Raw genomic sequence first — 72,089 nt, 5'->3', positions numbered from 1 at the left:
TCTTGTTGCATTCTCTTGTTGCATAATTGTATATAGGTGTCTCCCTTTCTCTTTTTTCTTGATTAGTAATAATCTCAAGCTCTGTTAGTACCACACTTCCATCAAATATAAGCGGCGTTGGAATGATACATATCCACGAGGAGTTTTTCACTTGCTCTTGACGCCCATATGTGAGTCATTTCTAACCTAGTTGGCATTTATTTATCATAATGATAGCATTTGTCTTTAACTCTCTTTCTGGTTAAAATTCTATGTGCATGACTGATTTTAGTCATTCCTCTTTCCTTCTTTCCGCTTCCCGCCCCCCCCCACTTCCCCCCTCCCCCCTTTCTCTTTTATCCATTTTTACTGCACAGCTGATAGAATCATACACCGGATCCTTGTTTACTCTTCACAAGGATTGAAATAACCCATAAGGACTCTGCCATTTATGAATTACGTCATTACTCTATGGTAGGTGAGGCTCTCTCTTCCGTTGTCCCTCTTCTTGTTCTTTTCGTTTTACCTCTTTCTTTTGTGTGTACATCTTTGGTTACTACATCTTTCGCTCTTTTTTTCTATTATTTGAATATTAAATGTGTTTCACTGGGTTGACCCTGCAAATTTATTTGGACAATCAATAGAACCAACACGCTGCTCGGGGTATCTCAAGCGAATGCTCAATGTTACAATAAAATACAATGATCAATATGATTGAATATACCCCATATCTGGAACTATTTTCCATACACTTTAGTAAAAATGTCGTTCTGTCTTGTTGATGTTTTTAGGGTGTTTATATTTATGTATTAGTGTTTTTATAAATGTATATGTATTGGTGTATATCTGTTATTTATATGTACATATCTCTTTGTTCATTGTTTGACAGCCCTGAAGAAGTCCTGTTTCAGGACGAAACGCGTCGGCTGGACTGTTCACTAAATCACACTAATGGATTGATTATGTGTTTTGGAATTTCTATTTAAATGAAAATTAAAAATGTTCATAAAAAGTGACCTCCGAAGAAAATTGTTAATTATAAAGGACTTTCTTATTCTGATATTGTATATGTGGTGCACCTTTGGTTCTTTGTTATATAGACTCATATGTATTTAATTCAGAAAGTTCAGCAGGAATAACATCCAATTCTAAATTATTATGTACAGCTCTGGTCGGCATTCTATTTTCTTCTAACTTGTTATAACAGTATTTACAAATACTCTGATCTTCACCCAATTCAAAACAATTTTCAAGAAATATATATGTTGCAAAATCCTTCCACTTATAATTATCTTCATTTTCACTTTTTTTATACAGATCAACATTCTTTGTTTGAATTTTATAATGACTTCTGCGGCAACAAATACAAGTAATATTTGGTCTTTCATTAGAGGTGATAGTACATTTTGTCATTTCATCCTCAAAATTTTTAGTAATAATGAGTTCTACATTCTGTTCCTCATTTTCCTCATTTACTGTGTCCTTTTCTGCACTTTCTTGTTCTGGACCAAAGTAACAAAACTGAATCTCATCAGTAACCTTCACTACATCTGATACAGATCCACGGAACAGAGCATTATTCAACTCATTCAACTATACTGCTGGACTTTTAGCAAAATACAATGTTCTCACAAACTTTCTCATTTCAGTATGATGAACAGCCAGCATCCTAAAATGATGAAAAACACTTTTACACACTTTTCTAGATAGACAAGCCAGAGAATGTCCCTGCAAACCAGTATTTTCTCTCACTCTGCATGGATCTAGTGTTTGAAGCACCTTCATCTTCTGTTTTACACTCTTTTTACTATATTCTCTTAGAAAGTCACGTAATTTATCAATAGTTTCCTGACACACAGTACAAATACTACTACAGTTCCAAGTGTACCCTGGGGCTTTTGGACGTCTCCCCATAGCCTCAGCAGCCATTACTTCTTCCTCATTTCTTGGGACCATTTTCTCTTTTTCCATCACACAACCATCCTTAACTTCATATGCTCTACCATTGGTGTCAACTGCATGCAACAAACTATTACTTTGAAGATAACTCTCTTCATTAAAAAATGGTTCAGTACTTGAACTGTGTTTCCATTCTCCCAAGAACACTTTACAAAAGTTACTTTTTTCACTTCTCTTTTCCTTTTGCTTTGTGACTTCATTGCATTCACTAATTTATCTAATCTACGCATCCTATTCAAAATTAGAATAAAAAGTTTTCTTTTTATTTCCAAAGCCTTACTTACAATATTTTCTATACATTTTTTTTTCTTAATAAATGTTGTTTTTTTCTTATATTTTTTCACATCCTTTAGCAAATTTAACATCACTCTTCTATGAAACATTTTTCGACGAATGTTTTTAAAATCTAATTTTCGTGTTAAATCAGTTTGACATACTTCTGATTGTACATTAGCTTTTTTTTTTGCTGTTGACTGTGTTGTTGCTTTGTACATAAAATACTGTTTGTTTTACAGTTATTTTTGCCTTTTGTTTGTTTTTTGAAAATCTTTTTTAAGAAATCTCTGCTCTGCTTGCCAGTAGACTTTTTCTTTTTGCCATCACCAGCTTCTCCTCCTATTTTTTTTCCCAGTTTTGTCCAGATATACTTGTTGTTGCTTTTCTTTCCTCTTTCTTGTCCTTAAAGGCATTTTTTTTTTCACTGTTGCTCAGCAATACCTGCAAGGAACTTAAAAAAAAATCCTTTTTGTAATTATAATTCATTAAAATATTTTTTTTTACTTTTCATTAATTTCAAATGTTTTTCCATTTGTCTCTCATTTGTGATTTACTAATTTGTGCACAGTGCTAACCACCACAGTTGAAAAAAAACAAGCTGCCCCTTTCCTGCAAGTGCATGTTTTACAGAACAACTGCAACACAAATTATATCTGTGGCCACAATTCCTGTGCGCACACAGCCTCATGGTGTGCTTCTAAGCAGAAAACAGAATTTGATTTGCAAATTCAAAGCACATTTACTACTCTGGTAGATCAAGTGATAATTGCTGTTACAGCCTTACACATTTTCCTTGTAGATCACAGAGGCAGAAAAGAGCACATTTCCTAACAGCTACTTCATACCATAAGTATCTGCAACCTGGGTGAGTGTTTAGAGTAGAGCAAAGAAAATGAGGCCTTGGTGACGTTGAATGTGTTTGCATTACACACAGTCCTGAGTAGTACGCATGGGAGTGTTGGAGAAGCTGCTGCGTGTGTCCCAAGAGTGTGTTTCTGCAGACTATGTATTGTCAGCTGCAAGAGACATGAACAAGGAGATTTCCAGAACTGCATGAAGACTGCAGGGATGTACGTAACAGTACATGTGTGCTAAGGGATAATTTGTGTAAACACAACAGGCTGCCCCTTTCCTGGGACTGCATTTCTTACTGAACAACAACTTCACAAACTAAATCTCTGCCCACAATTCCTGTGCGCACACAGACTCATGCCATGTTTTTTTGAACAAAACAGTGTCCCTGAATAGTACCAAATTACTGTTACTGCCTGACACATTTCCCTTATCATTTACAGAAGCAGAAAACAGCACATGTCCTAACAGCTCCTTAAGACCATGACCATGTGTTACAGGGTGAGTGATTAGACTAGATCAATTTAAATGAGGCCTTGGTGACGTTGAATGTGTTTGCATTACACATTGCTATCTGAAACAGCACACAGAGCTGAGTACTACACATGAGAGTGTTGGAGAAGCTGCTGCGTGTGTGCCAAGAGTGTGTTTCTGAAGACTGTGTATTGTCTGGTGCAAGACAGATGAGCAAAGAGACTTCCAGAACTGCATGAAGACTGCAGGGATGTATGTAACAGTGCATGTGTGCTAAGGGATAATTTGTGTAAACACAACAGGCTGCCCCTTTCCTGGGACTGCATTTCTTACTGAACAACATCTTCACAAATTAAATCTCTGCCCACAATTGCTGTGCGCACACAGACTCATGCCATCATTTTACGCACATAACACAGGCTGCACCTTTCCTGGGACTGCATTTCTTACTGAACAACAAATTCATAAATTAAATCTCTGCTTCCTGTGTGCACACAGAGTCATGCCATCATTTTAGGCACATAACACAGGCTGCCCCTTTCCTGGGACTGCATTTCTTACTGAACAACATCTTCACAAATTAAAACTCTGCCCACAATTCCTGTGTGCACACAGAGTCATGCCATCATTTTAGGCACATAACACAGGCTGCCCCTTTCCTGGGACTGCATTTCTTACTGAACAACAACTTCACAAACTAAATCTCTGCCCACAATTCCTGTGCGCACACAGACTCATGCTATGTTTTTTGAACAAAACAGTGTCCCTGAATAGTACCAAATTACTGTTACTGCCTGACACATTTCCCTTATCATTTACAGAAGCAGAAAACAGCACATGTCCTAACAGCTCCTTAAGACCATGACCATGTGTTACAGGGTGAGTGATTAGACTAGATCAATTTAAATGAGGCCTTGGTGACGTTGAATGTGTTTGCATTACACATTGCTATCTGAAACAGCACACAGAGCTGAGTACTACACATGAGAGTGTTGGAGAAGCTGCTGCGTGTGTGCCAAGAGTGTGTTTCTGAAGACTGTGTATTGTCTGGTGCAAGACAGATGAGCAAAGAGACTTCCAGAACTGCATGAAGACTGCAGGGATGTATGTAACAGTGCATGTGTGCTAAGGGATAATTTGTGTAAACACAACAGGCTGCCCCTTTCCTGGGACTGCATTTCTTACTGAACAACATCTTCACAAATTAAATCTCTGCCCACAATTCCTGTGCGCACACAGACTCATGCCATCATTTTACGCACATAACACAGGCTGCCCCTTTCCTGGGACTGCATTTCTTACTGAACAACAACTTCACAAACTAAATCTCTGCCCACAATTCCTGTGCGCACACAGACTCATGCTATGTTTTTTGAACAAAACAATGTCCCTGAATAGTACCAAATTACTGTTACTGCCTGACACATTTCCCTTATCATTTACAGAAGCAGAAAACAGCACATGTCCTAACAGCTCCTTAAGACCATGACCATGTGTTACAGGGTGAGTGATTAGACTAGATCAATTTAAATGAGGCCTTGGTGACGTTGAATGTGTTTGCATTACACATTGCTATCTGAAACAGCACACAGAGCTGAGTACTACACATGAGAGTGTTGGAGAAGCTGCTGCGTGTGTGCCAAGAGTGTGTTTCTGAAGACTGTGTATTGTCTGGTGCAAGACAGATGAGCAAAGAGACTTCCAGAACTGCATGAAGACTGCAGGGATGTATGTAACAGTGCATGTGTGCTAAGGGATAATTTGTGTAAACACAACAGGCTGCCCCTTTCCTGGGACTGCATTTCTTACTGAACAACATCTTCACAAATTAAATCTCTGCCCACAATTCCTGTGCGCACACAGACTCATGCCATCATTTTACGCACATAACACAGGCTGCCCCTTTCCTGGGACTGCATTTCTTACTGAACAACATCTTCACAAACTAAATCTCTGCCCACAATTCCTGTGCGCACACAGACTCGTGCCATCATTTTAGGCACATAACACAGACTGCCCCTTTCCTGGGACTGCATTTCTTACTGAACAACATCTTCACAAATGAAATCTCTGCCCACAATTCCTGTGCGCACACAGACTCATGCCATCATTTTACGCACATAACACAGGCTGCCCCTTTCCTGGGACTGCATTTCTTACTGAACAACAACTTCATAAATTAAATCTCTGCCCACAATTCCTGTGTGCACACAGAGTCATGCCATCATTTTAGGCACATAACACAGGCTGCCCCTTTCCTGGGACAGCATTTCTTACTGAACAACATCTTCACAAATTAAATCTCTGCCCACAATTCCTGTGCGCACACAGACTCATGCCATCATTTTAAGCAAATAACACAGGCTACCCCTTTCCTGGGACTGCATTTCTTACTGAACAACAACTTCACAAATTAAATCTCAGACAACAATTTGTATATGCACACAGACTCATGCTGTGTTGGTAGGCACAAAACACAGGCTGCCCCTTTCCTGGGTCATCAATTCTTACAGAACTAATGCTTTTTTCAAATGTGCTGCCATTTTCCTCTCTTTTCTTTCAAAGTGATTTCTGCTAAATCCTAACCATCACAATTAAAAAGAAGCTGTCCTTTTCTTTCAACTGCAAGTCTTACTTTCAACAGCAACACAAATTAAATCTCTGTCAACAATTCTTCTCTGCACACAGACTCATGGTTTGATGGTAGACACAAAACAGTATTCCTCATTGTTACCAGTACACATTAACTTATGGTGAAAATATACTCCATAATATTTTACATATTCAAGACAGTTAAATATCTCCCAAAACAGAAAATGTAAATCACAACTTTAAACAAATAATCACAATTCTTTTTTTTATATCTAAATTAACCACAAACACCCCCCTCTCAAACTCATAACTCACCTTTAAAATTAGTTATTTGGGAAAGAAATGTGGCAGTCACACAGCAGTTTATCAGACCAGAATCTCTGAGCTGAACACCTCTCTCCTCTCAGCAGAACCAGTTAATGGCACAGTTTCCCTCTCTTTTTTCACACATATACATGTTAATTACAAATCTCAGTGCTTCTCACTTTTTTTCAAATGAAATCACACATTTCTATTGGTTGAAAACTTCAACCCCTTTCCAAATGTACCCTTCCCCCAACTTGACTTCTGCCTGCTACCATAGCAACAGGTCATGGAACACAGGTGTGAGCAGAGAGGTCAGAAGTTCAGCAGACAATGTTTCATTTCCAAAGTGCAAGAGTGCTTGACTTTTCAAACCTAACAGCAAATCCAAACTAATGTTCTTTGTTCACACATTTTTCTGAACCAATACAAAACATGCTTTTTAAAATTTAAACATACAGCCTAGTTTTTAGTGTAGAATGGTTTGAAACAGCCAATGAGTTCTTTTTATAAAAAAAAGTATGTGTGCCCCCATTTTTCAACTGTCTTTCATTTCTTTTTGCCTTTCTACTGAAAGACACCTCCTGAGTGCATCCAGATCTCCTTTGAAGATGTTCACAGTGTGGATTGTAGGTCACAGCTATGTCTTCTGGAGTGAAAAATTTGCAGAAAAAAAAAGGTATGGTGAGAGACCTTGCTTTGCCAAATGTAGACATTAAATGGATTGGTCAGAGAGGATTAAAGTGGCACCAATTAATGCCTTTGGTTTAAACCTTTCTACATCTCCCACAGCCTAACCTTATTATTGTGCACTGTGGTGGAAATGACCTAGGCACTTTAACTGGGGTAGGTCTGGAAATGCTTATTAAGGACACCTTTGTGCAATCGATGTCGCTTTTTCCACAAACTGCCTTCATATATTCTAACATATGCCAAAGGCAAAAGTGGAACTGGTCCAACCAATTTTGTCCGCAGATTGACAAAGCAAGGAAGCACGTCAACAAATCTATTTCTGCTTTCCTCAGAGACTATGGTATGGGTTCTATATACCACAACAACTTGCGTTACAACATGCAAGACATTTATAGAGGAGATGGTGTACACTTCACTGATGAAGGCAACAGAGTCTTCCTCTTGAACTTTAGACTCTGCATCGGTACTTACTTGTAGGTACCAAAAAACAAACAATAAACACAAGGGCTCTTTTTAGAGCCACCTTATATCTGTGCCCGCACTCGGCGATATTTTTTTTTCAAAATATAAATCTTTTTTTTTGCCCTACAAGGTCCTACTGTGACCCCCTTACAATGCCTAGTGGGTCAATATCTCCCCACTCTGCCCCCTTTTCAAGTTCTCCCCCTTTGTTTATCACCCCCTCTTTATGCGAGAGACAAAATTGCGGCCGCCGCTTCCTGATTTCCACCGATTCGAATGTTTACTGACATCTAACAACCAATCAGAAGTGCGCTCGCGCACGGCAAGGTGCGCGCACAGGACTTGCTCAGTGCGCGCACGGTACGCGCGTACAGATATATATATTGATTTAAATGCTAATTTCTCAGGAAATACTGAACAGATTTACACCAAACCTGCAAAAGGCACTTCATGGACCTTATGGCTACCTCTCTGCCAAATTTCACATAATTCTGTTCAGCCGTTCGGGCTGTAGCTGCGACTAAAGTCCCTATGGAAAAATGCATGGGGAAAACGTGTTTTGGGACCCCCCCTTTTTCTCAGCCCCCGCTTGACGAATCCCCCCGAAACTTGCAGGGTAGGAGCTGAGCGGAGCGCCCCATTAGTTTTGAAAATTTCACGAGGATTCGTCAACCGGCGCCAAAGTTATTCAAAATAGAATTTTGAGATTTCCTATGGAAACACGGTCCTAACTATAACTACCTACTGGCGACCGCCAGTAGGTAATATATATATATATATATATATATATATATATATATATATATATATATATATATATATATCATGCTCCTGCTTGCATCGTTCCCTTGAAAAGCACTCGAACACCAGCATAGAGCTCCAAGCTTAAGCCCTTTATTTATCGGTAAGGATAACATCAGCCTGCTCCTTTCGCAGCCATTGCACCACTCCTGCCGATGCGTTTCGAGGTAAATCCTCTTCTTCATAGGCTTGCGGTGAAAGAAAACACAGTTTGGTCACAAGCACTCCTTAAATACACAATATATGAGTTTGTATGGTAGCTGTGTGTGTGTGTGTTTGTGTCCATCTCTTTATGTTGCTTTTGAAAATGAATACCTGCCTCCCATTGCCTAAATTGCTACCATTCATAATTCTAAAAGAAGTTTGATTCATCACGCCATTTACTCCCCCCTGCATTTATACCTCCCACTCTGCCCTGCTCCTTCTTTTTCTCTCTGGTCTCTGGACTATTTTCTTCGTCTGTTTCCTTCATACCAGGAAGATGTCCCGAGTAAGTTACTATTTTACGTTCCATTTTAGTAAACATGATTCAATCCACAAGGTTCCTCCAATATTTTTAGGGCTGGCTCACGGGCAGCTTTCGTTGTTTCTCCAGCCTCACATAATAAAAAACATATACAAATGAAAAAAATGCTTACATATATAATTGCATTCATACATAAAAGGGCTTTGAGTCAGCCCACTTAATTGCATTGGTATATTCAACTGTTGTTTACATTTTTCTTCCCTCACCATAGCATACAGCAAAGGCAATGGACTAGCCCACCTCAGTCATTTGTTCTCTTGCACTGTGAATGGTGGCATTTTGATGGATTACATGTGCCTATCTAGCTAAAAAGAGTTGCACTTCAATGCCGGGGCTAGTAAGGAAATACTGAACTTTGCTACTGATGTTTTCTATCCATTCTTCATCCCTTATAGTCATCTTTTTGTGTTTAAACGTTGTCTCGATGCTACAGTAATCCAAATCCTATAGATCTTTTTATTAGAAAAGCGGCTATCCCTACACACAAGGCGCACTGTGACACAAGCCCTCATCACCTGCTCACTGGACTACAACAACACACCCTCTATGTAGGAATCACTGCACACCTACAGAGACTTCAGACCATACAAAATGTAGTAGCCAGACTCATCCTTGGCCTTCCCCGATGGACCCACATCACACCCTACCTCAGGCTGCTGGCTCCCTGTACAGAAGAGATGCCAATTCAATCTGCTGACCCACACACAGAAGTCTCTACACAACCAAGGATCCACCTACATTAACCACTGCCTGAACTTCCACCAACCATGGAGAAGATAACACTCCTCCTCCCTTTCAATTGCCCATGCTGCCCGCATCTAACGTAGCAGAAGTGGTGGACGCTCCTTTTCCCACATCACAGCAAAGACCTGGAACAGCCTCCCCACGCACCTCCGTACCATCACCTCACTTCCAGAATTCCAAGGGCCCTCAAGACCTGGGTGTTTGAATAAGCCTCTGGGCTTGCAAACACCTGGATACCCTATTGAGTGAATAGCCGAGCTCTATAAATCCTGATTGATTTAAACCGATATGATTCATATTTTCCTGTGATGTGCATTAAAACTAAGAGGGCTTCTATGCTGCTTTGAGTACACCTTCCTACTATGAACCAACTGAACCGATCTAAAACAATAATATGCAGTGGTTAATTTAAGTAAAACAAAATAAAATGCGTATTGAATGTAAATGGCTGCTGCCATTTTTGTTTATTGTTTTGCCATATGCTTGCAATATAAAAATCATTCCACAGCACGAGCTTTCTAAGGTCAGATCTATTGGCTTTGCCAGTGCTTGTTCTTTATCCTTCCTCGTGGCTCTCCTATGATATTAAGCCCTAGAGATGATCTTGGCAGCACAAAGGTACTATACAAATAAGCATCAGAATATAACGAGTTTTGTAGATTGCGAAGGTGGGTATCTGCAGCCCCAATGGCCAGAAGGGCTGCATGCATGATGAGCTTGTGCCTGGTGTTCTATGCGCGCGGGTGGCTGTAGGATTGTTGGTTAGTCTGTGATTGTAATGCTGCGCTGTCTGCACAGTTGCATGCAAGGTCAACGTGAGCATGGAAGTGACTTCCTATGTCCATGCACTACAGAAACATCAAATCTATGGGCTTTTCCAATGCTTTAGTTTGTGGGAGTTGCTTTTTCAATGCTATATACCTATTACTGTAAATCTATTATTTGAAAAAATGTAACTGCATAAATTAAATTAAGGGAAGCAGGATCTAAATTGTTCCAGCCCATGGATGCCGGGCGGCTTCAGGGGCAGCCCTTGATGGAGCAGACTTGGCAATTGGTGCTGTGTGAATGTGCTCATTAATAGCGCCGAGCACCCCAAGCGGAAGTTTTAGGTCTGGCTTGACAATGTCTATGTCAGCAAGATGTACTGTTACCAATTCTTTAAATAAACCTGGAGTAGACTTTCACTCAACCCAGAGGAATATTGGCGTCTGGCCTCATGCTATTGGCTGCTTAGTTGATCTCATATCGACTGCTTGCATTCCAATGCAAAAAGGACTATTTTGCATCAAAACAATACACTCAAGCATCATACATGCAAATATTTATCTCATGCATGCCTTATATACATAAACCAAACGTGTTTGTAATTTTCACTACTGTAGTATTTTTAAAATATTGTGTTAGGGTACCTTTACTACCACCGTTACTGCCACCATTATAACCAGCATTATCAAGACCAACATTACCATCACCACAGTATTTGTGCTTGCCTGCCTTTATCAGAGGAAAGACAGAACTATTGGCTTGGCACTTCTAGTTTTCTTTGAGATTTGCATGTATCCTTTGGCATTTATATCGTTTGCAACATTTCCTTTACAAGAGAACGAACTAGAGTCTAACCAGTGGCAGCTACTTAGGTTCCGAAGCAGTGGGACGGGGTGGGGGATGAGGGGTGGAATAACACAAAAATAAGCACACACACAAAAGAAATTCAACTTTACTTATGCCGCATTGCTCCTCTGCTGATCCTGGTCCAGTCAGGGATTGGTCTCAGCGCCTTGGTTCAGCGCTCAGACAGGGACTTGGAGCCTGAGGCTTTTCTCCACCCAGCTGTGCAACACAGCTGGGTGGAGAAATGCTAAGTGCGTATGTCGGTTTGGCCAGCGTAAGACAGCCGACCAAACAGGCATGCGCACTTAGTAGAGCCGACCGCCCCTCCTCCCCACTGTTGCACATAGAGTACATAGCCCCGCCCCCGTCCTATGAAGCGGTTTGCCTGCAGGTAAGAAGAAAAGATTATAATAAAATTGGTTTATAATCATTTTATTTTTCAGATGTTTAACTTTGCTGCAACCTAGTGAGGCGACGCTCAGCCGCCATAATGGAGGAGCAGCCCCTAAGTCTAACCCTAAAAACAATTCTGTATTGGGTATATTATTCTGCAATTTTTAGGCATCAGACTGCATACACTCTGTGTGCGCTGTGATCTATAACCTTCCTTATTTTTACAGACAATCCTCATTGCCTGCCATATATCAGAGGAGGCTCTTTCTCGAGGTCTTTTTTATGTTTGAAATGCTTTATTTGAAGAGAAACATAGCGAACGACAAATACAGGTCATATTAAGAGCATTGTCATACAAAGTCAAAAGGAGAGAAAAAAATATTACAGGGTCATTATAAGCTCAAAAACCTTAGGGACCTGAGGAAACAATACGAAAAGCATTTTATAAAATTTTAAAGGGAACCGAAAGGAAAAAGAAAGAGGGGGAAAAGGAGAGAAAAGGGGAAGGAGAAAGGAAAGAAGGGAAAAGAAAGGAAAGGGGAGATATGAGGCGTCTTAGTGAAGAGTAAATGGTATAGTCGGACAGAAGATAGATAAGATAGAGAGAACAGATAAGGCAAGAGTAGGGAATATTTGAAAGGCAGGGAATAAGAATGTAAATATAAATAAGGTAAAGAGAATAGAGAAGAAGAAAGAAAGAGGAAGGTTAGAGCCGGTGTGCTTCATGGGGGTTTGAAGTTCTCAGAGGATAAAGGAGAAACAGACTTCGAGTTTAGAGCCTTAGAATCAAGATAAGTTGTGAGAGGCAACCAGAATAGATCTCTGTTGAGAGTAGGAGTGGAGGCAGCAGCTAAGCGAACATCAAGCCTGTGATAGTGACAGAGGGAGTTCCACCAACATTGTATCGTGAGTTTAGAAAGATCCTTCCAGTTGGAAGTAATGTGCTGGAAAGCCAGAGCCAACATGAGATCTAATAGGCCTGAGGAACTAGAAGGAATGTCAAGAGCGTCAGAGATACTACCTAAGAAAAGAAGAGGAATAGAATACGGAATAGAGATAGAGAAGAAGCGAGAGACATAAGACCACACCTGATCCCAAAGTGCTAGAGCAGAAGGACACAGAAAAAGTAAATGATACAGATCAGCATTAGGGGCAGAGCAGGTCCAACAGGTAGAGTCTTTATCAGGAGAGAAGCGAGAAATAGAGAGGGGAGAGAGATAAAGTCTATGATATAGAAAGAACATAGACTGAGTTAGAGAGGCAGAACGGGAGATTTTCAAGGATCTGACCCAGACCTTGTCCCAAACAACTATAGACCATTCACAGCCCATATCAAGTTCCCAAGCAATTTCCAATTTGGATTTTGGACGAGTCGGATTGGGGGAAGAGAAAAACTTATAAATAAGAGAGGCTTTGGGAAGAGCAGAGAGAATCTGAAGAAGCGAGGACTGGGAAACAGAAGAGGGTGACAAGGGGAGAGAGTAGTAGACCTCAAGTATAATGGCCATTAGGACAGAGAATCTATGGAAGAAAGACTGAGGACAGTGAAACAAGAGTCGGAACCGAGGAAAAGAACACGGGAGAAAGCCATCAAAAAGCTGGTTAACCCATATCAGCCCTTTAGATCTCCACGCAGTCCAGCAAATAGAGCGATTATGGAGGAGAATAAGTGAGTTGTACCAAATCGGGGAGGCCAAAAAAGATTCGCGAGAGATCGGGTCCGAGCGGACTAGAGCATGTAGCAGAGAGGTAGTATGTTTAAACAGGGGTAGAGAGGTGGTTAAATTCTTAGCAGTGAAGTGTACAACTTCAGAAAGGGAAAAAGGAGAGAGGAGTGAACGTTCAATGGAGAGCCAAAGAGGAGCTAGAGGGGAAGGCGTGAGTACCAGCCAATTAGAAGCCTGACGGAGAGAAAAGGATTTATGGTAGAGACGGAAATCTGGAAAGTTGACTCCGCCGTTAGCCTTTGGTTTACGAAGGACAGTAAGCGCAATTCTCGATTTTTTATTATTCCAAAGAAACTTAGAGAGACAGGAATCTATGCGTTTGAAATGGACATCAGGGATATGAACGGGGAGCATGGAAAGAATGTATATGAGAATGGGAGAGATCATCATTTTGATCGAATCTAGCCGACCCCACCAGGAGAGAAAAAGGGGATTCCAAGAAGAGAGCAACTTATCTATACGGGATACTACGGTAGTGAAGTTGAGCCGAATAGACGAAGAAATGGAGTTGGAGAACCAGATTCCAAGGTATTTAATTTTAGAGGGATTCCATGCAAACCCGGTAGCTGAAAACTGGTGAGGGAGACAAAATTTAGTAAGAGGGAGAATCTCAGTTTTATCGGAATTGATCTTGTAACCAGAAACTTGAGAAAAGGAGTTAAACTCAATTAATAAGGCCGGAATGGATTGGTCAGGATCGGAAATAAACAAAAGAATGTCATCTGCATACGCAGAGAGTTTCAAGTGGGTTTTACCATAAGGAAAGCCAGAAATAGAAATGTTGTTTCTAATGGACGAGAGAAACGGCTCTAAAGCCAGAACAAAAAGTAAAGGGGCGAGAGGACAGCCCTGGCGGACACCACGCTGCAAAGGAAAGTAAGAGGACGTTCGGCCGTTAACTAATACAGACGCCTTAGGAGAGGAATAAAGTAGAGAAACAAGAGAGATAAAATTAGGGCCAAAGCCGTGCCAACGAAGGGAGGCAAACATAAAGGACCAATCTACTCTATCAAAAGCCTTCTCGGCATCCACTGATATAGCAGCTAGAGAGGAGTTAAGAGAAGGTACTTTGTTGAGAACATTAAGAAAAAGACGGGAGTTATCTGAGGTAAGTCTACCCTTTACGAAACCGCATTGTTCTTTACCGATAAGGTGTGGGAGGAAAGAATCTAAACGTCGGGCAAGAAGTTTAGCAAATAATTTATAATCTACATTAACGAGGGATATTGGGCGATAGTTCTTACAGAATTGCGGGTCACGACCATCTTTGGGTATCAAGCAGATGGTAGCCTCGTGAAAGGTACCAGAAGCCGTGCCGGAGGTGAAGAAAGATTGAAAAAGAGAGAGAAGTTTGGGAAGCAAAAGATCTGAAAAATGTAGATAAAATTCCACAGAAAAACCATCCGGACCCGGAGATTTACCCTTGGTTAGAGATGTTAAGGCATTGTCCAATTCGGTGAAAGAGAGGTCAAGCTCAAGATCAGGGAAATTAAGATGAGAGGTAGAGGGGGCAGGAATTTTGTCCAAGTAGGATTGAATGAGAGTAGCCGAAGGGGGGGATTCAGGGGTATAAAGAGATTGGTAGAACTGCTGGAATTGGGCGAGTATATCCTCTTCCTTGTGGAGGAGACGGTTATCGTTGGAGTATATTGAATCAATCAGGTTACGCTCCTTGCGGGACTTAAGATAGTTGGCCAAAAGCTTACCTGACCTGTTACGACCTCCGTAGTAGCGGGCGCTGCTGCGGAGAAGCAATGAGGACGCATTGTCAGTAGAAATTTTGTTGAACTCGAGTTTGGCACGTATAAGGTCTGGTACAACAGTTGGAGTAGAAGAAGTGTAAAATTTATGTTCTAAGGATTTGATATGAGAGAGAAGGTCTTTTTGTTTCTTAAGATAAGATTTCTTTTTCTTTGAGACAAAGTCAATCACAAAACCGCGAGCCGTAGCCTTGAAAGAGTCCCAAATAACATGAGGGGGTAGAGAAGGATCAGAATTAAGTAGGAAAAATTCTGTGGCAAAGGAAAGGAAGGAAGAAGAAAAAAGGGGGTCTAGGAGGAGAGAGTTATTAAAGCGCCAGCGGGAGGATTTGGGGTGAGGGGGAAGAAGATCAAAAACGGTGACAATAGGAGCATGGTCTGAGATAACTATCGGCTCTATAGATGAGGAAAGAAGATTTTGAGAGAGAGATTGAGAGAGGAATATATAGTCAATCCGGGAGAAGGAGGCATGAGGGGGTGAGAAGAACGAGTAGTCTAAAGAGTCAGGATGGAACAGTCTCCAAGAGTCAAGAAGGTGAGATTTGGAAATAGTGTCAAGGAATTGTGTATGTGATTTGTGGGGGGTGAAGCGGGCAGAGGATTTGCGATCAAGAAACGGATCAACAATTTGATTACAATCCCCCCCTAGAATGAACAAAGAATCACTGTGTTGGAAACATTTAGAAGTTATTAGAGGCCAAAAATTACAATCAGGGTGAGTGGGGCCATATACATTAAAAACAGTCAAGGAAACAGAATTAATTAACAACTTAGCTAAGACCCAACGACCCTCAGTGTCATTTTCTTGAAAGAGAACTTTACATTTCAACTTCTTGTGACACAAAATGGCCACACCATTCTTTTTGTTAGAGGTAGGAGAAAATAAAACCGTTCCCACCCAACCTCTTTTTAACTTAAGAGACTCCGCCTCAGAGAGATGAGTCTCTTGCAAAAGAACCAAGTCAGGGGTATAAGAGGCTAGATGGGAAAGCACTCTCTGCCGCTTAATAGGGCTAATAAAACCTTTCACATTCCATGAAATAACTTTAAATTAAATCACAATAAAGTGTGTCAGGAACAGAGAAAAAAGGAGTAAAACCAAAAAACGCCACAAAGAAGAATAGCGAACAGAGGAAAGACAAGAGCAAGACAAAAGAAAGTCGAAGAACATGGTGAAAAAGAGAGCAAGAAGAGAGGAAAGGAAGGAGAGGGGCGAGAAAAAGGAGAAGAAGAAGATACAGTACATATCCAAAACGGACGACTGAAGGAAACATACCTGAAGGGGGAAGGGAGATGAGAAGATGATGACGATGGGGTGTGGGAGGATTCGACAAGAACAGCCCTCCGAGCCGGAGAGCAACAACTCACCGCAACAGGACGGATTATGAGGAAGACGGACTAAATGGTATGGAGAGGATTACACGAGGGTTGGTCAAACAGAGAATCTGGGGAAGGAAAAAGAAACATGTTATGCAGGGATCATGGGAAGGAAAACAGTACACAAACAAACAATTAAATGCAAAAACAGAAACCCCAAACGACAACCGTTATGTAATCACATCAGATAAAAGGAGGATCAACTAGGAAGGGAAAAACTCCAGCAAGAACCTGTAAGGAAAAAAGACCAATCAAGTAAATAATCAACCAGTAGGAGGATTGGATGTGTCCATGCCAGCATTAGTCTGAGTGTGGATGAATTTCTTGAGCTCAGCCGGGTCTTGAAAAGTCCAAGTATTGTTCTGGTGAGTTACCTTGAAAATACAGGGGTGAAAAAGGCCATACCTAGCACCCATAGAACGTAGGGGAGCGCGAAGAGACAGAAATTCTTTTCTTCTAGCAGCAGTGGCACCAGAGACATCCTGAGAGAGATAGACTCTCTGACCCATCCAAGAAATTTGGCGTTTCGCTCGAGCTGTGGAGAGGATCAGGAGGAGGTCAGTAAATTTAAGAAAGAGGATAATGACCCCCCGCGGTTTGGTGGAGGAGGAGGAACGAGGACCAAGTCTGTGGGCTCGTTGGATGCTAAGAGAGGTGGTAGCAGGAAGGTCTAACAACTTCAGGAGAAAAGAAGAGAAGAACGTGACAGGATCATCCCCCTCCAAAGATTCCGGTAGGCCATAAACGCGCAGGTTATTCCTCCTGTTCCTGTTCTCCAAATCCTCAGTATGCTGCTGAAGGGCAAGAAGAGACCTCTCCAAAGAGGAAATGCGATGGGAATTTGACTGAATATCTGGAACCTGCTGCTCCACAGAAGAAACACGGGCCTCCATAGTTGACCATTTGTCCTCAAAAAGCTGCATCTTAGCGTTAGTCTCCTCCACGAATGGGCGCAAGGCGCGAATCTCCTCAAGTATCAACTCCATAGAGATAGGGGGTGGAGATGACTCAGGAGGAGGAGGAGAGGCGTCCGGCTTCATGCGCTTAGGTAAGGAGGCAGGAGGAGAAGACTTACTGGAAGAAGATTGTGCTGAAGAAGAGCGGGAGGGACCTGCTGTCACCATTTGCTCTGTGGAAGGAGACTGAGGAGAAGGGCCTGATGGTGAGGAGGAGGCAGAGGAAGGCGGAGCCTTCGAAGGCACAAAGACAAACTTCGGATTGCGAAGTTTGCCCATAGAAGCTGGAGACGTGCCAATGATAGTGAGCGAAAGTCAAATAAGCAGGCCAACACAAACAATCTGGGTTCAGAGGCAGGGGTTATCAATGTGCCTACATGACCAGACCAGAACCAAATAGCCCAGCGATTATCCGAAGTGATAGAGGAGACTTGGAAAGGTCATTGAAAAACTCCGGGGTTGAAAATGATGTGAGCGAATATTAGGAGGTGTTTCCATACATAGTAAGCAATTAAATATGGATGTCCAATACCACGTTTAGTACCACATAAGGCTTGGCAGAGGTATCCTCAAGATTACATGTAAGTCATAGAGAAAGAGCCCCTGGTTTAAAATCCATCTCCAAGCGTCACAAAAAGCGTAGAAAAATAAGTGAAGTCATTCTCTGAAGGATTAAAGTAGACATGTAATCATGTAATCCTCGGGGTGTGGAAATGTGGATTTTCCTGATCAGTTATGTCCCCTATCTTGGACCCCAACGATTCTATGTGCATGTCACAAGTACATGTATGTTCCCTCCAGTTCCAGTTTCCAAGACGCAAACATATGTGTGTCTACCGTCGACATGTTCTCTGTCAGATCCGCCATCAATGGGCTGGATATTCAATTCCTAAGTATGAAAAGCCACCGACTTTATATGGCTAAGGTACTCCATTTTTACAGTTCAGGCAAGTAGGCCCGATTCTTTCCTCAAAGCCTTTCCCTGCTCTCTGTCTCTGACAGTTTCAGCTTGAGCTCGCATCTGTATCCATGAACTTTGTCCTACTCCCTGTGCAGCTAACGGTGCCTGCCTCGGCCAGTTTTCGCCTGCCTGCCAAGAAGCTGTATTTCACCTTCGAATTATCTATTTTGCTCTTCAGCCGATGCATTCCTGTCTAGTGATTTAGGTAAACATTTCCTTTAGCTCACAAGCAAAGGACTCAGCCTTTCCGTCCTCCTGCAAGTGATTCATAGCCCTGTTGCCATGGAAAGTTTTCTGCCCCTCGCTTCTCATATAGACACTTAGACGCTTGTACACGCACATACAGTTAGTATAGAATAGATTCTGTCCGAGAGTCCTTCCTTGTGGATAACATAGTTCTCTAAACATAGGATGTTAGATATGATTTGGGATTAGGTTGACATGACCCCCTAGACTTCTCGTCTCCACATGTAGAGCTAAATGTCAAGTCCCCTTCACCCCCTAGTTGCACGTCAATCACACGTCATGCTGCTGCGCACGCATCCATGTTAAGTATTATCGTATAGATCCACCTATGTAAGATAATGAGAGCCAATCATGTTTCTTTTCTGCTCCTTATTACGCCTAGTTTCAATTACGTATCACTATGTTAATTTATCTTATCAATTGTTACGCCTTTTTGCACTTGTTTCATTGTAAATGTATGACCTATAAAAGTTACTTCTTGTCAATAAAGTATTGTACTTCACTTCCTGAACCCTCGTGGTGACGGAACCTGAAGGCCGCGACTCGAGTCGGCCATTTTGGATGGAATAAAGCCCATTTAGAAACCTCTTATACCACGGATTCTGCCTCTTGTTATTCTGAGCTATTTTACTGTATTTTTTAAGATTCCGTATGAAATTCAGTTTCGGTAAAAAGAATATTTACCACATAATGGCGCCCGAATAGGGACACTTTCTCATCTCACGCGCCGGCGGTGCGTTGCAGGCCCGGTCTCCTGCCACAGCTGGACGGACCATAAACGCGTACCAGCAGGATTTCCTGTAAGCTCCCTCCGGTCAAGCGGGGGCGACTGAGGCTGCGATCAACCCAGACGAGGCGGTGAGAAGTGCGAAGTATCCCGACCAGAGCCTAGCTGAGAGAGCAAGATCCGAGGTATACAGAAGCCCACCAGGTTTTTCGAAATCCCGATGTCCAGAGGGTCCGCTATCCGCAGTTATCGAGTCCTGTCCATTCTCTGAGGCCTTCCGTTTCAAGGAGCTACTCGGTGAGTACCATCGCCGAGGAGGCGTGTTGACGCGCACATAGGTTGTGCCGGTCAAGACGGATTTGGGTACACAAATCCGGTCTGCACTGTTTAGCAGTGTATATGTACTGTTTAGCAGTATATCAAGTATTCCGAAGTATTTAGTTATTGTCAAGAATTCAGCGTGGTGATTAGTTAGGCAGACTGTCATCATTGTCGGTTATTGTTAAAATGTTTAATATTCAATGTTTAAAGTGTTCAAATGTCTTGCATATTGTGGTATGAATGATTGTTCTTTGTTCACTGTTCATTATTGTGTTTTTCGTATTAAGTGAATTCAAGAGTAAGTATCAGATCAGTTGTCAATATGCCGCTCTTCTCGAAGTTAAGACAGATTACTACCAGAAAAGGGGTGCTTGAAGAAGCAGTTCCTATTCCTCCTAGGGACACTCCAGGGCATTTTATGTACCACAAGCATGGCTTAGATGCCATATTGTTTCTTGATCTATGGGTAGATTATACCAAGGGATTGCCGGAAAGTCAAAGGTGGCCCGCAGCGGGAACCTGGGATGCAGAGTGCATCATGAAAGTGGAGGAAGAGTTATGGAAAAGAAAGGTCAGACAGTCACAGAAAGACGCTGTTGAGTTATGGCGTAAAGAATCTCATAGACGTACAGAAAAAGCACGTAGACAAGAAGAGAGGAGTAAAGAAAGTTCAAATAAAGTTCAAGAAGATCTATTAATTGAGGAAGGTATCCGAGTGAAGTCAGAACAAGTAAATAGACAAAGAAATGCTCTTATGAATGGTATGTATCCCCTTCTAACCGAAGGACTACCAAAGGCTGTTCCAGGGATGCCAAAAGACTTGCCACCCCCGTTATTTCCAATTAAGGTACATCAAAAGGGGCATCCCAGAACCGCAGAAGATGTTTTTCTTTCCTCATATCTAGACGACACAGCTCCCGAGTATACTAACGCCACACTACATAGACCGTCTGGCGGAGGGGTTCAACGTCAGGATCAGGTATCCGACCCCGTGCAACAGCAAGTCCCGATACAAGCTTCGGCAAGCACATCTGTCCCCGCAGTCGATTCTACAGTGGTATCGACACCCATAGTTGCTGTGTCACGTTCAACGAACCCATTCACACCCGATGCCCCAGATGGGGCCACGGGAGGTGCTAGCAATACCTTTACACCACCCAGAATAAATAAACTTGTCTTTCAAGAATCAGCGCATTCACGTACTCCTAAATTCGTAAGTGAACGTACGCTTAAGGAACTCCTTGTAAATTGTAGATATGACCCGGTGGTTGGTAAAGAGGACGAAATGGTCCTGGCATCATTACGCATCAGGCGAGCCGCAGAGTATTTAGCAAGGTTACCAGGAATGACTACGCATCTAGATAACATATACCATTTTGTTCAAACAGGCCGAGATCCAGGATGTATTAACAGAGCTATGGAATTCCAGAAAGTAGAGATACAGGGGGAACTGTTACGTTTCCTCATAAACTGTGTGATCAGAAATCAAGATCGTCCGGGGGTAGACCCGAATGCAATGCTTATTCTTACAAGATGGAGCCAGAATATATCAGAAGGGAGACACGATAAGCAAAATTGTATAATAGCCATGTGCCGAAAAATCCGTAGAGAAATAGAGCGTATTCATGAAGAAAGATTGGGAACAGACGAGTTCGAGCAAGATGAAGTGTCCAAATCAGGGAATTCCGCAAGACAGTCAGAGACCATAGCCTATGTAGGCAGAGGAAGATCCTGTAATAATGCTAGATGTTTTTCTGATCCCATACACTCTGTATGCCCAAATAATAGCAGAACGTATCCGACGCCTGTAATAAATCTGAAGTCTCCTGAACATTTGTTTCAAGCCGCAGATAAAATACTACGAGAACGAAGGGGTTACCACCTCCTCGATTCCATGGATGAGCAAGAATTAGCCAGATCAGCTGTTCACTGGATTGACAGTCCTGAAATATACGGTGATGAGACCGTAGCACACACGTTTTTTAATCTCAGTGCAGATGAACAACGTTTAGCTGGAATCTATATGATTCAGCAACTCCTTATATTATATAAGAGCCAACATGCTGACCCTGGTCCTTTACCTGATATATTAACGGAACTACTCACGAACAGATGGAGAGGTTCTAGTAACAAGCTAATTAAAGAGATATTAGTGTCACGTAAACAGTATGTCCTTTTTGTAAATCCGGATTCTCTCTCGCTGCCCCACAGAGAAAGAACGCCGTACTATATGGATAGACAAAATCCTTTACGAGAAGTGCACCCAATAAAAGGCGAAGACAATGAGTTTCACCGTGTATTTGTTTACACACCCATATCAAAAATGGAATTATTAGAAATGAAGAAAGTAGTACCTAGTCATGACAAAGACCCAGCGGGTTTCCACCGAGAAATTAAGGACATGTTACTAATGGGAGAGTACACCTTTCCTGATATTATGACGATATTAACGGTGCTTTTGCCTGCTGGCATCTATGAAAAACTGAAAGAAAAAGAGTGGGAAGTGGGAGACCAAAAGATAGACTGGACAGCATTAGCAGAGGAAGAAAGGGCCCGAACTGCAGGTTCAGGGCTCGGGGATAAAGTTAAACTGTTACCAGGTTTACTAGTACAGGTACTGCCACGTCTATTAACTACAAAAAAGGAAGATTGGGGTGCAATCACAGCCTGCAAACAAAAGCAAGATGAAGACACAAGCGATTATTATGCTCGATTTGAAAAATGTTTTGGTATAAACAGTGGTATAAAAGCAAGTAGTGACTCATATCCACATTTATTTGTGACAAAATTAGTGGAAAATGCATTGCCTCCAGTGAAGAATAGAATATTGAAATTCGAGAGTACCTGGCAAAGTAACACTCCGTCACAAATGCTACAAATGTTACAGTATCATCACAATAGAATTAGGGATGAACAAGAACACTAGCATAGACGCATGAAGGATACAAAAATGAAAATGCTAGTTTCTCAGACAGTACCAGCAGAGGGTCACAAAAAGGGTGTGACACATTCTGGTGATTCTGCAGCTCCCGTAAAAGGAACCTGCAATTACTGTAAACAACTAGGCCATTATGTACACGATTGTCCAGTCCTGAAACGTAATATAGCTACAGGTATTGCAAAAGAGAGACCACGATTAGTTAGACAAGATCAGAATGAACAAGGAGCTATGCAGCATGGACAGTCCATGCCAGTTCAGCAACAGTCCATGCCAGTTCAGCAACAGTCCATGCCAGCCTCACAGCAGCCCATACAGTTTGTGCCAGCTGCACCACCGTTGCCTGCTACTGCCACACAAACCACAACACGACAAATGTATCAGACTGCACAATATGAATATCCTGAGTATCAGCGTTACGCATGAACAAGCCTAGAGAGGGAAGTTGACTTACCGCTCATCGAGATTCCTGTAGATCAAGAAGGACCGTATGTACATAGTGAATTATTAGGTCAAGATAGAAAATTCTTACTCGATACAGGGGCAAGTCGAACAACTATAAAACGTAGTGAAGTTCCAGGGGCACCCCTCTCAGGCTCTCAAAATGTTTCCCTTGGTTTTTCAGGAAAACCTATTGTTAATGAAGTATCACAGCCTCTCCCACTTACGATAGGACCTTTGACACGAACTACAGATTTATTGCTTACTAAATCATGCCCAGAAAATCTGTTAGGAATTAAAACTCTGAAAGCACTAGGAGCCATAATATGTTGTTCTCCGGAAGGAGTAAGGTTGTTTCTACGTGATTTTAAAGGTCACTATGTGTCTAGGGACATGGATCCCCGACTACAGACTTTACCAGTACATCTATGGGCACAAGGCCCTACGGATGTTGGCTGCATGAACATTACACCATACCGAGTCACATTGAAAGCAGGAGTGGTACTACCACGAATGCGACAATACAAGTTACCACATGATGCTGTAGTGGCTTTGCTGAAAATCATTGATGAGCTAATTGCCCAGGGAGTAGTTGTAGAAACAGACTCCAATGTATGTAATTCACCGATAATTCCGATTCTTAAACGAACTGATCCTACTGCCCCACCAGTATACCGATTGGTTATTGATTTGCGTGAACTAAACAAGTGCATTGTACCACAATTTCCCGTGGTCCCTGATATATCATCATTATTGACAGCAATTGATTCCGAAGCAACATTCTTTACTGTAATTGATCTCAAGAATGCCTTTTTCAGCGTCCCAATAGATCCGGAAAGCCAATATTTGTTCGGATTCAGTTTAAATGGGCGCAGCTTTAAATTCTCACGCGCTCCCCAAGGATTCACAGAAAGCCCCAGCATCTACAGCCAAGCACTGAAACGAGAACTTGACAGTATCCACATGCCAGTCAATACTGCACTGCTTCAATATGTCGATGATCTGCTGATCACCGCGAGAAGCGAACCTGAATGTGAAAAGGCTTCTCTGACAGTTTTACATTTTCTAGCCGACAAGGGGCACAAGGTGTCTCCTTCTAAGCTGCAATTCTGTGTCCAGCGAGTTATTTATCTTGGTCACTCGCTGTCCAAGGAGGGAAGGCAGCTTACACCAGATCGCATCCAGTTAATTGCTAACATGTCAATACCCCAGACACAAAAGGAAGTGCGGGCTTTTATAGGCCTCACTTCATATTGTAGGCAGTGGATCCCTCAGTACGCATTTCTAGCAAAACCACTCATTCAGCTAACCACACAGGAGGCAGCCACATCGACTGTTCTCCCTTGGACTCAGGAACATACACAAGCTTTTGAAAGCCTAAAGGAAGCTTTATGTCAAGCACCTGTTTTAGCAACACCATGTTATAGCAAACATTTTACACTTTTTGTTACAGAACGTGAAGGTACTGCCTTGTCAGTACTCACTCAGGATCAAGCAGGATCACGCAAGCCATGTGCTTATTTTTCCAGTACATTAGATCCCGTAGCTCAGGCTTTGCCTGCATGCCTGAAATCAGTGGCGGCGACAGCTTTAGTAATCAGACAAAGCGATGCCATAGTATTAGGACATCCATTGACAGTACAAGTACCACATGCAGTAGAGGTTCTTGTGAACCGAACACAAACACAACACTTGACCATAGCAAGACTTACCGGTTATGAACTGACATTGTTTCAACCACACATAGAGATCCGACGGTGTAATACATTGAATCCTGCTACACTATTACCTGTAATTGGAACAGACCCACTAGCTCATGATTGTGTTGAAATCATTGAAATAAAGACGAAACCTAGACAAGACTTGACAGACGTTCCATTGTTAGATCCAGACCTGACGTTGTATGTAGACGGATCGTGCATGAGAACAAGTACAGGAGATTTAGTGGCCGCGTATGCAGTCACAACAGACACTGAAGTTATTGAGACAAATTGTATAGATACTTTGTCAGCCCAAGCAGCAGAACTTATTGCTCTAACACAAGCCTGTATTCAAGCCACTAATAAGAAAGTTAATGTATATACTGACTCACGTTATGCATTCGGAGTTGTACACGACTTCGGCGTACTGTGGCGAGAGAGAGGTTATTTAACCTCCCATGGTGCCCACATTCAGCACGGACCCCTCATTCATGCCTTGTTAGACGCAATACATCTACCTACTGCTATATCGATTATGAAATGTAAAGCACACACGAAGGTTACTGATATCATTTCTCAAGGCAATGATTTAGCTGACAGAACAGCTAAACAGACTGCTCAGAATCGCACATTAGACATGACAAAGCCAATAGTTCAGACACCAACACAGTGTATGACAATTAAGGATCCCGCACTTGACGTAATTGACATACAGACACATGCTACTGCAGAAGAATTAAAGAAATGGACTGAACTAGGAGGGATCCAGACAGATCAGGGATGGATGACGAAGGAGAAATCTGTATGGTTTCTTCCTGACTCTATGGTCCAAAGCCATTATAGCTACAATTCACAGCCCGGCGCATTTAGGAGAAAAAGCTATGCTAGATAGCATTCAACACATTTGGTTCAATAAACATTTACGAGCAGCAGCTAAACAAAAGGTCCGTACCTGTATGATATGTTGTCAGTTCAACCCGGGAAAAAGTGTTCCCGTAGAACAGGGTGGATTCCAGACTCCTGATCATCCTTTTGAAGTGCTCCAAATGGATTATATCCAGATGGAACGATGTCGAGGATTCAAATATGTTCTTGTAGTTGTCTGCGCTCTCTCCCGATGGACTGAGGCGTACCCAGTATCAGATTACACGGCCCCGACTACTGCCAAACAGTTAGTTCGAGAATTCTTCCCACGGTACGGGCTACCACGTGTTGTATATTCAGATAACGGCCAGCCTTTCTCATCCGAATTAATGAAACATGTCTCACTTTTGTTGGGATATCAGTGGAAGTTCCACTGTGTCCGACACCCCGAGGCAGCAGGTCTCGTGGAACGACATAATCAAATTTTGAAAATCAGATTGTCTAAAATATGTAAGGAGAAAGGTGTTGATTGGATAGTAGCCTTACCAGTTGCACTATTTTACATAAGAATGGTAGCACACTCTCGAACAGGGCTATCCCCGTATGAGGTGATCTTCGGAAGACCACCAAATATGTGGGGGACGCCTGTACCACGTAAAATAACTGATGTTAATTGTAATATGCTGACAGATTACCTGGCTTCCTTGATGTCTGCACTACAATCTTGTCGTTCACAGGTAGCTGCAGCTTTTCCTGACAACACTGAGGTGAAACCCCATGACGTTGCTCCGGGGGATCTGGTGTTTGTGAGGAATTTCGATCGGAAAACCCAATTGGAGCCCAGGTGGAAAACACCGAAGCTAGTCCTGCTGACCACAAGAACAGCCGTGAAAGTGGAGGGCCGCAAAGGATGGATACATTCCAGTCACGTTAAGAAATTTCATGGACTATCCTCGGATATAGACACTGTGCCCTGCACTCCCTCACAGACTGATTCAAAACTTCCCTTTGTTGAAAGGAATGACTCTCAGAACTATAAATTAAAACTTAGGCCCAAACAGTCGAGCAATTTGATTGTTTAAGTCCTCTCCAAGGTGAAGCGGTTGAATTGTCTCTGACATGTATCCCTTGGACCTGAGTAGAGAAAATACCAGAGAAATGTTGAAACGACAGGCGTATTGTAAATCACTGCGTAGCTACTGTGTGAGGACATTATTAATTCTGTTTTTATTGAGTGTTTTAATAATCATTACGAGTGTGATTTTGCACATATATCATCCTATTTCTAGACATGTTTATAATATTACTGCTGAACATTCTTTTAGTGACCTACCGCCACATGAATTATCTTATAGACTTGCGCTGCGCAATAACACCTTCATTAGTATGTTACATCATTCCCATCAGACTAGTAATGCCACCAATTGTTGGGTGTGTGGCCGACTCCCTCCCTATCAGAATAACAAAGGAGTTCTGCCTTTCTTTCCACATCCGTTCACACACAATGGCTCCTGTGGAGCATGGTTTAGTTTACTAAATTTCATAGACCCAGACACAGCAGTTTATCAACAACATTGGATATGGGGAAATCTGAATCTAGTTTTATTCAAAGTCTGTCACCCTAATAAGGAGGGTCACCCCAGTAGAACAGGAACTGATTTAGAAAATGAAGTGTATAAATTAGGTAATTTTACGCCTAACCTCATGATTTTGAACGTCAAATCCGAAGTTGAATTAATTCTGCCCACTATGTCAGTATTTCCAGTTAAGGGTGAATTATGTGTGAGAAAAGTTGGTTCCATACACATGGGCCATAGCAAATGCGTTACTACAGTAGAATATAGTGATCAAGGGAAATCTTCATTTAGAGCTTCTCGCCATTCTTACTTTATATGTGGTCAGACGGCATATATGCGTCTGCCTCTAGATTGGGATGGTACCTGTTACATAGCATTCCTTTTGCCACCTGTTTTCCTAGCTCCCCCTGATTATTATCGAAATGTTCATTTAGTACACAAAAGAGAGCGTAGAGATCTCCCAGTTGTCGATTATACTGAGACGGCATGGGACAAGTATGTAGATTTCAATAAAGGTATCTTCCCCTATATAGGTACAATATCAAATAGTAAGCTGATACGCAGACTCACCAAGACTCTTGAAGCTGTAGTAAACAAGACTATAACCGCCCTAGGCAATCTGACAGAGGAACAATCAGTGATGAGAATTGTTGTTCTCCAGAATCGTCTTGTCCTTGACGTCATCCTGGCCGATAGGGGCGGAGCTTGCAGGGTCATCGGATCCAGCTGCTGCATATTCATACCAGAAAATTCGCCATCTGTATATAAAGCTATAACACGCCTTCATAAGATTGTAAGCCAGATACACGAGAATCCAGGCACTTGGACGTGGTCCGGGTGGTTTTGGAGTGTGATATCAGCCTGGGGATGGAGAGTTCTATCCTTCCTAGGTATTGGCCTTCTTATGCTCTTCAGTTGTTGTTTATGCCTGCAATGTGGACCAGCGATTTGTGGTCTGTGTGCCACATCATGCATTCCATATCAAAGTTCTCGTTCAAAATGCCGGAAAAAGAAGGAAGAAGAAATGATGCTCCATGAGCAAATCGATGGAATAATGAAGATTGATATCTCTTGAAGGGCAAGTAGGGGACAAGGAGGGAATGTGGAAATGTGGATTTTCCTGATCAGTTATGTCCCCTATCTTGGACCCCAACGATTCTATGTGCATGTCACAAGTACATGTATGTTCCCTCCAGTTCCAGTTTCCAAGACGCAAACATATGTGTGTCTACCGTCGACATGTTCTCTGTCAGATCCGCCATCAATGGGCTGGATATTCAATTCCTAAGTATGAAAAGCCACCGACTTTATATGGCTAAGGTACTCCATTTTTACAGTTCAGGCAAGTAGGCCCGATTCTTTCCTCAAAGCCTTTCCCTGCTCTCTGTCTCTGACAGTTTCAGCTTGAGCTCGCATCTGTATCCATGAACTTTGTCCTACTCCCTGTGCAGCTAACGGTGCCTGCCTCGGCCAGTTTTCGCCTGCCTGCCAAGAAGCTGTATTTCACCTTCGAATTATCTATTTTGCTCTTCAGCCGATGCATTCCTGTCTAGTGATTTAGGTAAACATTTCCTTTAGCTCACAAGCAAAGGACTCAGCCTTTCCGTCCTCCTGCAAGTGATTCATAGCCCTGTTGCCATGGAAAGTTTTCTGCCCCTCGCTTCTCATATAGACACTTAGACGCTTGTACACGCACATACAGTTAGTATAGAATAGATTCTGTCCGAGAGTCCTTCCTTGTGGATAACATAGTTCTCTAAACATAGGATGTTAGATATGATTTGGGATTAGGTTGACATGACCCCCTAGACTTCTCGTCTCCACATGTAGAGCTAAATGTCAAGTCCCCTTCACCCCCTAGTTGCACGTCAATCACACGTCATGCTGCTGCGCACGCATCCATGTTAAGTATTATCGTATAGATCCACCTATGTAAGATAATGAGAGCCAATCATGTTTCTTTTCTGCTCCTTATTACGCCTAGTTTCAATTACGTATCACTATGTTAATTTATCTTATCAATTGTTACGCCTTTTTGCACTTGTTTCATTGTAAATGTATGACCTATAAAAGTTACTTCTTGTCAATAAAGTATTGTACTTCACTTCCTGAACCCTCGTGGTGACGGAACCTGAAGGCCGCGACTCGAGTCGGCCATTTTGGATGGAATAAAGCCCATTTAGAAACCTCTTATACCACGGATTCTGCCTCTTGTTATTCTGAGCTATTTTACTGTATTTTTTAAGATTCCGTATGAAATTCAGTTTCGGTAAAAAGAATATTTACCACAGGGGAACAGCTCAAAACCACAGAGATATTCACCTACCAGGGAAGTTGCAATGAGCTCTTCACACAGCTGCTCCTTGAGAAGCGATTAGGAAGTAGGAGTTACTCCACATTGTCCTGGAAAGCAGAGCGCGTCTGAAAACAGGGAAAAAAAAAAAACTGCTGTTCCAGGTGCGCGCGCTGGTTACAGACGAGCGCTGCTGAGGAGACAAAATGGCGGGCGTTCTGAGGAGCGCATTCAACGCGACGAAGATAGCGTGTTTGAACGCAAGAGGGATCACCCTTGGCTCCCCAGGTGTACATCCCGTTCTGCAAGCTGGACCGTCTCTGCGGCGCTGAGAAAAGAGGCTGGAAACTGGTATAATCAATCCGGGTCCATCCCGGTGCGGCGGAGCTCCGGAACTAGGCGGCCATCTTAATCGGCGCCCAAGCCACGCCCCCCCTTTCTCGAGGTCTTGATCACCTCTATCATGCTGCCACCTCGGGGCACACACAGAGAAAGATTCTTATGTAGACAAATTGAAGCTAGCCAGTGCATTCATTCTATAGAAGGATTTGATCAGCAACGTGTGCTTTAGTTCTCTTGAGGCAAAGTCACAATCAAGTTCAAGTACTAAATTCTGAAACAAAATAAAAATTACATGAATGGAAATCCATGGGCTTGACGTTCAAAAAAGACTAATATTCTGGGAGGACTTCCAAGATATCAAAACTCAAGTTAAACACTTGCTTTTGGTATATTCGTGTACATCAGAGTGTTTACCAGAGTGCACTTTGGCAAATGCTGGATAAAAAGAGACACCACTTATCTGTGATTTAGAGCCAATAAACGGAGGCCGAACCGCTCACAGCTCAGACAGTATTGAAAATTATACATATCATTCCTGTAGGAAAAAACGTGATCTAAGGTGACACAATATCCGCTATGCAACCCAGTCACCAAAAAACATGGTGCACCAACATTCTTTTAGAAGTTCCAATTATACTTAGTTTATTCATTAAATGTGAATTCACACTTTAGCAGTAATGTATTCACAAGTGATGATGTGAAATGTTACATGGAATGCATTCCAAGCAAAGTATACATGAGCAGGATGGGACTGGCCTGTAGGGCAATTAGGCAGCGTCCGAGGGGCTGGTCTGAAAGGGCCTGTTTTATGGTCTGCTGGGCCCAGTGGTGTAGCAAGGAGGGGGAGTGGGGTAGTCCGCCCCGGCGACACGTGTTTTGGGGGCAGCTGCAGTGGCAGCTCAGGGGCCCCCCTGCAAGGTACATTGAGGGGCCCCCACTCTGGATTTAATCCGGATCTCTAAGGCCTTAGTACTGGGCTGCGGGGGCCCCCTGCAGCTTACGCCCCCCTCGCACCGCGGGGGATGCGGGGGCCTGGGTTACGCCCATGTGCGGCTGCCTCACTCGCCAGCAACCCCCCTGCTCTTCATGCGGCCGCCGGTCGGCACAACAGCTAGCTACGCTACTGGCTGGACCAGGTTTCACTCTTGATTTGCCTGATATTAAAACAAACATTGCCTGCAGCAGCTTAAATCCATGCTGCCTTCCATACCTTCAAGGCCGGAATGGGGAACCGAAGCACAGTGCCTTGAGACCCTCATGGGTGAAGCCGCCATGCTATACAAATCCTGATTAATTGATTGAAGCATGCCTGGCAAAAATGCTCAAATCAGCCCTGCTTCCTTCATCGCCGCGCACAATCTCTGTCTGTCCATCTATCTGCTCTTTCTCAATCTCCTCTCATCTCACTCTCCTCCCTCTTGATCCCTTTCCCTTTATCTTCGCACTCACTCACTACCTCTCTTTCTCTCTCTTTTAAAGCGTTCCTGTGCCTGACAGAGGCACAAGTGACCCCTGTCCTAAAAACACAGTCTTCTGGGGCTGCAGACAAACATGGATATGCCCCAAGGAATAAAAGGCCTGTCCAATCCTGCATATTTGCAAAACACTTATACATCTTGTCTCTTGAAATAAAAAATTGCCTCTATTAGTTATGTAATTCACTAATAGGGGCCACTTTTATTTTGGAGCCCAGGCCTATTTTCTTTCCGTGATCGACGCTGTACGTAAGGGAATACATTTACGATTTTTAAGGGTGGGGGAATTGGACCCAAAGGGGCATATTATCAAGACATGCGATAAAATTATCGCCGCTTTAGCGGCAGAAAACTGCCGCTAAAGCGGCGATAATGGGCTTGATAATATGCCGCAGAGAATTCCAATAGAAGCCCATGTTCTGGTGTCAACATGGGCTTCTATGGTAATTCTCTATGGCCCGCTCATGTCCATGCATGCATCAGCCGAAAGTTGTGTAAAGATGTACCTATTCAAAGAGAAATACAGGCCTAAGTTGTCTGCAATAATAGAACAGAAAGGCAGCAAAAAATCGGAGTATGGTCTCGGGGGAAGGGAAGTAGATGCGAGCTTAAGTAGAATAAGGAAATACAATTTGAAATAGCAAACATGGAAAGTTACAGGCCCGCTTTGTGAGAACACACTTTTGATGGAGGTGAGGTAGCACAGAGACATAGAATAGGTGGGAGTTTAGGCGTTGCAGAGCGGTAGTCATGTAGGGAGTATAATCGATAATCGATTTCAAGAGACAAGTCAAGGACAACTAGTAGTACAAGAAGTTGTGTAGGTGCACAGGTAGCTAGCATGTGCACATTAATCGCATTCCTTAACTACATGATTTGCTGTTTTTTATAGACAGTAATACTTTTAATACAGTGTTGTGCTTGAGCAGATGCATTATCAATATGCAAAATGTCTGACATGTTTACGTTTCAACTAGTGTAAAATAAGTAACTTGCCGCCTAATGTAAATCGAAGCTCAGATTCCAATTCTCCAGAGCTGACTGACAGTTCACATACACTTACATTAAACTTGGACTATATTGCCAGCAGAAGTTGTTTAGTCTTTTCTTTTATCTGGCAGCGTTTTCGTAATTCTTAACTGGTTTTGGTTTAACAAGCAGTACAATACGCTTGCAAACAGTTTGGCGAAGGGGTCTCCAACGAGTAGCTCGGGAGCTACTGGTAGCTCGCCAGTACCTTCAATGTAGCTCTCTGAGGTGAAGTCCAGCACAGTATCAATTTCAGAGTAGGTGCCTATTAAAGAAGGCAGCACTGATCATCTCAAGACCCTAAGAGTGACAGCCAGCCAAACTTATCACAGTAACTCATACTAACACTCAAACACACACTGTGTCAGCTTATGGGACCTGCTACATGACAGTCTGTGTCCAATCTCAATATAATTAAGCCAGGAGATTGACCATGTTACAGTCCCTCCTTTATCAGTCACAACATGTGTGTGAACAGTGCACCATCAATAAAGTATGGCAGCAGTAGCCTGAGCTGTAATCAGTGCTGACTTGCAGGAGTCAGAGTGAAAATGTGTCAGTTAGATGCATGATCAGCTCAAGACCTGAGGAGAACAGGGTATGATCCAGACCAGAGAAAATTAAGAGATTCATCAACATTTATGTGTGTGCCCTTAATAAACGCTATTGCTTCCTGAAACTATGCCTGGTGCCAAGAACCGCCAAATATATATGCTAGCCCCATCATTAAAGTGTTATATTTGGCATAATTGTGTCCATTCCTGGCATAATAGTGCCAATGGCATGATTATGGTCATCCTTGACTATTTTAGTATTTTTGGTCTAGTTGTGGTATGCTGGCAGCCATCATAGACCTACTCTGAGCATGACTGGCCTATATGTACCTATTCCTGGCATATTAATGGTCATGACTGATATGTGTTCTTATCCCTGATCTTTTTGGTTTCCAGCCTTGGCACAACTGTGTCCCTAGTATAATGGTGGGCATTACTTGCATAATCCAGGCATCCGTGTTGCTATGGTGAGCATTCATTATGATATAATGAGGTAACCCACAATTGTCCACGGACCTGGATAACGATTGGTATAGGAAACAACAGGCGGGTCTTCCTCAGGGGCTGTATCCTGACTGTACCTCACCCTAGGTTGCCTCCCCTCCCCCCGTCCTGAGGAAGACCCGCCTGCAGAGGATATAAATTACCCTCATTGCACCAGGGTCGAAACGTCGACACTCTCCCCCAAGTGGGCTTGTACCTGATATCATCCCAGCCCTGCCTTTTCACAGATGAATGTTCTCTGTGCGTCATCAGAAAATCATTAAATGAATATTTGTAAATCCATAAGGGACAGGCCTATCTGTAAAACTGGTGCCACTATGAACCACAACCAGTTTTACTAAGGATACCAGAACGTGTAATTGATTGGTTATTGAATTTGCATTTTGGATTCCCCTCCTTTATATCTGTCCTACCTCACAAGCACTTTCCTTTTTCACACTCCTCTTGGAGCAACCTCTTTCTCTATTTGGAGCACTGAATACGGTGATCTGTTCTAAAAGTAACTAAATAATATACAGTCACTATTGGAGCGATATTTTGTGCCTTTGTGTCTTTTGAGGATATACTTGTTTGCATTGTAAAGAAAATGGTGGTACATTAATGATACAATGCTAATTCTATATGTACCGGATGCCCTTTGACTAATGAATGTTTTTCATAACTGATTTACAGCTTTAAAGAAGTCTAGGACCTTTGTTTCCTATACCAATGGTGAGCCTCCATGGCATATGATTGTAATACCTGGGAATTCAAAGTAGTCTGTCCATATGAGGCATTTGTACATGGGAGTACATGATGATAATGACAAGCTGATGTTTTGAGACTGTGCATTTCTCAAAAACGGAAAACTGATATTTTAAAGGCAGTTTTAGTTTTGAAAAATGGGGTTTCTTCTGGAAATTTGAGTTTATTTGCCCACAGTGGAAAGTAGTAATAGATAGAAAAATTTGCATTTTCAGAAACTGGTGAATGATAATTCAAGCTGAGCTAGGGAGACGTACTGCTGTGCATATGTCCTTTGTGCCACTGGGCATGTCAAGATTTGAATGTTACTTCATAAGTCAAGGGGAGGCAATTAATATTGAAGAACTTTTTCCCAGCATTTCTGCTGTTAACCGCACTTGGTATACTTGGGTGGTAACTACTGAAAATCTTGCTTTGGGTGGTCATAGTGTAGTCACTATTTTACTGGTATAAAATTTGCTAGTAGCTCTGGAAGACTTTCCTTGAGCAGAAGTAGCTCTCACTACAGAAAAGGTTGGAGGCCCCTGTTTAGCGTGTAGCAGTAAGTAGGAGGTCGAATCACTGGTCACCAACTCATAATCAGTAACATACAGACAAAAAAACACCATGTAAAGTGGCGGCATGCACTGCTCAGTTCCTAAAGAGAGGGTCAGATTGAAACCAGGGCGACTGGTCCTCAAGCACCCATATTTCCCCCTAGGGTTGCCGGGCGGCCCAAGGATAGAGGTGTAGGGTAACTAGCCCTCTTTCTGATGAGCTGGGGCACCAATAGGAGTATTAAAAGCATAACTAGATTCATATCCATAAAACACAAGACAGGCCAGGCAAGGGAATGGGGATTCAGCTTTCCAGGGAGACAAGACTAATGCACGACAAAATAGCTCACAAGTGGAACAAGAATCTAACCGAGGCTGGGGAGGGTAGTAGCAGGGGAAGCGAAGGGGAGAGATACTCTGTGTGTAACTATAAAGGAGTGAGGTAGTCCAGAAAACTCAAGATATCTGTGACACAGCTATGCGGGCTGAGGGCTGACAATGACTGGTGAGAGAATGTTAAGAAATATGTAAAAGTTGTCTTGTAATCTGGGCAACTGAAATTATGCGATTTTGCAGCCGCAGTGTATTTCGCATAGTTATGGATTTGCCATATAATTCATCACCTGCTGCATAATCTCCAGATTTTATTTTTTTTTAAAGTCTATTTCTAGTTCAAACGGTTCAAAAGTTACTAAAAACGCAGCAGCACGTGTTGCTGCACAGTGGAAGACCCTTTGGAAAAGGTGACTAGTCTCCTCTTTTGTTGCTTACTGTTGTATTTATATACTTATGAGGTGCAACCAATGCCCAGACAGTGTTAAAATGACAAAATAATGAAGTAAAACTAATACAAAATGTGCCGTATTATGCTGCATAATTATCTGTTTCTTGTCGCATAAATTACTCGATCCTGCTGCATAATTTGGCCCTCCCATGCCACATAATTCCAGTGACTCTGCTTGCCATTTATAAATAATGCACTCATAAGCGGCTTCCTTATACATTTCTTGCAACCATTCCTCGTGTGTGGGGGAGATGTGGTGCTCCCCAGTGTTTCAGAATAATCCGTTTGCCAGCAGTCAGGGCAGAGGCTAAAATATGCTTCTGATGTCCTGTCGGTGAAGGTAATCCTCTGTGCCATGCAATAGGACGAGTTTCCCGGTCATAGGTAAAGGTTTAGGAGCTCTACTTCCAGGGACTGGGACTTTTTCAAAGGACTCATTGTGTGGGAAAGAGCAGCCATTTTACACACATGCACAATAAAGGAAACACTCTGGTCTGCTATATTAAAAACGTCCGAGTTTTCGGGTTGAGAGAGAAAAAGGATTAAAACTATTTTTAGAAAGATAGCATTTGAAAATAAAGTTCCAGCAGCACACACCCCATTAAAGCAACTTCGGTCCCTTTTATCTCCCACAAAGGCTCGATTTCAATAGACTGAGCAAATAAAAGCCTTGGCAAGTGCTTATGAAACCTTGTCAGGTAGTAATCAAATGAGCTAATGTCTCTCTGAAGAGTCTAACTTTTCAGTGCTTTCAATAATGAGAATATGCATTCTAGGAATTATTTTCTTCCTAGTATTCCCCGTACCTCCAATTTATTTTATTTTTCTTTGGAGTGATATCAAAATAAGCAGATAACGAATTTCTTGGTATTAGGAAGTTTCTCTGCAGGTACCCGGTAACACTAACAAGCATGCTGTCGGCCATTGTTTTCTTGGGTATCTTGAGCCTCATTGAGAGCCATACACTGAATGACCTCTAGGTGTCGCTGCAGTGCCTGTGTGCAGTGCTTGTTCACACAGGAGGTTAGTTTACATCCTGTCCTGCCAGAAAGTTTCAACTTCGTGTTTACTTACTGCAAGAGATTGGATTACTGGTTGAGGGGGTGAATCCCTATTGAAGCAGCAACCACAATCCTTGTGAGAGAGAAATCATAAGCAAACCCCAAATTAACCTGTGTTCATCCCTCTGGTAGCTTGACACAGAGCAGTTAGGCATAACTTAGACGCAATGTGTAAAGTATTTATGCAGTACTTCAAGCAATAATAAAGTGAAAGAAGAAAAATCCAGCAGCATTTCAGAAAAATAGGGCACATTTTAATAAATAAATCAAGACCAAAACCACATACACCCAATCAGTAGAAGCAGAGATAAGATTTCAGTGAATATAGTGCCAAAAAACACAAAGCACAAACAGTGTCCTGTCTGATGTGGAACTAATATTTATGAAAGCTGCTTGTACAGTGAATCTTCACAGCCCTCACTCCCTGCAGCTACCAGGTGGTCTGGGGTCATTCTTAGCATGAGAGCCTGGCTGAGGCCTCCTTTCACAATTGCAGAATATATACTTTTGGCAGTTTCTGAGATGCTTGGTAAGTGGAACTTGACTTTCCCCTCCAAAAATCAAGGGTGCAGATTTACAAGCCCCTTGCGCCGCAGTTACGCCGCCGTTGCGTCACTTTTGTGACACAGCGGCGGTGCAAATCCTGTGCCATGGTGTGGGGTACTTACAACGTGATGCATCTGGGAGATGCGTCACGTTGTAAAGCCCTGCGCCACATGTAGGCGTTCCTGCGCAGGGGGGAGCGTTCCAGCACAGGAACGCCTCCTAAAAGTGACTGAGTGAAATCTACAAGATTTCACTCAGTCACTTTTAGGTCCATGCTGCGTCAAAAACCTGCGCCTGCTTGAAGCAGGCGTAAGGATTGACGCAGCATTAACAGGATAGGGCCCCCTAGAGCATTGCTGGAACTGCGTCGCGCTTGCGACGCAACTCCAGCAATGCGTCACGCATCGGTGCCGTTTTTGCCCCATGGTGCGCCGCATTGTAAATGCGGCGCATCCATGGTGGCGGAGCTGTGGCGCAAAATAACTGGCACAACCCTGCTGATATGCAGGGATGCGCCAGTTATTGTAAATATGCCCCAAGGTATTCATGACAGCATCTGGTTTCCCTCACATCTAGAACTTACATATTTAAAAGTGCTCTCTTATATACTTATAACATGCAGGAGCGTTTCACTTTAGCACATCAGTTTCTATCACTATATTGAGAGGTATTTATTAAAACTGTTAATAAATGCTTCTCAATATAGTGATATAAACTGATGTATTAAAGTGAAATAGTTCCGCATGTTAGAAGCATACAAAAGGCTCCCTACCACTTTCAAATTCCACTAGCCGCCATTGACTTTCATCCTAATCGATATCACTTAGAGTAGTTGTGGTGTCACCCTCAATACTCAGTGTATCAAAATGATTATCCGTCTTACTACACAAATATTGTATCTTATGAACTGTAAGATCCACCTTCCCCAATCATCCCCTTATCTTGTGTTTAATTTTCCAGGTCCTTCATCACAGGATGCAGACATTTGTTTTATTGTTAGGGTTGCACGATTTCTTAAAAAATTCGACCTTCCCAGACTTTTCTATAGCCTCATTACCAACTATTCTCATGCCATTTGTATTCAGTAGCTGCTCTGCTTTCAACATCAGGCTTTTCACTACAGGTGAAAAAACTGATCTTAGTTACCTCCTTACTTTGCCAACCATTTACACACCCTATTTATTTCAAATCCTTTGATGTGATTAGGTTAAGGGTCACACGGTTTTTGAAGATGTGCAACAGTCTTTCCCTATTCAGAGGATTTATGTTTTCCCCCTCTACTATTGTCTTTCTGCTAAATCCTTGTTCACCTGTTTCCTTATAACCTAATCTAAATTAACACCATTTTGATTTAGCCCTTCTCTACCATATTTAGATGCTTTGTATAATCCTTCTTCAGGCTTTCGTGTCTACCAACTCTACCACACATTCTTAATTACATAGGTGTATTAGGGATATAAACTGCTTTGTTCTTCTTAAGTGCAATTCCTTCCCTTTTACATTTCCACTGGATCTTACCTGAAAAGGCTGTACTAGTGTTGGCATCCATTTATTTAGTTCCATTAGTTCTTATGTAATTGTATTTAGCAATTTAGTGTGTGGTTTAATTTCATCATTATTTAAAACCATTGTTTCGAATACTCAATGCAGAGTTTTCTGCATTAATAGTAGCATGTCTAACATAGACAATGACATTGTTGCTTCAGCATTTAAAGAAGAGGAAAGATTTTGCAACTCATCCTCCTTTCTCATAAATGTTTCTTTAATGTTAATGAGACTTTTATGTGCGCACGAATACCCGGGGGTGTCTTGACGCTATTGACTGCCACAGTTTCTCCTCGTTACTCAGTTCTGGAAAAGCCAAGTTTTTATTTTTTTTCTAAAAATGGTGAGGGAAGCTGCTCCTCTCAACTCGGCCGGTAGTGTGTTCCACAGCTTCGCAGTACCATAGGAAAGACTCCTACCGTCCCAGGTCGTGGTGCGTATTCTGGGTACTTTCATCAGTCTTGTGCCTGAGGACCATAACTCTCTGGCCGGATGGTACCAGGCAAATAATCTTTTGAGCAGTGGCGGTCCTGTATTAATCAAAGCCTTGTATGCTAAACAGAGGGCTTTAAACTCAATTCGTTTGGCCACTGGGAGCCAGTGGAGTTGGCAAATTTCCTTGGAGATGGAGTCATATTTATGGATGTTACCCAGCATTCGAGCAGCTGTATTTTGAACAGACTGGAGTTTTTTAAGAAAATGCTTGCGTATGCCCAGATAGAGGCTATTACAGTAGTCCAGTATGGCCTGAACCAGTGCAGTAATTACCAACTTTCTCGAGTCTGTGGGAATATAAGGCAAGATTTTCTTACGTTTTTTTATCATGAAATGGGAGGCAGTGACAGTAGCATTAGTCTGATGGGAAGGTGCTAGCTTATTGTCGATCCACACACCAATAGGTTTTAACTCACCGAAATTGTTTTTTCCACTTCCAGTGCTTTAGCGCTAAGACTTGAGTCTTCAATTGGGACCTGGGATGATGACGAGAGCCTCGGTTCAGAGAGATGCATCTCGTGATCATCTAAATATGTAGGTAGCCTGACACATAAGTGTCTGCAATGATCCATCCCTGAATTCTGGGGTTGGTTCAAACTAGTGTCCATTTCTATATGTGCAGCTCCCCAATCAATTATATTAAAATTAATCAGCCCTATCAGATGTTCTCCTCCCCCCCCTTTCTTGGTTTTAAAGGGCCTGCCCAAATCTTTTTTTATTGAAAATGCAAGGGAATCAACTGACAGGGACTCAGCATTATCCTTAGGAGAACCTTCTGTCTTTTTCAACACACTCTTGTCCACCTCCAACACCTGGGCCTCACACCCTTTTTTCGATTTTCGTTTATTTGCATTAAGTTACACATTTTCCTTTCCTTTATGGCATATGGGCTTATTGGTTTTTCTTCTGGCACCAGGCATCTAAATGGCTTCAGCGGACTCTATAACCTCTCTTATGGCTCACTATCTACTCGTTTGGATAAATAAGTGAGGGAAGGAACAATAAACTTTATTTCTAAGTAGGACCCAAATCCTGTGTAAATTTGAGCTTTTTCTCCATCTTTGCATATGACCCTACCCCCCTCTCCAGCTAGACAGGTTTGCTGCTCCTCAATAAACCTTTTTTCTTCCAGCTCCCTCCAGTAAAGAACATAAATTACTGCTCTGAACAGCCCCCAGCACTTGGCTCAACCCACCACTTTTGCAGCACACCCACCTTGAGGCTCTACCCAGGTAGGGCAGTTTGGAGCTAAGAGCTCATAAGGAAGACTACGAACACAAATTTGGGATGCCAAATGTCTGGTCGGTCGAAGATCTTCCAAGTCCCCCAGAAATGCCCCAAGGTACTCCAAAAGTGTTACGAAGAGAGCGCAAATCCAGACGAGGCACAGTCAAACAATAAAAAGATTAAACAACTTCAACACTAGAGCCATCCGAAAGTTTCGATTGGGAGCGGGAGCAAGAGCAGGCATGATTATGAATCCCGCTGGGTCACGTGACTATTAATGGCTCTCTTGTGGTGTGATGTGTATTTCTGCCTGGGTGTAGAGGGTCTTCCTGACAGGATGGCTAGGAGGATGGCTGGGAAGAGTGGTGCACAGTCCTGATCACACTATAAATGACCCTGCCTGCAGCACACACAAAGAAACCTGAAACCAGGTCTGCTCTTGACTTTGTCCCTCTAGCCAGGTTGGAGTAAAACCCAGGAAAGAGGCGTGAACTGTCCAAAACCAGTTTGGGAGTAGTCCACGGATTGCCCCCACACAAAGGCTTCCACTTCATATAAAAGTGGTACCGGCATATCCTCTCATGAGAGCACTCCTGGACCTGTGGAAGATTATTCAGAAGAAGGATAGCCATGCTAGCTGAAGAAGGAAGACTGGACCTGTTTGCTTTGAAGCTAGGTTTTCCAGAAGTGGCTATAGGGGTCAGTTGGTAAACATTCTATTTGAGCTACAGGGACACAACAAGCTTCCAGAGGCCTATCGCGTAACTCCTGGCTGACCAGAACCAACTGGACCTGCCTGAGCCATGCTGGTAGCCTCTGTAGTAGTAAGTCATGGTGCCGTATTACACATTATCACTGTTAGCACTCGACGCACCTTTCAAAAGTTGCGCCATGCGCAAACAGTAATAATGTACCCCATTAAGGTGTATCCGCTGCCCCCAGGGCAGCTGCGACCATGCGCTGCCCCGGGGCAGTGCATTCATGTGAAAACACGGAGCAGCCGCTCTGTGTTTTCACAGTGCAGGCGGCACAAGCCTTCACTTTCAAAGGGGTTATAAGATACCCTTGCAGACAGATGCAGTCAGTGACTGCACTCTCCTGCAAGGATATATCTGGGGGGGGTCCATGGGACCCCCTTTGCCCCCTGCAGAGGGCTGCTGTCAGGAGGCACACTGACAGTGCGCCACCTTTTTAATGGTGCACTGTTAGTGTGCCTCCTGAGGGCTTCTTTGACTCTGTGCCCGCATCTGTAATATGGCTTGTTGCGGGGATTCTGCTAATGCACAGAACTATGCGCAGGAAACCAGGACCTCAGTGAATTGTGGTGTACCAAAAAACTCGCCTCAGTACCCAGAACCCCTATCCGACTAGCATTAGTGTCTCATTCGTTCTCCGTATCATATTGAAGCTACCAATGATTAGACAACCCAGAACAAGCGACTTTGAATACTCTCAGGAATGGTGGGAAGCAAGAACACCTTTTCGTTATTGTTCTCATATCAGTCCACAACGTGAGTAATCAGAGACACGGAAGAGTTTAAAATGTTTATTTTTAAGTACATGCTCTGAGGTGCAGTACTTTAGCTAACATAAGCAAACCAATGATCAGAAATAAAACCATCAGCATTGTTACAATACCATAAAAACAAAGGGAGAAATCATATTACAATGATAGTGGAAATAGGTCCTATAATACCTTGTGTACCACCCTCCCCTGGTTAGTAAGCTAGATTTATAATAATAATAGAAGGTCTCTAGGTTTGAATCCCATACCTCAAAGATCAGCTTAGGTGAATCACATCACAGGATCAGCACTGCTCTCTGTATCTGGAAAGATTTTTTCCAAGTGTGTCAGAATCTTGCATGCAAATGCAATATTAAAGGCACCCGAGTTTCAGCTATTTGCAGCTGTGTGCTTGTTGTGTCTAGAGCGTGGGCCGATCAGCCTGAATTCAATAGCATACATTGTTATTTGACCTTGATGGTTTCTGCACGCAGTGTTCAGACTAAGGTTGCGTTGCACGTCTAGGGATGTGAATAACAGACCGTTCTCATGTGAAGAAAAGCAAGCAAGCAATTTTACTTGTAATAACAACTACCTGTAGTGTCGTGTGCAAAAGCAGCAAAGATGGCGTTAACATCTAAAATGCTTATGCTAACATAGCAATGTACGTAGACAAAACCCTGTCTCCACTACACCCTCCCTTGATCGGACCACACACAAAATAGGGAAGCAATGTAGGAATGCAGAGTTCAAGTTCGAGTGAGACAGAACCAAGTTAATATATTGCCAATCCATATAATTGGTAGTGAAAGTTCAAAAAGTTTGTTGGAAAAAAGTAAAAAATAAAAACCATTCAGGGACGCTATAAAGCTCTTTCTGGAGCAAAAAAAATAAAAAATTGCCGTTTGTATGCGAGGAAGATGGACAACAGCCAATTTAATCCATCAACGTATAGGCACAGTATGTTGCAGCAGCCTCCAAGAGGAAGTCATTTTAATGTTCTGTAAATGATTCAGCCATCCAATCGAACGAAAGTAAACGAACATACATGTTCTTCGATTACCAGAGCCACTAGCACCATCAGAGGACAACTTGCGTGTTCTTCAAGATAACTGCACGCCAGGAAGTCATGAGCTGCCGTATATATATCCCAATTTCCTAGTATTCCATGTGCAGCTGCACAGGCCATAATCCCGATACCAGAACAGTCTAACTCATCAGCCACTGAGGGACTCATCAGTCGATCATAATTCAGGGCAACAGACGCCGTGTTCGACAGGCACAAATCCAGAGCCCATTCAAATGGACAATCTAGGCAATGGAAAATAGATTGCACGCAAGTAAAGTATGAGAACCGGAAGGATAATCCATAGGCTACGCTCAAAGTGGCCGGAGGTAGTGTTCCATAGTATTCAAGCATCCGATTGCGCAGTTGAAGCAGCCGGGCAGGCTGTTGTGTGACACAGATCGTGCAGCCATTGGGGAGCAAACAAATCAACAGCAGCACACCAGCAGTCAAGGCGAGAATTAACAGAAGCCCGCCGAAGACTCTGGAAAAAATAGAATGAAAAAATGCCGGTATCACACCAAATATTGTTTGAAACGAGGTCACAAGGCCGGAGCCAACAACTTTGAAAAAATGTGCCAAGGCATTGAATATAGTGTGAATCAGTGCACTGAAATGAAGGGGGAGATCAGTATATAAAAGAGCATGCACCTCGGTACGGGTGTTTGCCAAATGAAGGACAAATGTTTCACGAGAGGAAGTTAGGGCGACTTCTTTTTGAGACAATAGAGTCCTTATTCTGCTCATCTTGCTCAACTCTGCTTTCAATGTTTGTATGGAAGGCCAGATGGATACCTAGAGTCTCCCATGCAGGGGTGGGAAAAGCACATTCTTACAAAAGACTACTCGTTGGGAGACAGTAACAATGTACGGAATCCCAGCTAGCATCCCGCAACACGCCTCATTATTTAAAAGCAAATAGCTACCGTTAGCAAATAACGTGAAAGTTGGCGTAATTGCTGGCACAGGATTTCCCTTCAAAATGCAAGCTAAATTCGGGGCGTGAACATTGCAAGCGCCCTGCAATTGGATGTTCCTACAAACTACTGAGTGATCAGGTGTGGAAGTGCAATCCTCTCCTTTTAAATATACCTCTTTCTCCTCTCTCTTGCATCTGTATTTAAATGGGAGCGACCAAACTTCGTTGTAAATAGCATATACCCATCTTTTGGACCTGCCACCCACAGGGCCCTTAGCAAAATCATTCAAATCTACAGTGTCAGTTAATTTGGACAAATGGAGTTTAACAGATGCCAAGGTGGAATGTTGAAGCCAGTTTTGACGTCATTTTCCTACAGAATAGGTAGTAACAGAATGGGAAGATTCAAATCGGGGGTCTATTCTAACCTGTGTATAACCGGGGAGCAGACCCAGAAAACGATGTTGACAGGAATCTAAACTTTTCTCCCATATCATCCATCCTTCGGGATCTAAGTTGGAAATATTGAACGATGTATTAGTAATGAATGACTGCAATTCATCAAGGGACATATCTGTGTGATTATCCCAGGTAGGATAAGCGCACAGGTCAGGAATAGAAGGGGCATTCATATTTTTAGAAGTAGCCAATCCAAAGCAGGTAGTCTGAAAAATAGTAGAATTTAAAAACAACAGGTGGTTGGGGATAAGGCATGCACGATGCAGTGCTTCAGAACCTTGAACCTACCAGGTTTTAGAACCACAAACAGATTTAAGATCAATGGTATCTTTCCACAGCTCCTAGCCCCCTATAGCTAAGTCATCCATAAAGGACTTCGAATACATTAATTTAGTGTGGGTCAGTCTAACTTTGGAAGCTGTCTCAGCAGCCATTTTAAAATAAAAGGCTTCAGGTTTAGATTCACTGAAATCAGTAAAATATGTAAATTTTACTAGAGTTTTGGAGCTGCCTTCAATGGGAGCTGGAGAATGTTCCCATTGTGTATAATTAACAACATTTCTAAATGTATTTGCTTTACGCAGGAATTGATTGCCATAGTGTTGGTAACAAAACACAACTCTCCATAATTTGCTGAGTCTAAATACAAATCTTCAGCATCAAAAGCAGAAAAAAGAGCATCGACGGCTTGGACATTCCAATCATCAGAGCCTATGTTCTGTTTCACAACATCCCCCATAGAAACACGAAGTACATTGGGGACATTAATTACATCTGTAGGGCCAGGAATTTGAAATTTTACAGCATCCCATACAATCCCATCTAACACAGGCCAGGCAGTGATATTAACAAAAGTCTGGTCCCTCTTCATGATGTGTGATGAGGAGTGGGGTGCCAAAGTTCCATCAATTAATCTAATTGCAGATCTTTCGGTCAGATAATGTCCATTCACTAGAAGTAAAAAGACAACCACAAATCCAATGGACATGAACAAAAAAATAGATATGAGCACCAGCCAATGTAAGTCCAAGGGGGAATTAAAAAACGTTTTTAAACCAAACAGCAAAAACTGAAATTTTCGATGGGGCACTCAATGTTGTAGGGTTAGTGTCAAATGAAAAACGTGACTGGTCAACTGCACTTGATTGCACACGAGGCAACGGCACATCTGTGGGATAGGCATACTCTGTATCTTCATGGGGACGACCAGCCGGTGGAGTCAATAAAGGATTAGTAACTGTATGCATCTCGATGGCAATGTCATGCCTGTTCGCATTTGCCGGAGCCAAAACAGAATTTCTCAGCATTGCTGGACAAGAGACCGCTGGAGTCATACTAAGAAGAATCGGCCAATCGTTGTAGTTTAACATTGTCAATGGAGATGTACCTGTTATCCTTGCGACCAGGAAGTGGAGGTAAAATGACTGTTATTGTACCCTGCACGCCAAGCACTGGAACCGGATAAGAGGGGCCAAACTCCTTCTTGTTCTTCACCTTCTCACGGACCAGGTCTCCAACTCAAGGTAGCCAGCCATCTACCGGAATCTGAAGTGCAGCATCAGTTGTGGAGGGCAAGTGTTCTTTTGCAAGACTGTCTTGAGCCTCTTGTAGATTCTGTAACACAGCAGAATGATCATCTGCGTCAAAGGGTCCGGCCGACGCCGCCATGTCTAGACCATCAAGGTCTGGGACAAACATTTTTATGCCAAAGAGCATTTTTAATATGGGATCCGCCCACCCAGAGACCTTATAGGGAGATTATTAAGTGCATGTTGAACGCTATGCAAATGGGCCAACCAGTTCCTGACTGTACCTAAAACCCTGGCTGTCAAGGATTGCTTTAAGTCACGGTTCATTCGTTCCACAACACTATTGCCCTCAGGCCGGTATGGAGACGAAAATTTGACTTGAACCCCCAAAGATCTCACGGCATCCTTGTACGCTTTAGAGGAGAATGCTGGACCCTGGTCCAAATGGAGGGTACCACATGCAAAAATTCCCACAAAGACACGCAAATCTCTGATGACAGTTCAAGCATCAGCACTCCGTTGTGGCCAGACCCATAGAAAATGTGTGCACGAATCCACTGCAACTAAGATGTACTTATACGCAGTATCAGAGGAGAAAGGACCGCAGTAATCTAAATAAACACACCCAAGTGGTTTATTAGATATGTACAACTGTGTTTGAGGTGGACGCGCAGCAGTCGAAGGTTTAATCTGCTGGCAAATGTCACAAGTAAGGACATAATCACGAGTCTGTTTATACCATCCGCGCTACCAGTAACGTTGCTGTAAGATAGTAACAGTCGCTGAGACACCTGCATGGGCCGATGACATACCTTCGTGAGCGGCTGTTATCAAAGTAAGTCTGCGGTCTGCCTTGGGATATAACCTGTCACCAACGTCGTTAATTCTCACATAGGGAACTTTATCAGGACTTAAATGATAAGAGTATTTAGAAGGGAAACCTCAAGGGTAATTATCACCCTTCTCTGTTGCAGCAAATGCTGCCAACATGTCATCATCAATCTTACTTTTGGATCTTGTAACTGCTGCTACTAGATATGTTGCCACTGCTGTTTTTGCTGCTTCGTCAGCTAAACTGTTGCCAACATCGTGTACCCCTATGCGCTGGTGACCAAGAGTATGAATTACATTCACGAGCGGCAGACGTTGTTTAAGTTCTGCGACTCGAACCCACAGCATTTTATGTTTGATTGTGCTACCTTTGGAATCACAATGCTCATTTTGAGAACAAAAGAATAAATTGTCGTTCAAAGATTGTTCGCAGTAGAATGAGTCCCTCACAATAAGAGAAGTCACTAGAGGATCAGCAAATTCCAGTGCAAGCACCAGAGCACGTAGCTCTGCCAACTGGGTGGTACAATCACCCAATATCTACGTATGCACGACATCAGACTTGAATTCTCCATTCACAAAAGTACCAGCCACTATTGTGCAGGCCGCTGAATAAGCATGCTTAGATTCAGTCGCCGGTTGCGCCGAACTGTCAGTGTAAATGATACAGTGGCAATCCTAAAGAAGGCGCAAGGACAGAGGAGCTGGATGAACAAATTCGTACTGCAAATACTCCTGAGTCTGCAATGAGGCATCAAAGATGAAAGTGACATCTGGAGACGTCAATGAAGTGGCCCATTGTATCCAACGTGGATGCAAACCTTTAGAATTCGGTACACTGGCTTACGTCACTGCCTCAAGGGCAGGATACGGTGTGACAACCAACATGCATTTCTCTTGCGACAGCACTCTCTCTTTTAGAATCGCCATCTGCACTGCAGTAAAAAAAAAAACGACAGTGGAAAAGCGCATTTCAGCCAAAGTGTACAAGTGTGACTTGTAAGCAATTGGGACCGTGTCCCCTTCATTAAATGTCAAGTACGTGAAACCCACTGCGCCAGGTACAATTCTGATGACCAGGTTTGTGTGGTTATCACATGTCAATAAGTATTTAGAAGCAAGAAGATCAGTCTGCAAAGAGTGCAGTATAGCTGATGTTCCGGCAGCCAGCTCGATTTGGCAAAAGTAGGTTGTACCAAGGCATATAGCGGCTTGATACACTGGGCATAATCGGGAATGTAAGTATGCCCAAAATTCAAAAAACCCAGCAAAGATTGTAGTTTTTTCAATGTTGTGGGAGCGCACAAACATGCGCATTTTTCCAGGAAGTGAGGTGCTAAATCTCGACCTTCATTGTAGAGGTCATAGCCCAAAAACAACACTGTATACTCTGCAATGTGTGATTTCGCAAAGTTAAATTTGAATCCGAAGTCCGCAAATATGACAATGATGCGGTCAACGCAACACAGATGCGGCCATAAATCATCGTCTGTGAGATAAATATCATCAACATACGAGTACGCATCAGGGTCAATGCTCTCTAACAGAGAGACTACACGTGCGGCAAAGACTCCTGGACTGTTTTTGTAGCCCATGGCTAATCTTTCAAACTGTTTTTGTTTGCCGCCAGAAGTAAAGCCTGTCCATTGACTACTAATATAGGACAGGTTGTGGCTATAAAAGCCATTGGAGATGTCAAGTGTGGTCTTAAACCTTTTTCTCATGAGACTATCAACGAGGGCAGAACTGTGGGTGTTTTGTACCACGCACGTTCGACAATGAGAGTTCAAATGCTGATAATCCAAAACTAGGCGGTACGACCCATCAGGTTTGGTTACAGTAAAAAGAGGATTATTCATGGGTGACACACATATTTCGATTACACCTTGATACTCCAATTGTTCAAGGATTTCTGCGACATGAGTTCTAGCTTCTCGACGCATGGGATATTGGGGTTGTGGCTGTGGCATAGACTGTAACGGAATCTCATGGCTTGGTGAAAATTTATCCCACCCAACCTGTGTACGGTACAACGCCGGAGCAAGCACTTGTGCCCACTCTTCTGCAAAGTTCTGAGCGTGCTCCTTCTGCACAGTGTGCGCGAAAGATGGGAGGATTACCTCCTCCCCTCTGGGAGTGGCCAAAACGAAAGTTGGGGGCCAGTCCACCTCTGCTAGCAAAATGTCACATGTAGAGTTCAGAGTTTCCCAAAAAATCCCTTTTATGGTACGTTGTATGCCACCATCAATTAAAAGGACTATGTCATACAGTCTGTCAGGGGGAGCCACTCTAGTATCAGCGGTTTCTACAGTAATAAATGTGTCAGTTGCTGTCGCCTTCAGATATGGATGCAGTGCTTGCTGCACTATTGTAACCTCCGCTGTCTCACAGCGTTAGTGCCCATGTCATGTTCCGAAGCCATGTTCTCAATATCTGTGGCATACCTCGCTGTTAGTGCAGCAACCTTCTTTTTCTGAAATGGAGGTCGTTGATGTGCAAAGTCGACCTGCTTGCCTTTACCATCAGCCGAGCGGGAATGCTCGCGTCCTTGTGGGGCACCCCGACCTCTGCCACGTTCACCTCCACCGGCTTGTGAGACCAATGCTTCCTGTGAAGAACGAGGAGAACGTTGTTCAGGAACCTGAAATCTATCAGGAGACCTCATTCTTGTGCGATCGCGCAATTCATATGTGCGTTCAGTAGTCACTGGTATTGGTGATGCGGGACGAGACCCCTGTTTCTGTTGCTGCTTCCCCTGTTTCTTAGTTTTCCAACTTTGTTTAGGAAGAGCTGGACGGTCGTCTTTAGTAGACTTAACCGTCTGAGTTTGCAGTTGCGCTGTTGTTTTAGCAAAAGGCTTAACCCCCAAACAATTGCGGCCAATGGTCTTATAAGCCTCCGCAATAATTTTTGGGAACTGCCGGGGTTTATCGACGTCGTCGACGAGGCGCAGCGCATTCAACACCTGAAAGTTAACTGCATCTCCCTTGACGTTAGCAAGGATGAGATCAGCAACTATGTCGAACAGGCCGACAAGCCTCATTCCCAGCTCGACCGCCGCCTCCAGACCGTGCTCATCCTGAACACGCTTAATCACGGAGGGTAATACAGTCATAGACGGTGTGCCGAAGCACTTCGCGTAGACTGCTGGAAACATTTTACCCCAGATCTCACAATCTGTTACGTCTGGGACTAAGTCTTTCTGCAAATTAATGTTAAGGATCCTGTGTTTTTCCGCAGGAGTAGAATTTGGAAATACTGCTTCCAGCTGGTCAAACTCAGCAAGCCAATAAGGCATATCGTCCTTATTCTGGGGGCGCTTGCCCATTACCGAATTAACCATGATGGGACAATTGGTGATCCCGGCCGGTCCAACTGGTTGCGCCGCAACCCCAGGTGCCCCCACCTGGACATTGCGAGAAACGCATTGCACTAAAGCCCTATGCACCACAATCAAGGCGGTATGGAGTTGACGTAAGTCATCCAGCAGGGCTAGCAAATATCGTGGATGTGGTGTGGACCCGGCCAAGACTGGCCAAGTGGCCCCAGGAATGGACAAGGGACCTAACTGAACCGGAGTTGCGGTGTGGGTGAGGGCGCCATTGAACCAAATACGATGCTGCCAAGCGGAAATAGGAATTTCCTGCATCCTAGATGGCATGTAATTAGCTGGAATTGCAGTAGGAGTGTATGCGTGAAACGTCTTATCATCTGCATTCACCTCCGGCAAAGTAACCCAAGAGTAAAACAGCTCATAGGGCAACGAAGCATCGGCACTTACTACAAAGATAATCGACATTCCATCGTCTGGCACCCCGAACTGTGTCAAATAACGCCGGATAGGTGCGCGACTATGCGCTGCATTAGCAACTTCAGCCATAAGGACGCAGAAAAGAAAAACAATCTATATTAAACCGCAGCACAAAAAGGGCCAGTAATACAAAAAGGAACCTTATTAATTGTCAAGCTTGAATGAACCACTATATAGGTAGGTTTAAACCGTCACTCCCGTCAACCGGAAACAAGAGTGAGGGTGTTGTGGACAAATATAAGCACTACTAAGGAGTCTCAATCATAAGACCAAAACGCTAGGTGCCCCATGTTGTAGGTATTCTGCTCCTGCACAGAACTATGCGCAGGAAACCAGGACCTCAGTGAATTGTGGTGTACCAAAAAGCTCACCTCAGTACCTAGAACCCCTATCCAACTAGCTTTAGTGTCTCATTCGTTCTCCGTATCATATCGAGCTACCAATGATTAGACAACCCAGAACAAGCGTAGAATACAATATCATAAAAAACTAAGGGAGAAATCATATTACAATGATAGTGGAAACAGGTCCTATAATACCTTGTGTACCACCCTCCTCTGGCTAGTAAGCTAGTTTTATAATAATAATAGAAGGTCTCTAGGTTTGAATGGGGAACCCCATACATCAAAGATCAGCTTAGGTGAATTGCATCACAGGATCAGCACTGCTCTCTGTATCTGGAAAGGTTTTCTCCAAGTGTGTCAGAATCATGCATGCAAATGCAATATTAAATGCACCCGAGTTTCAGATATTTGCAGCTGTGTGCTTGTTGTGTCTAGAGCGTGGGCCGATCAACCTGAATTCAACAGCATACATTGTTATTTGAGCTTGACGGTTTCTGCACACAGTGTTCAGACTAAGGTCGCGGTGCACGTCTAGGGATGTGAATAACAGACCTTTCTCATGTGAAGAAAAGCAAGCAAGCAGTTTTACTTGTAATAACAGCAACCTGTAGTGTTGTATGGAAAAGCAGCAAAGTGGCAAGATGGTATTAACATCTAAAACGTTTATGCTAAATGTATGTAGACAAAACCCTGTCTCCACTACAGGCTCAGGCGCATCGTCAAAGGAATACCCTCTGTTGATAGCGCTGGCGCTTTAAGTTCTCCAGCGCTATCGGTATTATAGAAGGGGACACACAAGTGTTTGTTTCCCCTTCTATAATACCAAAGTGCCCCGGGGCGCGTAAAGCGGGCACAAATGTCCGTTGTGCCCCCAGGGCACCATCTGTAATACGGCCCCTGATTTTTAAGAGGTGCCCCACCAGATCCTGGAGCCTTGGCTGGCATCAGAGTGTACTCCTCCTGCTTCAAAACTGCAAAGACTGAACTGCAGGTGGAAATCTAGACATTTGGGCCTCTTCACGACTGGACTCTTTGCCTCAGCAATAAGTACCTGCATTTCCTGCCAATGCAAAGCTTTGATGGTGACCTGCTTTTCGTGCCAACTGCTAACGGTCCTTGCTTCCTGTCAATGCAAAGCTCCAGAGGTGACTAGCTCTTTGCACTGACTTCAATCTCCTTGCAGCTCCTACTATTGGGAAGCTCCAGCTGAGGCTCCTTGTGTGGACTTGGATTGTGTGAGAAGGTAAACTCTTCACCGAGATAAACCTGTTCGCTGGCATGCACTCCATTGTGGTAGGCCTGAACTTGTGACTTTGACCAAGTCCAGCGGAATCAGATAACTGAGAGTCACGCTTTGTGCTTTTCACCTGAAACTTTAAAATTCATAACTCCAGTTCTTCTTATCGGATGTTTGTCATTTATTACTGATTGTGTGTTTCAGAACACGGTGGCTCTCAGTTAAACCTGACTGCTTTTGTTCCATGCTACCAGAGGGTTATTCACATTCATTTATTGACTTTTGTGGTTCACCCTGACAACAAATGTGTTTATTATTTGAGAGACTATCTCAGTCCTCTCAATTTATTACCCAATTTCTTACAATAGTGGTCATAGCAAATGTCTGTTCAGCTAAATAAAGACCTTCCTAACATTATTTATCTGGTTGCCGGTCTAATAATAAATCTTCTCTGCTATTTAGTCAGAAAATGTTGTTGCTTTCAGCTACTCATCTGTCCATCGGTAAAATAGCAAATGTTATGTTCTCTTTGGACCATTCCACACAAATAGAAGACATTTGGTAGTATTTGACGGGGCACCAGATAAATAGCACATCCAATACATAAAGGGATAAGTAGCACCTGAAGCAGTGACAGAAAGGCTGGATCTGCGTCTGTCAGAGAAGAGAGAAGGAGTGCTATTTAAGGATGAACAAACATTGTGATATGCACTAAGGTCTTTCAGTCTCCCATTGCACTGACATAGTGATATCACGCATAGCTTTACTCATTTTAATTTGAGGCATCCATGTTGGGTAAATTATCATGAAAACTTGAGGGAATTTATGGAACACATAGTCAGTTTACAAGAATGCCATGTCCATGAACTCAAAGCTTTCATTTGTGCAATTTTGTATTTGCCTACTTATGGTACATATGGCCCTTTAGTAGAAGCATGATATTATTTTATACTTTCTACCTCAAACATCTATACATTTCCAGTCTAGAGTCCCGCATCTCACTGCACCCTAACACAGAGGCGACGTTTATGAAGAAGAATGTTGTCTATGAACAGTCACTGCTTCCTCAAGAAGTAAGGGAAAGTTAGGACACAACAATTCTTTGAAGATGAGAAAGAAAGTTAGAGCACCAGTGTAACTACTAATGGGATGAAGGGATTGGTCGCCATCAGGGTGTTCCCACAACTCAAGGCCTGATGACCACTTTGCAGCACGAGATTAACAAGTGCTTCTGGCTGTTCTATAACTCACTATATACTTGGGTCCTTCTATTCCGTATTTAGCATTGGCGTGCTGCAGCATTGACTGAGGGGTACACTGATCACCTATAATTGGTTAAGAACTTGGATTTAAGATACTTTCCGCTAACACCCGACTGCATGCAGGCAAGTCCCTGGACAAGACAGCTGAGGGGAAGATTTCAATTGCCAGTGTATAGAGGATGGTCTTGCATGCTGGATTGTCCCTCCTTCTGCACTACAATACTTGATGATCTTGATTCTGAAGAGCAGTAAGAGGAGCCACAATATGGCGCACAGTGCCCAATTTCTCTCAATAACACTGACTGACTTCCAACTCCTTACAAATGATGTAGTTAACAAACAGCTTCATTGAGTGTCATCTCTGATTACAATGGATCAGTAGAGCTTTGTCCCAGTTAGTCTATGTCTGTCACTTTTGAATATCCCATTGCAGATTGCCAGATTCTCATTCTAATTTGTGGGCTGTGTGTTGTGTGGCATACTGTGGGCAGGCAAAGCACCAAAGGCATTTACTCTTCAAACGGAGAAGGCAGTCCTAGTGGTTCTTGCCTGTGAGCTCTGCTATTGGAAATTTCAATTACAACAACAGTCATGGACCTCTGATGGACCATGCATGGGCATCGTGCATTACTCAATACTGTCATGTTCAGATATGGTCATATGGGATAACCCAGCCTTTACCAACTCAGCCAAAATACCAGCGGACTGGAAATTGGAGGCCATTTCCTGGTACAATGCATGTATTGTGGTTCCTCATTAAAATCCATAAAGTCCCTCACGTGTGACTAGGAAATTCCCCCTTCACAATATTGTTGTTGGTCACCTCAAACATGTCATGAAACGTACTTTAAATTAATGGAGCTTGCCCACTTCTCTCCTTCCACCCATATGTCTCTTACATGTGTTCTTGAACCTAAATGAATGGCTATGGGAAATTATGACTCTGTGTTGCATGTCATACTTGCAATCGAAGTAGGATATTCGTCATCCCCTTTCCTCACCAACTGGCACGAACACAGGAATTCCACGAACACAGGAATTCTGTGATACTTAGTTAATTATTCCAAACACTCCTCTTTGTATACCGCCTGCACTACACATTGGTGAGGTTGCATGACCTTGACCCATCTAGGCCTAACATATCCCATTAATAGACAACCTATCCCAGTTACTTTTGTTAAATTATCTGTGGGTGTCGGGATCCCACTGGTTCCGCTCCTCAGGATGACGCTGAAGCTTAAAGGGGTCCACCTCTCATCTGCCCCTAGTCCGGCGGATGTGTAATACACTCGGACGAAAGGGGTAGGTGAGCGAGGGAAGGACGGAAAGGGACGGCTGGGCGCGAAACCTGTGAATAGACAAACACACAATGAGTGATGGCTCCCTTCACCCGGCCCCCCGGCTTCCCCTTGGTGTTACTCTCTTACCGGTCGTCTCTTTCCGGGGGAGGAACAAGAGGGGTGTCTTCTCCTCTTTTCTGAGCGCACGAAGTTCTCCAGCACCGTTACGTCACGGAACTGTAAAGAACCTTGCAGTGGCGATCAGAGTCGCGGAGATGAGTTGTGTCAAGAGTCTGCGCTGCTACTCTAGGCTCAGCAAGGTCTCGAGCCGAGGAGCGCGATTCTGTGGGAATGCTGGGGCCCGGAAATCCGTGGGCACTGCCTGCGGTGTTTCGCTGCGACTCAATGCTCCAGGAGGAGCCGGGAGCAGAGGAGCGAAACCCCCAGGTGGAGATGCCCGGAAATCCGTGGGCGTTGCCTGTGGCGTTGCGCTGCTACTCAATGCTCCAGGAGGAGCCGGGAGCAGAGGAGCGAAACCCCCAGGTGGAGAGGCCCGGAAATCCTTGGGCGTTGTCTGCCTTAATACTCACAAGCTGTCCAGCGAGGAACAAGGAGGCGTCGAGGAGTAGTCGGCGTCTCTCGTGGTCTGGAGGTCAAGTCGCAGAGGAGGACCTTCCGCTCGGGTCTGGCGTTACCGAAGGCTTCAGAGAATCATCGGCACTGCTTCTCCGGGATTGGCTGCTTTTCAACGTTTCCGGCAGCGTGAACTGTCACGTGGGACGTGAACTACCGGGAGCTCTGGGGGATGTAGTTCTTGCGGTCGCCGATTGCTCGGTCGTAGTCCAGGGGTCGAGGAGATGCGTCACTCAGCGCCACCCGAGCGCGGATCGTGACAGCACATCCCTCCTCACCCGTCACGGGGCGCTGAGGGCAGGACCCGGCTTGCCAGGACACTGGCGATGGAAAGCCGCCACCAGGCGAGCCGCATGGATGGAGGAAGCGGGCTCCCAGGAGTTCTCCTCCGGGCCATACCCCTTCCAAGCCAGAAGGTACCAAAGCCTACCCCGAACAGTCTTGGAATCCAGCACGCGTTGCACCACGTACTCGCGTTCGTGGTGAACCCATACGGGAGCGGGTAGCCTACGCACCGGACTGAACGAGGGCTTAAGCAAGGAGACATGGAAGACTGGGTGAATGCGTAGCTGGTGCGGGAGCTTCAGTTGCACCGATACCGGGTTGATGTGCTTCACCACGGGATAAGGACCTATGAACTTTGGATTAAAGACGCTGGGACGTTTGAAGGGGATGTTTTTAGTGGATAGCCATACCCTATCCCCTTTATGGTACACAGGATCGGGTCTGCGACGTTTGTCTGCCTGAAGTTTGTATCGGGCTTTGGCCAGTCGCAGGTTCTCACGGGCCTTGGTGAGGGTTAGGCGAATCGCCGAAAGCCTTTCCTGTACCGCAGGAACGCTGAGATTCGTGTGAGGGAGTTTAAATGGGGAGAATCGTGGATGGTACCCTGAGGAAAGAAAGAAAGGTGTGTGTCGCGTGGATGTATGGACGGAGTCGTTGTAGGCGATCTCGGCAACCCATAACCAGTCCACCCAGGCATTCGACGCCTTGTCCACATAACACCGGAGAAATTGTTTCAGGGTTTGGTTAAGTCTCTCGGTCTGCCCGTCGGTCTGGGGATGGAAACTGGTGGACAAGGATGACTGAATGCCCAGATCGGCACACCAGACCTTCCAAAACCGCGCCGTAAACTGGGACCCTCTGTCTGAAACAATGCTGCTAGGGAGGCCATGGAGTCGCACCACATTCACCAACAGGAGTTTTGCCAAAGCCCCTGCCGTGGGTACCTGCTTACACGGTAGAAAGTGTCCCATTTTGGTAAGGTAGTCGATCACCACCACGATAGCGGTACAGTTCTGGTCTTTGGGCAACCCAACGATGAAGTCCACCGAGATTCTTTCCCATGGTGTCTGGGGTGTAGGAAGGGGTCGTAGGAGGCCTTGTGGTTTACGATGGTCTGACTTCATTTGGGAACAGATGTCACAGCGTTTTACCCATAGTAACACATCTGGTCTTACTGATGGCCACCAGAACTGCCTCAATACCTTCTCCAGGGTTTTCGTTCCTCCCGTATGCCCTGCACAGGGTAGTTCGTGGCACCAATGAAAAACGAGCTTCCGCAGAGGAAGCGTGGGGATTAGCATTCTGGGGCCACACATGGGGACGCCTTGTCGAAGGCTCCATTCTTTGTGTCCTTTCAACCAAGATCTCCAAGCGAATGTGGCGAGTCCGCGCTTCACTGCTTTCAGAAAGGTGTCTGTTGTCACCCCTCCTACCACTTGACTTGGGGACAAGATAGCCCGTTGTGGTTCCGCTGTTGGCATGTTGGTCGTACCTTGCCGGGAAAGGGCATCGGCTTTTTGGTTTTGTGAGCCAGGCTGGTAGGTGACTATAAAGTGGTATTCTGCGAAGAACAACATCCACCTACGTTGCCGGGGAGAGAGATGTCGAGCAGATCGCAGGAACTGGAGGTTTCTGTGGTCCGTGAAAACCGTGACTTGATGCTGAGCTCCCATGAGCCAGTGTCGCCATTCCACAAACGCCTCCCGGATCGCAAGTAGTTCCTTTTCGGACACAGAGTAGTTGTGTTCAGCAGGGTTCAATTTCCGGGACATGTAGGCCACTGGGTGTAGGTGGCCAGTATCTGGATGGCGTTGGGATAGGACCGCTCCCACGGCGACGTCGGACGCATCTGCCTCCACTATGAAGGGGAGCTCGGGCCGGGCGTGTCTCAGGATGGGTGCGGATGTAAAGGCCGTTTTGAGCTGGTCGAACGAGTGTTGGGCCTCGGGAGACCAGTGGAACGACACGTTCTTTCGTGTTAGTCTGGTGAGAGGTGATACCAGGTGAGAAAAGTGGTGAATGAACCGGCGGTAAAAATTTGCAAAGCCAAGGAAGCTTTGGACTTCCTTGACTGACTGGGGTTGGGGCCATTGTTCCACCGCCTGCACCTTTCGGACGGACATGACCTGTCCTGTAGGGGTTAGGTGAACTCCAAGAAACTCCACTGTTGTAACATGGAACTCGCATTTGGTGAGTTTACAAAAGAGGTGGTTGGTTTTCAATGCTTGTAGCACGAGCCTGACATGAACGATGTGCTCCTCCGGGGTGGTGGAAAATATTAGGATGTCGTCGATGTACACCACGACGAACCTATCCAGGAATTCACGTAGTACCTCGTTGAGGAAAAACTGGAAGGCCGCCGGGGCGTTACATAGTCCAAATGGCATCACTAAGTACTCGAAGAGTCCGAACCGTGTTTTGAAGGCGGTTTTCCACTCATCGCCCTCTCTCATTCTCACCAGATGATACGCCCCTCGGAGGTCCAGCTTGGTGTAGATGTGTGCTTCGCGGACTTGTTCCAGGAGAACCGGAATCAGTGGCAAGGGGTATCTGTTCTTAATCGTCAGCGCGTTGAGGGCGCGGTAGTCGATGCAACATCTCAGCTCACCACTGGTCTTCGGGATGAAGAAGAGCGGGGACGCTGCGGGCGACCGGGAGGGACGGATGAACCCTAACCGAAGGTAGGTGTCTAGATACTCCTTCAAATGGAGAGTTTCTGGCCCGGTGAGGGCGTATATCCTCCCACACGGAACAACCGCGCCTGGCACCAGATCAATGCGGCAGTCATACTCTCGGTGCGGAGGTAGCTCTTCCGCCATCTGCACGTTGAACACCTCTTTATAGGGTAGATACCATGTAGGGAGCACCACGTCCTTTTCCGCGGCAGTTGCCACATGTTGGGCAGAGGTTCGGATCGTGTTCGGGTGTGGGTTTGGGCTGATGCACCGTCGGTGGCATGAGGCGGAGTGGAACGAGATGGTGTTGGTGGACCAGTTGATAGTAGGTTCGTGTTTTCGTAACCACGGCAAGCCTAGGATCAGATTGCATCGGGGAGCTTGTATGATGTTCAACTGCAGCCACTCGCCATGGTCCCCTCCTATGGTTATCCAGAGAAACGGGGTGACGAATCGGATGGGTCCCGACTCCAGTTCCTTCCCGTCGACCGCAAAAACGAGTTCGGGCTGTTCCTTGGGCGTTAGTTGAATCCCCAGCCTTTCAGCTTCCTGTTGGTCCAGGAAACATCCGGTAGCCCCGGAGTCTATCATGGCTCTTATGGTTTGTGGTTGCTGGTTGATCACTGCTTCCAGGGAGATGAAGAAGTGATCGGGTTCTCGAGAGGTATCTGATTCCATGGAAGGGATGGAGTGGTGGCTTGGAGTCTTCCCTTCCGGTACCTTCAAGCTCTGGAGTTTCCCGCGATGCCTTCTTCTGTGGCCATAGCTGACTGTCCGGGGCGTGTTCTGCTCGTCTTGGGCCTTACCGGACATTCTCGAAGGAAGTGCCCCTTCTTCCCACAGTACAAACACAGGCCTTGTTTACGGCGGTGATCACGTTCGCTCAGGGTTAGCGCGGCTCTCACCGTTCCGATTTCCATGGCCTCGGACTTGGAGGCCGTCTGTTCCGAAGCTCGAGCATGGTCATAGGGGAACGGAGTTTTATCTTTCCGCCTCTGGTCCCCTTTTCGTTCTCCGAGCCGATGCTCCAAACGGGCGGCCAATTCCACCATCGCCGAACAGGTCTGGGGTTGGGGATCGATTTGGGCGATGACGTCCTTGAGTTCGTCCGTTAACCCTCCGTAGAAGATGGCAGACTGTTTAGTTTCTGGCCAGTCGGTTTCTGCCACCAACCGACGAAAGTTGTTGAGGTAGCCTAGAAAGTCATTGGGGTGTTGCCGTAGTTTCAGTAGGTCTCGGTCCGCCGAGAAGGTATCAGCTCTGCGGTCAAAGGTTCTTTCAAAGGCGGTGCGGAAGGCATCCCAATCGTATAACAGGGCTTCGTCGCGACGGACTATGGGAACCGCCCATTGAGCCGCATCCCCTGCCAAGTAGGAAATGAGAAAGGCTACCCGGGCTTGGTTGGTATGGAAGAGTTTTGGCTTACAATGGAAATGCAACAGGACTTGGGTCATGAAGACTTGTACCTTCTGTATGTCCCCATGAAAGCGTTCATGAGGGGCCAACGGGACGTGTGTGGGCATTTCTACCACTACTGGTTGGGTCGCAGACGGGAACGGGGTCCCTGCATCGAAGGGGTTCCTTTGGAGCCGGTCTATCCGTGTATGTAGAGCGGCTGTGTCTGAACGGGAAGCCGCTAATTCTGCTTGCACTAGGGCAAGAGCGGCTACCACGTCCTCTAAGGTTGTCATGGTCTACGACAGCGTGATCGGGAGGAGATAATTCGTGGGCCGATGATTCTGTCGGGATCCCACTGGTTCCGCTCCTCAGGATGACGCTGAAGCTTAAAGGGGTCCACCTCTCATCTGCCCCTAGTCCGGCGGATGTGTAATACACTCGGACGAAAGGGGTAGGTGAGCGAGGGAAGGACGGAAAGGGACGGCTGGGCGCGAAACCTGTGAATAGACAAACACACAATGAGTGATGGCTCCCTTCACCCGGCCCCCCGGCTTCCCCTTGGTGTTACTCTCTTACCGGTCGTCTCTTTCCGGGGGAGGAACAAGAGGGGTGTCTTCTCCTCTTTTCTGAGCGCACGAAGTTCTCCAGCACCGTTACGTCACGGAACTGTAAAGAACCTTGCAGTGGCGATCAGAGTCGCGGAGATGAGTTGTGTCAAGAGTCTGCGCTGCTACTCTAGGCTCAGCAAGGTCTCGAGCCGAGGAGCGCGATTCTGTGGGAATGCTGGGGCCCGGAAATCCGTGGGCACTGCCTGCGGTGTTTCGCTGCGACTCAATGCTCCAGGAGGAGCCGGGAGCAGAGGAGCGAAACCCCCAGGTGGAGATGCCCGGAAATCCGTGGGCGTTGCCTGTGGCGTTGCGCTGCTACTCAATGCTCCAGGAGGAGCCGGGAGCAGAGGAGCGAAACCCCCAGGTGGAGAGGCCCGGAAATCCTTGGGCGTTGTCTGCCTTAATACTCACAAGCTGTCCAGCGAGGAACAAGGAGGCGTCGAGGAGTAGTCGGCGTCTCTCGTGGTCTGGAGGTCAAGTCGCAGAGGAGGACCTTCCGCTCGGGTCTGGCGTTACCGAAGGCTTCAGAGAATCATCGGCACTGCTTCTCCGGGATTGGCAGCTTTTCAACGTTTCCGGCAGCGTGAACTGTCACGTGGGACGTGAACTACCGGGAGCTCTGGGGGATGTAGTTCTTGCGGTCGCCGATTGCTCGGTCGTAGTCCAGGGGTCGAGGAGATGCGTCACTCAGCGCCACCCGAGCGCGGATCGTGACAGTGGGTGAACCAATGTTCACCCACTAGGGTCAGCTGCTACAAATACCTTGCTCTTCTTTGTAAGTGATGCACTATCTCTGATGGCATTTGGATGCTTATTGCGCATTATGAAAAATCATGAGGAGGAAATATTTTGTTAGTGCCTGCTATACATTGGCTATGCCCTACAAAGTTAAATTGCCCACTCTAAATGGAGTTTAATGCAAATGTCCTGCATCATCTCATTGGCTCTGCACCTCCAACCTTGAAAGGTCATCTGTATCAATGCTTGACTGGATTTTACTGAATTCTGGTAGGATAATCTACCACTGATCTGATTGCTCTTTGACACCTCTTTTCTCTGATTTTCACACCTTTTGTTTGAATACTCCCCACCCTCTGCTCAGTTTTTTTTTTTTCTAGACCTTCCCATATTTCTCCACCATGGCTTTTTATTGGTTTACTTCCTACTAGTAAACCACGCTGGAGGACTTGTGAGGTAGTTGTGCACTTAAATGTATTGTATTGTATTGCACTAGTCATGCACACTCCTGCTCAGTGTTTGCTGGTTGCATGTTTGTTGAACATCAACCATGGATTGTAATGCTGGGATGACTGAGAATCTCTCCTTTTTCTGCTTTCTGGTCCCTTATCAGGACTCTCATTTAGAGTTGGAAGAGATAGGCCAGCATCATGAATTGGAAATACTCTGGGCTTGCCAAATTCATGGTTACCGAATCTAATTTCGAGTTTTCAGCCAACATAGCCTCACCTGGTTCTGCCAGTGGAAACCATTGATCTGGTGGTTCATCGTTCGATGGGCCATCAGGTGACAGTGATGTTAGCTCCACAGTGCTTAGTATGCAGTGAACATCACCGATGTTTAGATTCTGGGGCTGGTATGCGAGGTAGGGCAGACAAGAATAGGAAGGAAAATTGGAAAATGATCCTGACACTCAGTGAAGAAACTTGCTTCACATCAGACCCTTTTTTTACTTTCCTTTTGAACAACACTTCTGCCCCCCTGCCCCACTTGCAGAGCAGGCCATATAACCATGGCAGCCTACTTGGCATTTATCAGTGATGCAAGTGTGTCCACCATACTAGACAATTTCATTACAAAGCCTCCACCATGGGAGCAGAAACCAGCATTTAAGTATTCAATTTACTGTCAAATTTAATCGCAGAAATAAGTAGCACTGGTTGCTACATTTTTCCACATTCAATTTTTAATACAAATGTTAGTAATTCTGATAAACTTCTATTAAAGACAAAACTTCTCTTTTATTTCAATTAGTGTGCTTCGTCCTGTGTTTGTTTCTTAACTCTCTTCCTTTTCACACTATTCTAAGCTCTTCAGCTCCTATTTCTGCTGAAAAGCTTCTATGTAGCATTTATAGCTGTCTGTATTTCTCCTTTTCCTTGTCTGTGGTGTTCCGAAGGCATACTTCATGTGTATACTGTAACTAGAGTAGAACTTCAAGAAGTTTGTTTCTCCCGGGGTGTATGCTAAGATTGTATTCTAACTGTGTTTACACTTTTGCTTATAAATGATGGTGCAGTGGTGCTCTTGACAATGCAGTAAGGTGGCTCCATTCTAAATTAGAAAATAAGCTAATCTTTTATTCTCTAGTGATGCATTCTTTATATAGATAACACATGAGCACTTATAATTATTGCTGGGTGCATTTCAAGCTTACTGACTAAATAAAAACCTGGTAGTGGCCAGACTAAACACAAAGGTAATCTCGCGGAAAGAAGAGAAATATATAATATTATTGGAATTCTCTTCCAAATGACAGTGAAAGGTTTAACCATTTGGGTATCTCTTTTGATCTGCAGTAAGCTAAAGGAGCTCAGTCAGTGTCACCTAAAGGATAGGAGGTTCTATGGAGCAGAAATAAGGGGCTTCAAACTTTCCTATCTCTTGTGAGCAAACAAGACTCCTTCTTGTAGAAGCACACCAACCTGCCCTGTACGCAAGTGGTGGGAATTGAGTTGACCTGAGTTAAACAGAGAAAAACTTCCTTACAGAATCAGGCATGGGAGACATTGAGAGAGGCTGCCGAGCATAGGGACATGAATAGCTTCTGGAGGGTAATTAATGACCCCTGTTTTCAGGCACCGAATAACCCGAAGGTGGCTTGTCATATCCTGCCTGAAGCCTGGGTGTCTCACTTTAAAAGCCTGAAAAATGATGGTGGCTCGGCTGATCCACCAACCCCAGATACAGGAATTTTATTTAGTACGTGGACGCACTTCTCGGTGGGTGAGATCAAGGTAGGAATAGACGGTCTGACAAGAAACAAGGCTCCTGGCCCTGACGGGATTCCTCCAGACCTATTTAAAAGCCAGGTAGATCTATGGGCCCCTATACTCACTAGAGTCCTCAACACAGCAGTAGAAGTAGGAATGCCCAGGTCATGGTCCACGGCTATTATTGTACCACTGTTTAAAAAGGGAAATAGGAGTGACCCGCAATGCTACCGCCCGATATCACTAATAGACGTGACAGCGAAAGTCCTATGGAGGGCCATCCTTAACCGTCTGATGGACTGGGCTGATGAACACGATATTATTACAGATACCCAGTACGGGTTCAGAAATGGCCGCTCCACAACGGACCAGTGTCTTAATCTCTACCATCTGGTGGCCAAGTACACCTTGGCAAGTGAGGGGACGGTGTACTTGGCTTTCATGGACCTGACAGCAGCATTCGACCGGGTAAACCGAAGGAAATTGTGGGAAATTTTAGGGCTCCTGGGCGTTGACCCAGGTCTGATAAACATCTTAAGAATGCTGCATCAGAACACAACAGCACAGGTCAGATTTAGCGATGAGGGGAATCTAACTGAATATTTCTCGTGCTCCAGGGGGGTGAGGCAAGGATGCATCCTGGCGCCCTTTCAATTTACATTATACATGAATGGCTTAGATAAGGCACTCGGAGATTTGGGGGCAGACCGTCCACGCATTGGGAGGAGAAGTATACCCGTCCTCCTATATGCGGACGACGCAGTCCTCCTGTCCCGTACAGCAAGGGGACTACAGTCTCTCATTGATGGTTTCGTCAGTTTCATGGCAGATTTAGATTTATCACCCAATCTCACCAAATCATACGTTATGGAAACAGGGAAAAGACCAACAAAGAACTTTATTAGAAAAAGTAAAGGTTTTTAATTATTTAGGGATTATATTTGATAAGCATCTTAATTTTAAAACTTTGATCTCTGATAAATGCAGCCAACAAATTAGTTCGGTGGGTTCAATCATGAACTGTGCTACAAGATTAGGTCGCTGGTCACCAAATGAAATTTTGCACTTGTACAGTTCGGTATGTTGCGCCAAGACTCTGTATGGGAGTGAGGTATGGGGCTTCAGAGACACGTCACTGATTCAAACTGAGGAAAATAAGTTCCTCAGAAGGGTCCTGCAAGTACCCCAAAGTGCGCCTTCCCACGTTGTTCATGAGGAACTAGGCCTCACCTATATTAGTGAAAGGTTAAGTTTCAAACCTATTACATGCTGGATAAAAATATGGACTAACCCTGAGGCAAGTCTAAGCAGACAAATACTTGAGGATTGTATTGCTCGGGACAAAGGTAATCGGATACCCTGGCTCAAACATGTAAGGGATACCCTGAAATGGTTGGGTTATGCCAACTATTTTGATGAGCCCTCTACACTCACTTCCCGAGACAAGGGTGCTATAAAGACTGAATTTCTATGGCGCTCAGCATGCGAAAGGGAGGACAGAGATCTGTTGAAAGTCTCAGGGGAGACGCCGCGCAAGCACTTTGGGGCTGGAGAAAAGACTCGCCAGCTACCTACCTGACCTAGGACCCTGAGAGGTAGCGCCGCCTGCAGAAGTCCCGCCCCCCAGCACCGGGGAGTGTACTTATTGACCTCGCGTCTCCCGCTTCGCGGCAGACGCCGCGCAAGCACTTTGGGGCTGGAGAAAAGACTCGCCAGCTACCTACCTGACCTAGGACCCTGAGAGGTAGCACCGCCTGCAGAATTCTGAAGAACCAGAACCTTTTGGGCCTGGCGGCGCAGGGTACGCCCAAAGTCTCCGGAGTTCACCTGCTTCGCTACACAGAGACACGGGACACTCTGTCGGCGTTAGAAGATTGGATTTATTTAGCTGCAGCTAGTACAGTTATCCTAGAAGTACACAAAGTATGTTCTCAGGAGACTGCCACTTCACTCTGTGGCGCATCATGTTAAATACTATACAATGATACAATTATTGACGAAATACACTCCCAGAGCATACAAGAAAGAGCCAATAAGAAAAGTTGGAAAACAAGGCGGAACCAATAGGAAAGGTTTGAAAACAGAAATATCAGATGACTCGAAGAGACCTCTCCTCTAACTGTGTTTGTCACCCCACCCTCAAGTTAATACATTAACAGATTCATAACTAACTTGCAGGTGGCGAGATACGTTTGTGTGTGTTGGAGGACAGTTGTGAAACGAGAGAATGCTAGCAGGGGACAGTGAAGGCCAGTCGATAAGATAAAGTCAGGAAAGAATAGTGTGAGCGAACAGATAGTTGAGACGCTGATTAGAAAAGCCAGACAGGGATTAGTGTACTCGGCTAGTTCTGACACCAGCTTTGCAAATAGAGGCCGAGGGCGTATTTCGACACCGGGCTACAGAAAAAGCAGAATAGACTTTGTTTGCCGTGGTGCCTGAGTGATGGCAACACAAAATGGCGGCGGGCCACAAAATGGCGGGTCGATTCGATCGTGATCGAAAATCGAAGTTGCTCAAGTCCCGCCCCCCAGCACCGGGGAGTGTACTTATTGACCTCGCGTCTCCCGCTTCACGGGAGACGCCGCGCAAGCACTTTGGGGCTGGAGAAAAGACTCGCCAGCTACCTACCTGACCTAGGACCCTGAGAGGTAGCGCCGCCTGCAGAAGTCCCACCCCCTAGCACCGGGGATTGTATATAACTTTCTGGCACCTCCCGCGTCGCGGGACGCGCGCGGGCGGGCGGCGGGCGGGCGGCGGGCTAAGCCCGGGCAAAGGGCGGGCCGTTTGTGGCCGTTAGGAGCCGGTAGAGGCCGGGCAGGGCCATCCCCCTGAAAAGCGCTCCAAGCTTTAAGGTACTGTGTCCTGCCCTAAATTCGTTTTGCTGTCCCTTTATGACTTCCAGATTGTGCATGTAGAGACGCTTCCTATCTTTGGATTGCACTTGACTTTATCGCTCCATTTGGTATTTGTGTTTTGTCTGTGTGCAGTCGTTGGGGGTTTCCAGGATGGGTAAGAGGAAGAGCACAGAGGGAGGGTTGGTGGTCAGCAGCAAACGGGGTAAAAAGGCAAAAAATATTACCCATTCTGCTATGAACTGTGTTATGTCTAGAATTGAGGAAATTGTTAACGATTGCGAGGAGACGTTAGGGAGTGGGAGTTTGGACGCCACTTCTCAAGGGAATTGCAAAGTGGCAAAGACTGTTTCTAAAAGTGATAAAAAGGTGATTCCCTCGATGTTCTCCAACTCACAGCACAATTCTAACGCGCATGGCCTATCCAACACCCCGCTACAGACCTTTGACGAGTCCTCAGCTCTTGTAGCACAGACCACCCTAACTCACCAGGCTACTGTTTTAGATTCACATATTCCTGAGTCCCCTCATAATTTAGTTTTATGTTCTAATAGGTTCTCTGTACTTGTTCCGCACGGCGATGAACCCAGTTCTCCACCTGATAGGGCCCCTCCCATCTCTCTAACCCCTGTCAGGCCTCCTGTTGACTCCCTGGAAGCTTTACAGGCTAGGGTTTTAAGGTTGGAAGAGTTGGTTTTAGCTCTTAACAATAGGGTGACGAGCCTCATTTTAGATCGTGGCTCGCACTTGACCACCCCCACGCAAGTTTCAACCTCTGGGCCCACACCTACCCTGAAGTCAAGTGACCTAGCCCCCCCTGCTTCCTCCTGTCTGACGGCAATCAACCCTCTAGCAGTGCCACAAATTAGGGCATTAGGAGAGCGAAACACCAAGCCATCCTCCACTACTAGGTCCTTTGCTGACGCTATATGTAATTTGGCGCCTCATAGGGCGTCTATTACCTACCCCCAGGTCAGGACAGGCAACAACGCAATCTCTTCATTTACCAGGGGCGAGTACGCCCCCCCTCCACTCCCGGTGGCCGTGGCTCCTAGGCACCATCAACCCCCTCCAAAACCTTTGGTTTACATGACACATGTCCCGAAAATGACCAACCCAGGTGGATTTGAACGAAGTGAGTCCTTGCATAACAAAGTCATCCACTGGTTGAGGCAAACCAGAGGCTGTAGATCAATTATTAGAGATGACATCCTGAGGGTGCGGCGGCTATCTAGAGTGGACTCACCTTTGGATTGCGTGGAAATTGAGCTTAACGACCTAGCCCTAGCAGAAAATCTAATACTGTTGGAATATAGGACTTCACCACCCGCTCACTCCTCCATCCAAATTCGCAGCTCCTTAGTCTGGTCCCAGTTTAGCGACCAGGTGGATTCAGGCCTTAGACAAGTGGACTGACTATCCAGGCCCCATTTAAATATCCCTTCATCCACCCCAGAAAGCTCTCTATTAGAGGACACACGATTGTGTCCTGCTCTCCCTTTGGACCCTACTGCGGCTAGCCCAGATGTTCATACAACCTTAGGTGCAGTTTCAGGGGGGGGGACAAATCAGGGGCGCACAACAAATAGGGATGGAGCGGCTGTTCCCTCATCCATCTCGCGCTCCCCAAGAGTTATGCAGTTTCTATCCTGGAATATTGCCGGCCTAAAAAGGAACCTCACCGATCCTGTGTGGAACGACTTTATCAGCAAATTCGATATTATCCTCTTCCAGGAAACTTGGTGTTTGGAACCAATTTATAGATCTGAGTTTATAACATACTCTGTTCCGGCAATCAGCTCCCCCAGAGGGCGTCCATCGGGGGGCCTCCTAATTTGGGTGAACGTAGAGCTGAACTGGATAGTTAAGCATAATCCCACGACATTCTCCATCTATCAGTCGGTGGGTCTGAATCCCATTGTGGCCTAGAATTTTTTAATTTATATGCTAGAGGGTTGTCAGATGCGCAAGAGAGCCCTACGCTGTCATTTCTTGAGTCCTTACTTTCAGCCCTTACCACCTCCTTGGGTGTCCTAGTAGCCGGTGACTTCAACTGCACCTTTGAGCCCCTTGGTGATGACGATATTTTGGACACGGAGGAAGCTGATTACAATCGAGGTATTCCTCCACTTGGTCTTCAACCACTTAAAAAATTGTCAAAAAGGGCTGTCCAAGTTACCGCCCTAACCTTGGAGTTTAATCTAAGGGCAACAAATGGTAGATCCCGCTCTGATAGCAAGGGAGCACCCACATTTATTAGAACTAGGGTCCCTTCACGCATAGATTACATCTTGCTGGATGTGGAGCTGTGGCCGGATCTCATTGACATGGAAGTCTTGCCTAGACAGGAGAGCGACCACAACCCACTAATCATGCAACTTAAGTGCGGTATGATCACTACGTCTATTGCGCCCACTGGAGTCCAGTATTACTGGTCCAGAGAGGTTGTTCCAACAAATTGCCACAGACGGCTTAAATGGTCTAGAGTTGCCAAGCGAGAGGTGGACCTGGCCAGGATCAAAAACATCGTGATAGAAAGCACTGGCTTGCTGGAGACCACCATGGCCGCCCCTCCCAATGTCGTGGTATCTAGAGGCTTCGAAGAGATATATCTCGAGACCATTGAAAAGGTGGGGGAGTTTTTCAAATCAAAATTCAATGGGGATTGTAAGCAACCCCGACCAAATATGGGTAACTTGTGGTTTTCAGGCGACTGTAGGGCAAGGAGGCAGGAACTTGCTAGGGCTTTAAAATCAAGGGATCAGCCCTCTATCGCCTGTGCTCGAAAATCCTTTTACAGCTCTATAAAAAAAGCTAAGAGACTTTGGGAAGAGGATCATTGGCAGGACTTGAAATCTGCAGTACGACGCAAAGATCGGACCCTGTTTTGGGATCCCCCAGGGCTGACCCAATCCCGAACCACATAACTGAACGCCAGTGGTTTGAACACTTTTCCGGCCTATATTCATCTGCGGAAGATTCTCTTCCGCTGGCCGAGGGTCCAACCCGTGAGCTTATTGCTTCTCCATGGGGGGGGGGGGGGCAGTTTTGCCTCAGTGAGATCCATTCGTCAATAAAAATGATAGCTCCGGGAAAGGCAGCTGGGCCTGATGGCCTCCCTGGAGATCTCCTTCTCCATGATAGAGAACCTTAGGCTGAGTTTATCCTACAAACCCTGAATAACATCGCAATGGGTTACCCGGTACCAGATTCCTGGAAAGGGGCAGAGGTGGTGGCCATCTACAAAAAAGGAGACAGAGAGGACCCTGCCAACTATAGACCAATCAGTTTGATTGATGTGATTCAAAAAGTGGTGGTCAGGGTTCTCTTAACCAGGATAAGGGCCTGGATTGATGAAGCTGGCATCCTGTCCCATTTCCAGGCAGGCTTCAGGCAAGGGGTCGGAACTATTGACCAGGTTTTCCGCTTTTGCACCATATACTGGAAATCTGTGACCATCGAAAAAGGTAGCCTCTACTTGGCTTTTATTGACCTCAAGACAGCTTTTGATTTGGTGCCCCGCTCAAAGCTGTGGCGGGTCCTGGCTGCTTGGTATCCCCCCCCTAATCTTGGACCTTCTCAAACAGCTTCATGAGGGCAACTTTGCAAGAGTCAGGTGGGGCCACCAAGGACAGATGACCGAGAGAATAGCACTGGCGCCGACCCTATTTTCCCTCTTTATTAATGGGGTGGCAGACCATTTGAGGGTTGATGGGGCCGACGCTCCAACCCTGTGCGGGGAAAAATCACCCTCCCTGCTGTTTGCAGACGACACGCTGCTGATCTCTAAGAGCCCTATGGGCCTCCAAAAACTTTTGCCCTGTTTTACTGACTTCTGCAACATTAGGGGCCTTAAAATTAACACCTCCAAGACTAAGTTAATGGCCATGTCCCCCTCTAAAAGCTTTAGGAACAACATCAGGGTGGACAACTCCAATTTGGAGCTGGTGACAGCCTTTGACTATCTCGGGGTGCGGGTTAATGACAAGCTGAATTGGGCCCCACATTTGTCAAAATGCTTCTGTGTCATAAACGAACTGCAGGAGCCATAGTGAGACATCACAGACTGTCATACAGCCGTCCAACTGCTGCAGCTATTGAGGTCTATCAGGGGAAGGCTCTATCAGCATCCCTTTACGGGGCGGAACTATGGGGTTTTGACAATGTTACAGATTTGACCAAATCTGAAAACAAGTTTTTCAGAGACATAGTGTCACTCCCTCAGTCCACTCCCCTAGTCCCCCTTCGCAGCGACCTCGGCAGACACCCTATAAGTGATGTGGCAAGACTGCGTCCTTTATTATATTGGGTCAGGCTGAGTAGGTCCCCGGACCTAGCACAGTATGCATCTGCTCTAAAAGATATACTCCAACTTGGTGCTCGTTCTAAGATTCCCTGGGTATCCAATTTACACAAACTGGTGGTAGAGCTGGGTTTGGGTGAGTTTTGGGAGAACCAGAGCCCCCCCCCCCCCCCAAAGCCATCGTAAAAAAAATCTATTGGGACTGGATTAATGCTGTTACTTTGAGGTCCCCGAGAGGTATCCTTAGCGAGAAATTCCTAGACATCAAACCTATGCCCAGAATGGAGGACTTTTTGGACCTGATCGAGTCCCCGAGCGATAGGTCACTCTACCTTAAGTTGAGATACAGTACTCTTCCATTAAACGAGTTTCAGACCGGGTGGAGCGGTAAGCAGGGTGCCGCTAAGGGCTGCCCAAGTTGTGCCTCCCCTACGGAATCTGTTGCCCATTTTCTTTTTGCTTGTCAGGCCTACAGCCAGGTTAGATCTAGATGGCTGAAACCGTATGTATAAATTTGGGCTGTAGGTCATTCAGGGTGGCCCTGCGCATCCTAACCTATGAGATGACAGTCCCTAGTGTCATCTGTGGGACTGCCAAGTTCTTGGGGGGGGCTTGGAGGATCAGACAGAGGCTACTCAAGAAGTGCTAGCTATTGAGCCTAGTCCTAACGTTCATCGACCCTGCCTTGGTTCCCAGCCCCACTTAAACTCGTCCATTACTGCTGTATTTGCCCTCTTTCTACATTGCACTATTGTAGGATATCTCTCCTTTGGGGCTCATGAATTATGTTGTTTTAGACATTGTTAAAAGTTCTCCATGTATACATTCATTTAAAACACTGTTTTTATAATGTTTTATACTTTTATGATATTTTATATATCGAATAAAGTTATTGACTGACTGAAAGTCTCAGTGAGAGCCCACCTGCTAACAAAATCATTGCTGGGAATGGAATTTTATCTAATACATACAACAAACATGATAGATTCTTAATGACCAGATTTAGACTGAATCTTTTGCATCATATTTTATCAGTTCCTGCAGGGTTCACAGCACACATTGACACAAAGGGACCTTGCGGCTGCGATCAGAGATCTCCGCAAGATACTCTCCATTTTGTTTTACTTTGTCCCTTTTATGCGTACCCAAGGTCATTGTTTTTAAAAACTATTTTAAGACGCTTCAAATTTAGCCAGGTTAAGGTGGCACTTTTGTTCCTGAAACTTTCCTCAGACCCATTTACGCTGTTCAGCACTGTGAATTTCTTAAGATCAGCTGTAAAACTAAGGAATACTAGAAGTGAGGAGTAGCCACCCTTGTTTTCATGGGGTACAGATGTGTATGTTGCTTTAATATAGCCTGGGTTTCTTGTTTTTATTAGCTAATTTTATGATGAATGTTTCTTATTCTTTAATTAGTCCCGGTAGCAGTTTTAATGCATACTTTCTGCCTCCTTTTTAATATTGCACCAGCTAAGGATCCGTTTAATATTGTTTAATGGCTGGTCTAATGTTATTAGGGAGACTTATGTTGTTTACATTGGCCCGGGCCATGATATATTATCCCGCTTCAACTTGTCAAATCCTTGCACTTTACCATAATATGCTGCTATATTCAGAGTCCACCTTCCCTAGTGGTCCTACCTAATTCTCACGTCCATGACGGTTTAGTGACGCTGTTTTGCTTAATTGTAGAAGCCACAAAGTTTTTATTGCTTTTAACTATGTGTATAATGACTTAA

The sequence above is a fragment of the Triturus cristatus genome, chromosome 5_1 (assembly GCF_964204655.1).
Source record: "Triturus cristatus chromosome 5_1, aTriCri1.1, whole genome shotgun sequence".
Lineage (NCBI taxonomy): Eukaryota > Metazoa > Chordata > Amphibia > Caudata > Salamandridae > Triturus > Triturus cristatus.
Note: the sequence above shows the minus strand (reverse complement) of the source record.